The sequence below is a fragment of the Neoarius graeffei genome, chromosome 18 (assembly GCF_027579695.1).
Source record: "Neoarius graeffei isolate fNeoGra1 chromosome 18, fNeoGra1.pri, whole genome shotgun sequence".
Taxonomy (NCBI): Eukaryota; Metazoa; Chordata; class Actinopteri; order Siluriformes; family Ariidae; genus Neoarius; species Neoarius graeffei.
The window spans coordinates 38,793,530-38,865,618 of record NC_083586.1 but is presented as its reverse complement, the minus strand read 5'-3'; the positions used below and the strand labels follow the sequence as shown (position 1 = coordinate 38,865,618).

The 72,089-nt window shown below is 41.6% G+C and overlaps 1 protein-coding gene across 1 annotated transcript; it reads right to left on the bottom strand.

The window, feature by feature from the left end:
* Positions 1-46,486: 46,486 nt before the first annotated feature.
* Positions 46,487-48,207, bottom strand: cxcl18b (chemokine (C-X-C motif) ligand 18b). Its single transcript, XM_060899522.1, has 4 exons — positions 48,062-48,207; positions 47,772-47,892; positions 47,463-47,564; positions 46,487-46,924 (listed from the first exon to the last, which is right to left on the bottom strand). Exons 1-4 carry the CDS (start codon positions 48,126-48,128, stop codon positions 46,816-46,818), a joined length of 399 nt encoding a protein of 132 aa, XP_060755505.1. The 5' UTR covers positions 48,129-48,207; the 3' UTR covers positions 46,487-46,815.
* Between the last annotated feature and the right edge of the window lie 23,882 nt (positions 48,208-72,089).

The following is a 72,089-nucleotide window of genomic DNA, read 5'->3' as shown; positions in this document are numbered from 1 at the left end:
GTCCGGTCCTTCAGCAGATGACATTATTTTGCATTGAGTATATTGCAATATAGTCATTCATCAGTGCCTCATTAAAAGCAGATCAGTACCGATATAATGTATATTTGGCACACGGTGATCAGCCCATAAGACAGCAATTAGCACAGATGTCACTGTCATGCTTACATGGCTATGAAGCACAACAAGGCAGAATTGCTTTAATCAGACTCCAAGTATGCAACGACTGATATAACCAAAGTCCATGTTTATTTGTTTGTATATGCTTGGGTTTCTCTAGGTTTTAGTACATTTAGTATTAACATCACACATGGACAGCTTGGCTACACTTTACATGACCCCCTGCATTATAACTGTGACATCATTTACATGTCATGGAAAACATACAGCACCAGTCAAAAGTTTGTACATCCTTACTTATTCAGAGATTTTTCTGTATTTTGACTATTTTCTACATTGTAGAACAAACTGAAGACATCAGAACTATGAAATAACACATGGAACATATTTTAGGCATATCAGACACTCGCTGGCCATACGGGGAAAATTCTGCATGCAGACGCTCATCTGTCATTGCTTAACTCTTGAATATTTTCTAGCATGAATACTATAATTAAAAAGCTTATAATCTATGCTGGGCAGCACGGTGGTGTAGTGGTTAGCGCTGTCGCCTCACAGCAAGAAGGTCTGGGTTCGAGCCCCATGGCCGGCAAGGGCCTTTCTGTGTGGAGTTTGCATGTTCTCCCCGTGTCCGCGTGGGTTTCTTCCGGGTGCTCCGGTTTCCCCCACAGTCCAAAGGCATGCAGGTTAGGTTAACTGGTGATTCTAAATTGACCATAGGTGTGAATGTGAGTGTGAATGGTTGTCTGTGTCTATTGCCGCTTTTCCACTACAAACGCGGCTGAGCCGTGCCGTGCTGAGTCGAGCTGAGTCGAGCTGAGCGGGGCTGTTGGAGTTGCATTTCGACTACAACCGCGCTGAACCGTGCTGGCTGGAAGTGGGTGGACACATTGGGTGGAGTTAGCGAAAGTGGGTGGACGTCATGTGATGTCGTTAAGCAGCGCAAACAGTGACATCAGTGACAGTGGCGGAACAAGTCAGAGCCGGGCCGGGGGCGGGGCAAATGACCGGGCCCTTTATTAAAGCTTATCATAACATCATTTTAGGCTACAAAATGTCCGCAACTGCGGTGTTTACCAATTTCAACACTACCGGGTGCAACTATGTTATTTAGTACATCAAGTCCTTCAAACGAACATGTAACTCAGAAACAAAAAACATTAGGATACTGTACATGGCTCATAATAAAACATCAATAGCCTATACTGCGCACATTATTTGAAGGGCATACGAATGAGCGCGCAGAGGTTGCAACGGTGACAGGAAGAGTCAGAAATAAAAGGAGGGCGGTGCAAACCTCACTGAATGCACTGTGTTTACCAATTTCAACACTACGGGGTGCAACTATGTTATTTTGTACATTAAGTCCTTCAAACGAACATGTAACTCAGAAACAAAAAAACATTAGGCGACATACTGTACATGGCTCATAATAAAACATCAATAGCCTACTGCGCGCATTATTTGAAGGGCATACGACGAGCCTTGCGCTCCGCGAACTCGTCCACGATGCTCTGTATGTCACTGATTCAGTGATCTTTTAAGCGGTAGTCTCACGACCCGGATAGTAAACAATAAACATGGAGGACATGGAGTCGTTAGTGTTGCTGGTCTTGGTGCTGTGGCTTGTTGTCACCGACAACGCGGACAGATACTGGCAAGAGCGTATAGATGAGGCGAGGCGCATAAGGCTTCAGAAATTCTCGTAATTCTTCTCCTTCCGGGTTTGCAGTGTTTACAGATCCCAGCGCGCTCGCGGGGCGTGTGTGGGCATGTGAGGACACTCCTCCTCACCAATCAGTGCACAGGGGAGTGTCTGCTCACGCCCCCAACCTCACTCAGCACGGTTTGGCTCGCTTCAGCCCCACTCCAAAACCGTGCGAGTTTTAGGGGCTAAGCAGGGCTGAAGCGAGCTGAGTCGTGCTGGTTTTTGGTAGTCGAAACGCGAGCCGTGTCGGGCTGAAGTGAGCTGAAGCGAGCTGAAGTGAGCTGAAAAAGGGTAGTGGAAAAGGGCCATATGTGTCAGCCCTGTGATGACCTGGCGACTTGTCCAGGGTGTACCCCGCCTTTCACCCGTAGTCAGCTGGGATAGGCTCCAGCTTGCCTGCGACCCTGTAGAAGGATAAAGCGGCTAGAGATAATGAGATGAGATGAGATAATCTATGCTTTCCAAAGAAATTCATCTCGTTAAGATCTGTTCAGTGCTTTGGGAGTAACGGCAGGTTGAAGTTGGTACAACAGAGCACACTCTCTGCTCGTGTCACGTCGGGAAACTGCCAGTGCTTTTTGAGTCATGGGAAAGCAGTCAGGCTCTCTCTCTTCTGATCGGTTTCTGACTGGATTACTCATGAATATCAATCTGATAACTTTTATAGGGATGTTCTCTTGCTCTCACTGTTTCTGATGACGTATTCAGCAATTTTTTTCAGCTAGTTTTGATGTTATGATTCGCAGGAGACTTTGAAGTGAGTTTTCATAGCTTTACCTACTTATTTTTTCAAATAAAACTGATTCCTGTAAATAAATAACTATTTTAGAATATAACTGGAGTTGTTTTGATGAAAAATATTGAGATCTTAGTGGTTGGAATGATATTTTTTTAAAAAAAAAATGGAAGTCAGAAATGCAAGTGTCAATTTCAGTTCAATTAAATTAAATTGTTTATTGGATGTGGATCACAGTTTTTTCGAGGTTAGCCTTGAAAGCTGTGAATATTATCATGTATATTCTTTAATATAAACACTAGTAGGCCCTAGTTTTGAGAAATACAAAGGCCTACAGAGCATAAAGAGGGTATTAGAAACAGGGCTTTGAACCAGAATTTTTTTCCTATTGGTTTGTTCCGAACAGAAACGGAATTTTAACGTTTCCGGTTTTGGGTTCCACCATTAAATAGACGTTCCTGAACCGGTTAGAACAAAAAAATTTCGTTCCCGGAACAGTTAATTACGTTCCCTGTCAGCTGTTTAACAAATGGCTATAAAATTATGTCTCTGTCTCATCCAGCTTAAGCCAAATGTAGGCTAATTCTATTACAACCTTCATTAAATAAGACAAGAAATAATTCAAAACAATTATTATTTCAAATGTTGGCGATTTGGATTCTCAGTATGTCTTCCCATCTACACAAACAGAAAAAGTGCCAAAAATGAAAGATAATTCGTTTAGTGTGTTACCAAAGGCTAGTCAGGCCCTATAGAGGGCTACCGCATGACGTCACTGCGCCGCGAGATTTTGTTAGGCGCCATATTGGAAGACCAAGTACACATCTATGCAAATACATACATACATAAAACAAACTACACCTGAAATGTAGCCAGGGCCAGTTCTGCCCTAATCTGGACCCGGGTGCAACATCGCGCAACCCCCCAAAAAAAACAGTCTAAATCAGGACAACCATCACATAACTATAAACATTTTATATCAACTATTTTAACTAAATGGGCTATAATAAATAAGCCTGCAGGCAGCCACGGCGGGCTGCCTCAGAAAAGTAACCATTCAATGACACAACTGAAAGCCTGCAGCCACGATGGGCTGCCTCAGAAAAGTAACCATTTGTCCTACCTTAAAACTCGTTTTGCATTTTCTGCCTCCTTTTTTGTATTTTCGACCCTCTGTTTATTTTCTTTCCTTTTCTGAAAACCCGATTTGTGTCCAGACATTTTGTTCTGCTACCAACGAACTAACTCGTCAGGTCTCGTCTCTCGAGCCCGCGATGATTCCCGTGGGAAGGGCAACAACTGATACATTTTTACAAACAGCCAATAGGGAGGTTGCATCGTTCAGGCTCTTCTTTGCTCAGACACTCAGTAATGCACTTACTCACTTATTATCACGTGGAGACATGATAGTAGTCCACCTTCCCGCTCTCTCCATTCAGTCAGCAAACGTCACACAGGAAGTGAACCCCAGCGGGTCATAGAAACTTGCGCAGGAGAAGAATGACTTTTTTATTTGTAGGCTACGGAAACTTTGAGGAACGGAATAAAAACCGGTATTAACCGGTTACCATTATTTTTAATAAGCGTTTCTGTTCCGGAACATAAAAAATAATAAAGTTTCTGGTTTCGTTTCTGTTCCATGTGAAATAGAAAAAGTTCCCGGTTTTCGTTTTCGTTCCTTGAACCGGTTCAAAGCCCTGATTAGAAATAATCTTTTATTACTGTTTTACTGAGTGTACCAATTTAACATTTACCTAATTAGTATAAGTAATACTAATTAAATACTAATTTGTATAATTTGTTTTTGCTAATTTTTCAAACTTTGTATTTCGTATGCAACAATCTATGTGCCTGCCAATTTCCATGTAAATATCTCATCTCATCTCATTATCTCTAGCTGCTTTATCCTGTTCTACAGGGTCGCAGGCAAGCTGGAGCCTATCCCAGCTGACTACGGGCGAAAGGCGGGGTACACCCTGGACAAGTCGCCAGGTCATCACAGAGCTGACATATTTTAATTCTGTAAAAAGTATGTTGTTCTGCATTCAATTCTGAATTCAATGAGAGCAGTTTCAAGCAATTTGGCTTGAATTTGAATTTTAACCTGATATACCTACATTTATGGAATTATGTGGTAAACAAAAAGTGTTACAAAAACAAAATATGCTTCATGTTTTAGATTCTTCAAAGTAGCCAGCGTTTACCTTGATGATGCTTTACACACAATTGGCATAATCTTAACCAGCGTCATGAAGTAGTCACCTGGAATGCTTTTCAATTAACAGGTGCCTTGTCAAAAGTTAATTAGTGCAATTTCTTGCCTTCTTAATGTGTTTGAGATCAAACAGTAAATAGAGCAGTGGCTATAATTATCAGCAGTCCATAATTATCGACACCTTTTCAGATTTACCAATAAAAAACAATTTGACAAAGATGAGTTTCAGTTAAAACAGTTATTATTGGTTAATTAATCAACCAGAAGACCTGCCTCGACCTTTGATCTTGTCGTCTGATGACACAGCTCGTTACCTGAGATGGAATTTTTTTCAGCACGATCAGCAAGTTGAAAAAAAACGGGATGTTATCATCACAGGTAAGCATGGCGAAAAGACCATGGACATGGTTTTACTTCACAAATTCACTGATATTTCATGATCTCCTTGTCGAAACCTACTTTGTTTCTTACTCTTTCATTTGACAGTCGCCATTTTGTATCTAAACGCAAGTTTGAGAAGTCACGTAACGTTTCGATAATAGTGATCACTTTCATCAGTGTCCACCATTATCGATACCCTAAGTGACATTTACTGTACAACTGTTATGGATCGATCTTGTGTAAATAAATAAATAAAAGTGCTGCAATTTATAATAATTTTATTCTGATTCATAACAGAATGGAATGCTTATAGAGTATTTGGAATCCGATTGCAATAAACAGAATTAGACCAGAATTAAATTTCAAGCAGATAAAAAAATTACATGCTTACAATATTCAGATTTTTCTATTCCATTTAGAAAACTTTTTTTTTTGCAGTTTGTTGTAAATATCTACTACATATTACAATATCAGTAGACATTTTATATTTTTAGATGTAAATTTAAAATCTCAATTTTAAAAAAAAAAATCGACCTTTGACCTGGATTTTCATATGGTTACAATGCCAATGCCCTGTTGACATTTATTGGTAAACTACAAAACTAGAAATTAATACAAACAACAACGAATGATTAACAAAATGTGATCTGTGAAAATACTTAGAAAGTGGAACAAAAAGATTTTCTGACAGGTTAAACATTATCAGTTCATTTGTTTACAAACATTAGAATTACTTCCTCATTTAAGTCAGCACTGACATCGATATATTTAAATAAAATATATTTTGTACTAAATACAAGTCTCTGTAAAACTAATTTTAAATAAAAACTATGTTTTGTTAATTTAATACCACATACCGATTATTTTTTAATAAATAATAATTTGGATGTCGATAACTGTGGACAAAGGTGTCAATAATTGTGGAACGGTGTCACATGATCTGATACGCTAAGTAATCGGGAATCAACTCATTTTTTTCCCAGTGGAAGTTTGAGTAATTATCACGGGCGATTGCTCTAAGACAACGAGGGAGGCTCAGCCTCCTCTAAAAATGACGAACATTGTGTAGGATGAATTGCCCTAGGCTTATGTTATAGCCGACCTTATAACATTGCTATTTCAGATCCAGAATCATAGAAATATATGTGCTCAACCCAAGTACAGTGCGAAATCATTCCCTTATAACTTTCCCCAGTTCGGCTAATGTGTGCGTGAGTTTTTCCCCCTCGTGACAGCACGATGCAGCGCAGCCTCAGTGGACTTCAATGGCATTTGGGAGCTCTGCGCTTTCAATATCAAAATGCAAGACGATTATTGGACAAATACTGCGAAAACGCCCGCCCACGGAGTCTCACGGACTCCCAGCCTCACAGTGGGAGGGACATGGCAAAGCTTTCCGCGAGGAGACTGGTGATTGGTGAAAGCGGCCGGATATTTTCTTTGATTGACAGCTCGTTTCAAATATAGACAGGCAGCGGTGAATTTCAGTTCAGTCCCATGCGGATTTGCAAGTGCTGTGGTGTATTGTAAGAGATCAGCTTACATTTCGATTTCATTCATTACATACAGTTTCTACCAGCTTTTTTAGTTTGCATATATTTTCATTGTAAATAAAGTGTAAATATAGTGTTGTCAAGTTTGCTATCTCATCTCATCTCATTATCTCTAGCCGCTTTATCCTTCTACAGGGTCGCAGGCAAGCTGGAGCCTATCCCAGCTGACTATGGGCGAAAGGCGGGGTACACCCTGGACAAGTCGCCAGGTCATCACAGGGCTGACACATAGACAACCATTCACTCTCACATTCACACCTACGGTCAATTTAGAGTCACCAGTTAACCTAACCTGCATGTCTTTGGACTGTGGGGGAAACCGGAGCACCCGGAGGAAACCCACGCGGACACGGGGAGAACATGCAAACTCCACACAGAAAGGCCCTCGCCGGCCCCGGGGCTCGAACCCAGGACCTTCTTGCTGTGAGGCGACAGCGCTAACCACTACACCACCGTGCCGCCCCAGTTTGCTATCTTAGTTCCAGAAATTTCGTTTATTTGAGTGACTGAACTTGAACTTGAGGGGGCTAGTCAGCTAGCAAGAAAGCTGCGCACGGATGCCAAGCATTGCTGATTTAATTTTGGTGAAGCCATTTGCCAGTCTTCCTTTCGAGGAAAAAATTAAAATTAAAGAGCAGGGTAGACCAACGCCTCAAATTGACTTGGTGAAAAAGGTAGGGAATAATACTCGTTCCTTTCAGCTCTCCTGGTACGAGAAAGTGAATTGGCTAACAGCAAGTGACCCACATCAACAACAGTAAATAGGCTACTTTAGTAATATGTCATGGATGGACCAAAAATATAGAATCTATTTAAAATGTTTATGCTGAGTATATTATATTGGAATATATATTTTTTCTGGATATGAATTAAACACAGCTACAATTTGGAAAACATTTTTAAACAAAAACACAGCCGAGAACATTTCACACTACAGACCTGGATTAAAAGTGAAGGGTTATCAAAATTGTCAGTAAAACATTTCTCAGTCAAAATAAGTAAAATATAGGGAAAGTGTCATTGAATGAAATGTGTGGCACCCAGCTCTATGTTTGGCTCCCCAAGGTCAGTGCTTGTGCCTATTCCAGAACACTCTGCTGTTATTGCTGAGGTTCCTGACAAGGAGCTGCTTTCAATAATGATCAATTTTTAAACAACATGCCACAAGCCACAATTTTTAAATATAAAATGTTAAAATATACCCCCCCCCCCCAACACCACCATCATGTATATTGGACAGTAGGCTAATGGGGCAAAATAACCTGTTATTTCACAGTTTGTGACCCTGCCAACAATCAGCCAGATCAGAGGCAAGAGTATGGGCAAAATTGATATGTTTTTTTCTTTTTTCTTTTAAAATCTGGAAATATTGTAACCGACCAGCCTCCCCTGTTTGAAAGACTACCAGCCGCCACTGGTAATTATTCATGCACAATTTATGTATTGAAAGTCTTTTCTACTTTTGCAATGGCCAAAAGATTGTTAAGGTGTCGATAATTGTAGCCGCCGCTCTAGTAAATAATAAAAATACAGTAAATAGCCCTATTCCACAACTGTAGTAATCCATATTATGTCAAGAACTGCTCAACTAAGTAAAGAGAAACAATGTCCATTATTACTTTCAGACATGAAGTGTCTTTTACTGAATAAAAATAAAGAAAAACATTGAATTAGAAGATGTGTCCAAACTTTTGACTGGTACTGTATATCATATGCATATAAACAGACAGTGGAGTCCAACAGCTCAGAGCTGGCTGAAAACCAACTTGAAATGAATAGGACATTTGAGTTTTTCACTTTTCTAGGTCACCACTGAATTTTAAGCAAATTTGTGACATTGACCATGTCGATTCCTTTGTACAAAAGATTAGATTTTCCATGAGTTATCTCCTTCCATGAAAGCACGTATTCAGATGACACTGTGATGGATTTGATCTAATATGGATCATCAGGTTTGATACAAACCTGTGAAGACAATGCCAGCTTGAGTGCATGCTGTTATTAAAGCAAAAGGGAGACATACAGAGTACTATGGAATTCATGTAAATATTTATGAGATTCTACTTTTCACACAATGTATTGTTGTTCATTTAATTTATAATGACGTTAAATTTGAAAACAATGCAAAATAGAAGCATGAATAGGTACTATCTACATTTTACTCTTGACCATAAATAGCTACCAGAAGTATGAATATAATCCTAGTGTAAATCATTATTTATGCTTATTGTTTTTGTTACATTCCATAGTGTTAATTGAGCGGTGTCCGAAATCACTCACTCATTCACTACTCCCTACTCACTATCTAGGGAATTCTATATAGAGGACTATATAGTGAGCTCATTGGTAAAATGAAAAAACACTTTCGGACACGATTCTGCTGCACCGTTATTTACATCATTACTGTCGCACAATTAAAACGTGCCAGATCAGTCAGCTGGTGGGTTTTCAAAATAATAAATACATGCATGTATTTTTGTGATAAATACATACAGTGCCTTGAAAAAGTATTCATACCCCTTGAACTTTTTCACATTTTTCCACCTTACAACCACAAACTTAAAAGTTTTTTATTGAGATTTTATGTGATAGACCAACACAGAGTAGCACATAATTGTGAAGTGAAACAAAAATGATAGTCTTCAAAATTTTAAACAAATAAAAATCTAAAAAATGTGGTGTGCATTAGTATTCAGCCCCCTGTACTCTGATACCTCTAAATACAATCCAGTGCAATCAATTGCCTTCAGAAGTCATCTAATTAGTTAATAGAGTCCTACTGTGTGTAATTTGCTCTCAGCATAAATACACTTGTTCTGTGAAGGCCTAGTGGTTTGTTAGAGAACATTGAAGAACAAACAGCATCATGAAGACCAAAGAACTCACCAGGCAGGTCAGGGATAAAGTTCTGGAGAAGTTTAAAGCAGGGTTAGGTTAGGTACACACCATCCCCACTGTGAAACATGGTGGTGGCAGCATCATGCTATGGGGATGCTTTTCTTCAGCAGGGACAGGGAAGCTGGTCAGAGTTGATGGGAAGATGGATGGAGCCAAATACAGGGCAATCCTGGAAGAAAACCTGTTGGAGGCTGCAAAAGACTTGAGACTGGGAAGGAGATTCACCTTCCAGCAAGACAATGACCCTAAACATACAGCCAGAGCTACAATGGAATGGTTTAGATCAAAGAATATTCATGTGTTAGAATGGCCCAGTCAAAGTCCAGACCTAAATCCCATTGAGCATCTGTGGCAAGACTTGAAAATTGCTGTTCACAGACGCTCTCCATCCAATCTGGCTGAGCTTGAGCTATTTTGCAAAGAAGAATGTGCAAAAATTTCAGTGTCTAGATGTGCAAAGCTGGTAGAGACATACCACAAAAGACTTGCAGCTGTAATTGCAGCAAAAGGTGGCTCTACAAAGTATTGACGCAGGGGGCTGAATACTAATGCACATCACATTTTTCAGATTTTTATTTGTTTAAAATTTTGAAGACCATTTATCATTTTTGTTTCACATCACAATTATGTGCTACTCTGTGTTGGTCTATCACATAAAATCTCAATAAAAATCTTTCAAGTTTGTGGTTGTAAGGTGGAAAAATGTGAAAAAGTTCAAGGGGTATGAATACTTTTGCAAGGCACTGTATTATACTGAGCGTATTTCCCACATTAATCAATACAAAGTATTTTGTGTCTGCTGCATCTTTCAGCTCTTTTAAATCAAGCCTGAAATACTTTCTTCTTTGCCTTTTATTAAATCAAATTTGAGGCTTTTGATTAATTCCTCACTCTGCAGTGTAACTCTTATTCTTGTATTTTATCTGTCTTATTCTCATCTCATCTCATTATCTCTAGCCGCTTTATCCTTCTACAGGGTCGCAGGCAAGCTGGAGCCTATCCCAGCTGACTATGGGCGAAAGGCGGGGTACACCCTGGACAAGTCGCCAGGTCATCACAGGGCTGACACATAGACACAGACAACCATTCACACTCACATTCACACCTACGGTCAATTTAGAGTCACCAGTTAACCTAACCTGCATGTCTTTGGACTGTGGGGGAAACCGGAGCACCCGGAGGAAACCCACGTGGACACGGGGAGAACATGCAAACTCCGCACAGAAAGGCCATCGCCGGCCACGGGGCTCGAACCCAGGACCTTCTTGCTGTGATGCGACAGCGCTAACCACTACACCACTGTGCCACCCTGTCTTATTCTATTTTAGCTTTTTTGTATTCTCTTACTATTTTTAATTGTACATGAATGTCTGTTTATAATGTGTTATCATGCAATATTCTCTCGTTGCTGCACCAGGTGCTCCTCTCTGTCGTCTGCCATTTTTCTTTCAGCGCAACCGCAGTGCATGATGGTATATATTGCTTGGTTAGTGACCATCGGTTGTACGCTACTTTTCACAGTGCATTGTGGGATACTATGAACCCACTATATAGGGTGTAATAATTCTCACTATACATTCGGACAGCACTACAAAATGGTAAACTCACTTTATAGTCCCCTATATAGTGAGTAGTGAGTGATTTCGGACATAGGGTGGGACTAAATTCATGACTGCATTGGCACCAGTGAAATCCAATATACACCAACCATCCAATCAGAAATGAGAATTTTCTGTACCTGTGGTATAAAATGAAAATAGTGTCAGATGCTAAAATACTGAACTATTCAATGTTTTCATATTGCACTTAACACGTTATCAAACCTACTCGTGCAAATGTAAATACACTGTAAAATGTCAGATAATCATGAAAATTACCTATGGTAATTTTCACAATGGCATTCATGGCCTTGCTCCCACCTACCTACAAGACATGATATATTATTATACCACTTCCTGCAGTTTAAGATCAACTGATTCTGGTTTACTATTCATTCACAAATATCCATTGCCCTCCACAATTATTGGCACCCCTTGTAAAGATTAGTAAAATGGGTTTTAAAAAATCCACATTTTGGTGAAGTTGCTTCATCTCACACTGAAAAAATGAGAAAAAATCCAACCTTTAATTGAAATAAATGCATTCAGAAAAAAACAAATCCCTCATCAAGAAATAATTATTTTCAACAAAAACACGTGCCACTATTATTGGCACCCCTGCACTTAATACTTTGTACACCCTCCCTTTGCCAGTAAAACAGCACCAAGTCTTCTCCCATAACATTTTATAAGGTTGGAGAGACAGAGCAGGGCATCTGAGACCATTACCCTTCATAGCGTCTCTCCAGATCATCCAGAGTACTCAGCCTTCTCTTGTGCCTCTCCTCTTCAGCTCAGCCCGCAGGTTTTCAAAAGAGTTCAGGTCAGGTGACTGAGATGGTCAGGGCAGAAGCTTGATTCTGTGCTCAGCTAACCATTTTTGTGTTGATTTGGACATATGGTTCAAATCATTGTCCTGCTGGAAGATCCAATGATGACCCATTTTTTTTCATTTCCTGGCAGAGGCAGACATATTTTGATTTAAAATGTCCTGGTATTTCATGGAGTCCATGATGCCATGTACCCTAACAAGGTTTCTAGGGCCTTTGGAGGAAAAACAGCCCCAAGACATCACAGAACTTCCACCATATTTTACAGTTGGGATTGGGTTCTTTTCATTATAGCCATCCTTCTTTCCTTCTTTTCACAACAAACCCATCTTGAGTGTTACTTGCCAAAAAGCTCCATTTTTGTTTCATCAGACCAGAGAACACAGTTCCAGTCAAAGTTGGAGTAGCGTTTCATAAACTCCAGGCAATTATGTTGTGGTTCACTGACAAAAAAAAGGCTTCTTTTCTGGCATACCATCCAAATAATCTTTTGGCATGGAGGTGGAGTCTGATGGTGGTTTGGGAGACTTGGAAACCCCAAGATTTTCCTTTTTTTTTTTTTGTCATTCACCAACAGTGATCCTTGGGGATTTTTTTTTTTTTTTTGCCTCTCTTACCCTCACCATCACTGTACCTTGGGGGCAAAATAAACTTGGGTCCTCTTCCAGATAAGTTTGTAACAGTTCCAGTTGGTGTCCACTTTTTTTTATTGCTGTAACAGTAGAAATGGACATTTTCAGGCAAGTATCTATTTTTTTTATAACCGTTCCCTGACTAATGAAGGTCAACACACTTCTCTCTCATTTGGTTTGTGTGTTCTCTCATCTTTCCCATGTTGATGGATGACTCAGGGAGTTTGTCCTCTGTGTCACCTCATATTTGTTCCCCAGTTCATCAGGAAGTCATGGATTACAGCTTGAACATTACTACGCACTCCAATCAACTCAAAAATGTTGAATTTAAACGGGAAACATGCTTCAGTTACCTTGTGTTCACTATAATTTCCAGGGGTGGCAATAATAGTGGCACATGTGTTTTTGTTGAAAACAATTATTTCTTGATGAGGGATTTGTTTTTCTCTGAATAAATTTATTTCAAATAAAGGTTGGATTTTTCTCATTTTTTCAGTGTGAGATGAAGCGACTTCACCAAAAGGTGGATTTTTTTTCAAACCCTATTTTCTAATCTTTACAAGTGGGGCCAGTAATCATGGATGGCACTGTAGGTTCTTTCCCATGGTGGCAGAGCTTTCAGTGTTGCAGCTCCAAAACTCTGGAATATGCTTCCCAAAAACCTCACGGATATTTCTTCCATTACACAATTTATGATTCATCTTAAGTCTCACCTTTTCTCCTTATCACTCTGCGTCTGTCTACGTGTAGCTCTTTTGTCATGTCACGTATGAACTGTGTTTAACCCCCCCCCCCCCCCCCCCCCACACACACACACTTTGTAGAATATGCTTGCGTTTGTGAAAGGGGCTGTATAAATTGAACTACAAAACAGTGGAAAAATCCCTGATGTAGAAATACCAGCATTGTCAGCATGGTGTGGCTTTAACAGTTCCTCAACCTCAGCTACGTACATCACTGAAATTCTGAATTGGTCTCTCAACTAGAGATGTGCACGAAGCTGTTCCACAAACATTATTTTTGTTTGTATCTGCCCATTATATTTAATTAATTTGACCTATTTCCCATCATATAAACAAACTACAACCCCAATTCCAAAAAAGTTGGGACAAAGTACAAATTGTAAATGAAAACGGAATGCAATGATGTGGAAGTTTCAAAATTCCATATTTTATTCAGAATAGAACATAGATGACATATCAAATGTTTAAACTGAGAAAATGTATCATTTAAAGAGAAAAATTAGGTGATTTTAAATTTCATGACAACAACACATCTCAAAAAAGTTGGGACAAGGCCATGTTTACCACTGTGAGACATCCCCTTTTCTCTTTACAACAGTCTGTAAACGTCTGGGGACTGAGGAGACAAGTTGCTCAAGTTTAGGGATAGGAATGTTAACCCATTCTTGTCTAATGTAGGATTCTAGTTGCTCAACTGTCTTAGGTCCTTTTTGTCGTATCTTCCGTTTTATGATGCGCCAAATGTTTTCTATGGGTGAAAGATCTGGACTGCAGGCTGGCCAGTTCAGTACCCGGACCCTTCTTCTACGCAGCCATGATGCTGTAATTGATGCAGTATGTGGTTTGGCATTGTCATGTTGGAAAATGCAAAGTCTTCTCTGAAAGAGATGTCGTCTGGATGGGAGCATATGTTGCTCTAGAACCTGGATATACCTTTCAGCATTGATGGTGTCTTTCCAGATGTGTAAGCTTCCCCTGCCACACGCACTAATGCAACCCCATACCATCAGAGATGCAGGCTTCTGAACTGAGCGCTGATAACAACTTGGGTCGTCCTTCTCCTCTTTAGTCCGAATGACACAGCATCCCTGATTTCCATAAAGAACTTCAAATTTTGATTCGTCTGACCACAGAACAGTTTTCCACTTTGTCACAGTTCATTTTAAATGAGCCTTGGCCCAGAGAAGACGTCTGCGCTTCTGGATCATGTTTAGATATGGCTTCTTCTTTGAACTACAGAGTTTTAGCTGGCAATGGCGGATGGCACGGTGAATTGTGTTCACAGATAATGTTCTCTGGAAATATTCCTGAGCCCATTTTGTGATTTTGTGATTTCCAATACAGAAGCATGCCTGTATGTGATGCAGCATGTGATCTTCGGGTCTAAGGGCCTGAAGATCACAGGCACCCAGTATGATTTTCCCTTACGCACAGAGATTCTTCCAGATTCTCTGAATCTTTTGATGATATTATGCACTGTAGATGATGATATGTTCAAACTCTTTGCAATTTTACACTGTCAAACTCCTTTCTGATATTGCTCCACTATTTGTCGGTGCAGAATTAAGGGGATTGGTGATCCTCTTCCCATCTTTACTTCTGAGAGCTGCTGCCACTCCAAAATGCTCTTTTTATACCCAGTCATGTTAATGACCTGTTGCCAATTGACCTAATGAGGTGCAATTTGGTCCTCCAGCTGTTCCTTTTTTGTACCTTTAACTTTTCCAGCCTCTTATTGCCCCTGTCCCAACTTTTTTGAGATGTGTTGCTGTCATGAAATTTCAAATGAGCCAATATTTGGCATGAAATTTCAAAATGTCTCACTTTCGACATTTGATATGTTGTCTATGTTCTACTGTGAATACAATATCAGTTTTTGAGATTTGTAAAGTATTGCATTCCGTTTTTATTTACAATTTGTACTTTGTCCCAACTTTTTTAGAATCGGGGTTGTAGACACCTAATTTAAACCACCACAGTCCTGACCAGGCACTAACTAAGGATGCAGTGCACAGTGCCACATATTCATGTTAATGAATGTGGTCTCTCCTTGTCTACAAGCTTCATAACTAACCTCTCACTCATTTCTGTATGAAAGTAAAAACCTCCCACTTCCACAAGTTTTTTTGTTGTGTCCCATAAGATCCCAAGCCTGATGCACACCTTTAATCCCAACCAGATGTCCTGAGAACCTTTCTAGGAAGCTTTGTAAAACATAATATTAGTAATAATATTAGTGTGCATCCTGCTTGTAGCTGTACTTCTATCTATTTAGAATACATTGAGTTCATTCCAAATAATGTGTTCATTTTCAGTCTTTCCAGTATATCCCCAGGATATACACTGCCTGGCCAAAAAAGTCGCACAATCTAATATTTCATTGGACCACATTTAGCTTTGATTACAGTGCATATTCACTATGGTATTATTTCAAACCTTATGCAACATCAAAGCATTTATTTCCATCCAGAGTTTTATTAATGTTTTGCTGAGATCTTGATGACAAGAGAGTTGAACCACTCCATCATGTCTTCTCCAGCACATCCCAAAGGCATTCAGTGGGATTAAAGTTAGGATACTGTGGTGGGCAATTCATGATCCCTGAACCACCCTTTCATAATTTTATGCCCATACCATCAGGGAAGAAAAAAATCCATTGATGGGATAACCTGGCCATTCAGTACATTCATGTAGTCAGCTGACTTCATTTTATTGCCCCATAACGTTGCTGAGTCTCGAATTGACCAAGTGAAGCAACTCCAGATCATAACGCTGCCTCCAGAGGCTTGTACAGTGGCTACTATGCATGATGGGTGCATTGCTTCATGTGCTTCCCTTCTTAACCTGATGCACCCATTGCTCTGGAATAGGGTCAATCCAGACTCATCAGACCACATGACTTGTTTCCACTGCTCTAGAGTCAAACTTGATGTTCCCTTGCAAAGTGAAGCCTTTTCTTCTGATTAGCCTCAATAACAAGTGGTTTTCTTCTGGCCACACAGCTGTTTAGTCCCAATGCTGTGATTTTTTCATAGCATTGTGCATGTGGACATGCTTGTACATTCACTATTAAATATAGCTGTGAGTTTTACTCTTGATTTTTTTATGATTCGACTTCACCGAATGTTTAAATGATCTGTGATCACAGTCGGTCGATTTTTTTTCTGACCACATTTCTTCCGTGAAATTGACAGTTCACCACTAACTGTTGGACAGTTCTTAACCCAATACCAGTAATTTCCAGTAATTTTATTTTTCTTTGCTTGATGTAGCCAATAATTTTCCACTTCTGAAACACAGTAACATATTTTCCATGACCACGGGATACATCTCCCAACATGGTTGTTTAAGAAATGAGAAACTACTCACTGCATCAGTTAGGGTTAAAAGAATTGCTGCCAGCTGAAACATACTAATGGCTGCAGTAATTTTCCAGTCAAAGGCTGTAAAGTATTTGCTTATTTAAATCCTAATGGTGAACTTTTGGTTTTTGGCCAGGCAGTGTATATATTCTGTATTTTTCCTTTGTGCGTGCTACTACCTTAGATTCTTAGCCTTATCCCTGTGTTTTCCAAGTGCCTTTTTTTTTTGTTCAAAATTCTGCTGCTTTAGAGCTACTCTAATCCCCTTAGTATTCTGGGATTTATGATCATGCCTTGTATTTTGTATTTCTGTCTTGTCTTGTATTATCTTGGCTGCCTGTGTTTTGTTTGCTGTAATTTGTGAAAAATGATTGCAAGATTCATCTGATTAAAAAACATGAGCTTGGATTCAGCCAATCATCACACAATATTTAATGAATAATCTTTTGAAGTTCGTCAATCATAACACCACAGCTTCACTTGTCACTCGCTTCTTTCAAACTTACTCTTTTTCCTCCTCAGATACCACAGGTTAGTAAGTCATGTGAACAAAGGAGCTGTCAGTTTTTCTTCCCATGCATCACTGCATCTCTTCGTTGACTCAGGTCCAGTTCTCATAGACATGAAAGCAAGCCAGAGGAAGTGGCCAACTAAGTGCCAACCTGTTTTTGACTTTGTTGAGGGTCATAGAGTGGTCAAACCACATGCTTCACACTGAGCTTAGCCTGTTTTTGACCTCATCTCTTTCTTTGCAAAGACTGAAAGCTAAAATCTTTTCATAAAGCTCTCATAGTCTGTGTGTCTATGGAATGAGTTAGAATAAATCTCTGGGTTTGGTCATGATGTCTGCTTTCAAACGTTCATTTGAAAGTAGACATGGAGTTTGAAGTGCTTATTGTTAGAATTCCAAAATGATTTTGGAAAGGAAAACTGGAGTGAAATTCATTACAGCTATTTCTGGAAAACATTTGACAGTAATAAAGAAATAACTGAGAAATAATGAAACGAAATTGCCATCTTTATCTTGATTTCAAAAACAATGTGTTTTTCGTATGCATGGCACTTCCACTACAGCAAGTTCTTCCACTATGTTACTGGAGTCGCTTAGAAGGAACTGCACTCAAAATCCCATTTTTGATTCCACATTTTAGGGTAATGAGATCTGATTTCGACTCTCAGTCACCAGCCATAAATCTCTAATCTAACCCTCAGGGTCACGTAGGTGTACATGTTCATCTCTTCTCTCCTAGTCTCACCTTGATCTCCTGTCCATCACATCCTTTCTCATTAAAACTTCCCCCTTTAGTTTTGGAGTTGTCAGGTACCTAGCACAGATCAAGCTTTCTTATCATCTCGCATTGCCAATTCCCCGTCGAAAAATTGTATTCTCCACTGGCTGTGAAGTACGTCTGTTCTTTCATGGAAATCCTTGTTGTTTTCACTTTTAATTCCTCTTGATCAACATTCCCACAGATTGTGACCATGTGTGCCTTGCTGCGGAAAAATTCAAGGTCAATTTGTACAGCTCTTCAGTTTCCTCATGAGAATGTGTGACTGCTTAGTAGTTGTCCCTTGTCATCTCATTCTTTAGTCATTTTTTGGAGTTTCTATTCATAGACCAAAGGTTCTGGATTACCTATTGGCTGACTGCTTGAAAGTTTCAGGATACAACTCCAAAAACATATGTTCATTGTTGTTTTTGTTCAGACAAGTACCTAGCATAGATCAAGCTTTCTTATCATCTCGCATTGCTAATTCCCCGTCGAAAAACTGTATTCTCCACTGGCTGTAAAGTATGTCTGTTCTTTCATGGAAACCCTTCTTGTTTTCACTTTTAATTCTTCTTGATCTTCATTCCCACAGATTGTGACCAAGTGTGCCTTGCTGCAGAAAAACTTCAAGGTCAATCTGTACAGTTCTTCAGTTTCCTCATGAGAAGGTGTGACTGCTTGGTAGTCATCCCTTGTCATCTCATTCTTTAGTCATTTTTTTGGAGTTTCTATTCATAGACCAAAGGTTCTGGATTACCTATTGGCTGAGTGCTTGAAAGTTTCAGGGTACAACTCTAAAAACATATGTTTATTGTTGTTTTTGTTCAGACAAGACTAGGCTATACTCTCTGAAGGCTAAAAAAGATCAGTCACAATATTCTCTGCCTGTTTTGAGCATGTGTTCAGCTGACAAAAGGTGCCAGGCATGAATAGGAACAAAGGAAGCTACTTGTGAATTGACGAAATGTCACCTTGGATTGGAGGATGTTTGTATAATCCATATAATATATATTTCTGTGTGAGTTTTCATATTGTAGAAGTTTTAGTAATTGTCAATAAATATGTATGATTACTAGTTCTGGTCCTCTTGTATTGGAACACTGGGGAATTGATGTGGGTCACTCTCGAACAATAATTAGTTAATTTCTGAGTTATTTAATTAACATTAAATACTGGATATTTTGAAAATGGTTGGTTACATAATGTCCCAATCATTATGTTACAGTGTCCTATAAGCAATGATGCTCATTGCATTAGGACTTTATATTTATTTGTGTGGCTCCACACAACCAACAACACTCAAAATACACTGCCTGACCAAAAAAAGTAGCCATTTGGATTTAAATAAGCAAATACATAAGAGCCTTTGACTGGAGAATTGCTGCAGTGATTAATGAGTTTCAGCTGGCAACAGTTCTTTTAACTCTAACTGATGCAGTGAGTAGCTTCTCATTTCCTAAACAAACATGTCGGTAGATGTATCCCATGCTCATGGAAAATATGTTACTGTGTTTCAGAAGGGTCAAATTATCGGCCTGCATCAAACACAGAAAACAAATAAGGAGATTGCTGAAATGACTGGAATTGAACTGTTCAACACATTATTAAAACCTGGAAGGATAGTGGTGAACTGTCAACTTCATGGGAAAAAATGTACCTGGAAAAAGATCCTGACTGACTATGATCAGAGATCACTTAAATGCTTGGTAAAGTTGCATTGTAAAAATAAATAAATAAATTGACAAGAGAACTCACGGCTATTTTTAATAGTGAAAGTAAGACCATTTCCACACTCATAATGTGATGAGAACTCACAGGATTGGGACTAAACAGCTGTGTGACCATTTAAAAAAAAACAATTGTTAGTGAGACTAATCAGGACAAAAGGCTTCAATTTGCCAGGGAGTATAAAGATTGGACCCTGGACTAATGGAAAAAGGTAATGTGGTTTGATAAGCCCAGATTTATTCTATTCCTAAGTGATGGGTGTGTCAGGTTAAGAAGGGAAGCTCATGAAGCGATGCATCCATCATGCATAGTGGCTATTGTGTAAGCCTCTGGAGGCAGTGTTATGATCTGGGGTTGCTTCAGTTGGTCAGGTTGAGGCTCGGCAACATTATGGGGCAATAAAATGAAGTCAACTGATGACCAGAATGTACTGAATGACCAGGGTATCACATCAATGGATTTTTTTTTCTTCCCTGATGGCATAAAATTAGCGTTCAGATTGTAAAAGAGTGGTTCAGAAAACATCTCTTCTCATTATCTCTAGCCGCTTTATCCTGTTCTACAGGGTCACAGGCAAGCGGGAGCCTATCCCAGCTGACTACGGGCGAAAGGCGGGGTACACCTTGGACAAGTCGCCAGGTCATCACAGGGCTGACACATAGACACAAACAACCATTCACACTCACACTCACACCTACGGTCAATTTAGAGTCACCAGTTAACCTCATCTCATTATCTCTAGCCGCTTTATCCTGTTCTACAGGGTCGCAGGCAAGCTGGAGCCTATCCCAGCTGACTACGGGCGAAAGGCGGGGTACACCCTGGACAAGTTGCCAGGTCATCACAGGGCTGACACATAGACACAGACAACCATTCACACTCACACCTACGGTCAATTTAGAGTCACTAGTTAACCTAACCTGCATATCTTTGGACTGTGGGGGAAACTGGAGCACCCGGAGGAAACCCACGCAGACAACATGCAAACTCCACACAGAAAGGCCCTCGCCGGCCACGGGGCTTGAACCCGGACCTTCTTACTGTGAGGCGACAGCACTAACCACTACACCACCGTGCTGCCCCTGGTTCAGAAAACATGAGGAATCATTTTCACACATGAATTAACCACCACAGAGTCCCAACCTTAACTCCATTGAGAATCTTTGGGATGTGCTGGAGAAGACTTTATGCAGTGATTCAACTCTCCTACCCTCAACACAAAATCTTGGTGAAAAATTAATGCAACTCTGGACTGAAATAAATGTTGTGGCATTGTGTAAATTTATTGAAACAATGCCACAGTGACTGCATGCTGTAATCAAAGGTGGTCCAAAGAAATATTAAAGTGTGCGACTTTTTTTTTTTGGAATGGCAGTGTATTAATGTAACATGACTGTTAATAAGTTTCACAGCTTGGCAAGCTGCAAAGTTTAAAACAGCCCATGATTTCCTTCCCTAAAGTCATTCCTTATGACAAAACATCACATTACTCGGCTTGACACAAACCACCTCTGAAGGCTCACTTCCAAGTGACAGAAACCCATCAGAGGCTCTGGCTTCAAATAATAATCACAAACAAGTTAGATTTCGTGCAATTTGTCGCCTGTCGGGCAGAGGCACATCAAGGGTGAAGTTGCGCTTCGGCGAGGCTCTGTGACCGTGAGCGATGAGTGCGCTTGTGAATAACTAAGCTGCTGATTTGGGGCGACACCTCCTTGATTTGGACAAATGGGGGTGGGTGGCCCCTTCCTACCATGTCTACTGACCTCCCTGTTCCAAAGGCACTCACAGGGGATGTGGGTCTTGCCCACTAGCGCCTTCGTCTTGTGTTCTTCCATGGGAGCCAGGTGAAAAGGTTAATGGATTCAGTGCTGTAGAGCAGTGCAGCAGGTCCCTTATGGTGGTCAGACCAGTGCTCGGAGGACATGTGGTGGGAGATTTAGGCAGAGTGTTGATGCAGGAACAAAGAAGGAGATATGCTTCAGGGTGACTTTGCTGCCCTCGTCAGACCAATTGTGTTTATTACAGTGATGTCTTTTGGGTGGCAAGAGAACACACAACTGATGATATGATGCTATGTATTTGAGGCTCTGTGGTATGTCATAGCTATTTATAGTAGATAAAATGCACTGATCAGATCTTATACCTCAAATTCCTCAAAGTTTTCATGTCTGAGTGACAGCTATGGAGTTGCTTTAAATTATGCTGCTCCAGTAGGTCAGCTTTGCATAATCTTCCTAAAGACAATCTCAACCTTTCTGTGTGTGTGTGTGTGTGTGTGTGTGTGCATGCACATCCTCCAGGCACTCCATCTGAACACCCAGAGAGACATGCTGGAACCCAAATTCAGTGACTAGAAACACCAGCCAAATCCCAAGTTTGCCTCTTGCATGTTCACACAAGCTGTTCTTGCTGGAGTGGCCCTGCATTACCCATCCAACCTGCTCTGGTGAGGGAATCCCATTTAGCATCTGCATAATGATGCAATGAACAAGCAACATACTGTAGTCATCAATTAGACTAAGGAACAGAAACATCAGGAGGATGTGTTACATAGCTGAGCATTAGGGAGGAGCTGATAGAGCTTGTTAAAAGCAAGCTCTATACACATATCCACTAGCCTGTACTTTTTTTGGCAACTTTTACTTCATTCTTTTCTTTCCCCCACAGCTTGGGAAATGACAAGTGCTCTGTTCCCATCATGCTCTCTGAGGACTTACAGAACAGATGCAGTGCAGCTGGACAACTTTGTTATCCCTTATATATCATGCCAAGGCAGCTTGATTGACAAGATGGGACATCAGATGTTCCACTTAGAGCCAAATGGATTAGAGGAAAGCTTCTGTGAAAGATAAAACAAAGTGAGATAACAGAACAAGCTGTTTGTTGAGCTTCAGTAAAAGGTGCCTCTTATTGTGTTGTAACTTGGTTCACTGTCAGAACTTTGCGACAGTTGTTTTATTTGCTCGGATATCATTCACTTTATTTGAAGTGCCGTAATGTTTATCCGCAGTCTATAGGTGTCATGAAAGCAGCAATGCACCACAACGCATGAATATTGTATTATAGACATATTGGTGAGTGCTTTTTTATTCCTCACAGTTACACAAACGGGCCCTTTCTAACTGTATAGATAAATGTGTTTGAAGAAAATACAGGAAACCATTTACTACCAGAATAAATTGGGCAGCACAGAAGGGACTGCAATTCTTAGTCAACTGTGATTCTTTTATCATTGTGTGTGTGTGTGTGTGTGTGTGTGTGTTGAGTCTATGTCTATTTCTTATCTAGAGTGTTTATACTGTTTATATTGTTTATTTAAATTATTATATTTTTATTTATTGCATTGCCTGTTTGCACTGTGGGTCAGAGTGGACTGAAATTTCATCTGTGCTGTATGTCGAGCATGTATAGCATATTTGACAATAAAGTTGACTTGACTTGTCTTGACTTGACTTTATAGCTGCTATAACATAAGTGATAACAGAATTAACTTGTAGACTTTCCACCACAGGCGGCACGGTGGTGTAGTGGTTAGTGCTGTCGCCTCGCAGCAAGAAGGTCCTGGGTTCGAGCCCCGGGGCCGGCGAGGGCCTTTCTGTGTGGAGTTTGCATGTTCTCCCCGTGTCCGCGTGGGTTTCCTCCGGGTGCTCCGGTTTCCCCCACAGTCCAAAGACATGCAGGTTAGGTTAACTGGTGACTCTAAATTGACCGTGAGTGTGAATGGTTGTCTGTGTCTATGTGTCAGCCCTGTGATGACCTGGCGACTTGTCCAGGGTGTACCCCGCCTTTCGCCCGTAGTCAGCTGGGATAGGCTCCAGCTTGCCTGCGACCCTGTAGAAGGATAAAGCGGCTAGAGATGATGAGATGAGACTTTCCACCACAGTCAGCCCTGTGATGACCTGGCGACTTGTCCAGGGTGTACCCTGCCTTTCGCCCGTAGTCAGCTGGGATAGGCTCCAGCTTGCCTGCGACCCTGTAGAACAGGATAAAGCGGCTAGAGATAATGAGATGAGACTTTCCACTACATTAACTGTAACTGTTTAAAAAGCATGATTTGTCCTTCAGTAATAACATTCTATCATTCAAAGATAAAACTCATAAGAGTTAACAAAATGCTGTAGTTTATATGTGGAACAAAAAAAATTGTGACTGGCTGTAATAGGTAAATCAATTTTGGACTGGTAATAGTGACTCCATTTCACTTTATTAAGCCACAATACTCCATCACTTTGTTGATTATGTAAGGAATAATGACCAGTGAGCTGGTCATTATTGCAGAATAAACCCCAACAAGGTGATGCAGGACCCTGACGTGAAGAAGAGGGGTCTTGAATTACCCTGAAGGGGTTTATTTCATGATAATGTGCAGCACACAGTATATTATCCTGCTTATTTCATGGCTACTTATTAAGGAAATCAATAATTTGACACAAAATATTGATTTAAAAATAATTTTATCGCGGGCAGCATGGTGGTGTAGTGGTTAGCACTGTTGCCTCACAGCAAGAAGGTTCTGGGTTCAAGCCCAGTGGCCGATGGGGGCCTTTCTGTGCGGAGTTTGCATGTTCTCCCCATGTCTGTGTGGGTTTCATCTGGGTGCTCCGGTTTCCCCCACAGTCCAAAGACATGCAAGTTAGGCTAATTGGTGGCTCTAAATTGACCATAGGTGTGAATGGTTATTTGTCTCTATGGCCAAGTTTACATTAGACCGTATCTGTCTCGTTTTCTTCGCGGATGCACTGTCCGTTTACATTAAAACGCCTGGAAACGCCGGGAAACGGGAATCCGCCAGGGTCCACGTATTCAATCCAGATCGTGTCTGGTCCGGTGCTGTGTAAACATTGAGAATACGCGGATATGCTGTGCTGAGCTCTAGCTGACGTCGTCATTGGACAACGTCACTGTGACATCCACCTTCCTGATTCGCTGGCGTTGGGATCTCACACACAGCGGCTCAGTCCCGAATCACTGCTCATGCGCTTCACTCGCGCGCTCTGTGAGCTGCGCAGGGCCGGAGTGCGCACCCTCCAGAGGGCACTCGCTGTTCAGGGCGGAGTGATTTGGAGCGCAGGAGGAAGCGCTGAGCTGCACTGAGGTTTATTTACACATTTCAACCTCCTTCAGGCGCTTAAACTCAGTGAGAACATGAACATCACAGCCAGGTGTGTTTATCTGCTGGAGAAGGTGTTCGCTTGCCATCCTTCCACTTGCAAGTGGTGAGTGACTTGCGCATGCCCGATATGCACTGGGATCATGTGACGTGCCATCTAATTAGTCATGTGATTAGCGTATCCGTGTATTGGCGTTGCTGTGTGCACGCGAATCGTGTATTGGCGTTGCTGTGTGCACGCTAATCGTTTTAAAAACGTTAATCTGATGATCCGCTGATTCGAAATAATGTAAACAGGGCCTATGTGTCAGCCCTGTGATGATCTGGTGCAAGGCCGGATTAACTATATGGGCCTGCAGCACAGTGCCCAGGGGCACTAACCACTCACAGCCAGTGGGGGGGCACCACATGACAGAAACTTTAAAAATATTTTTCGTGAATGTTTGTACACTTAAAATGGTTATACACTTGACATTGTTAAATAGTCATATATAATTCATTATGAACACTAATTTCATAAGAACAACAACAATAATCATAATTCTGAGCAAGAGTGGCCTATGTGACCATTAACCCCCCTTTCCTCAACCTGTCAGTTGAGCCAGTCCACCTACGGTGAAATGTATCAATTTTTTAAAAACCGCAGTAGAAATGAAAAATGGACAGACATCAATTGAGTGGTTGTGCGATGAGAAAATTAAAAAAAGAGAAAGACTCCAGGCGTGTAGCTGCAATTAAAAATGTTCCAGTGTTAGATCGTTTTTTATAAAAACATCGACAACTGCTGTCACTACCAGCGCTGAAGCCGAAGCTAGTGAAATCAGCAATGCTAGTGAGGGAGATGGCCCTGCTAGCACTAGCCGGGGAGATGCTACAACCACAGCCAGTGTTAGCCGAGGGGTCGGCGACGACGAGGATCCCCTTGAGGAAGATGGGAGCGAGGGAGACCCCGGGGAGGGGCCCGTACTGGATGTTATTTGAATTTATATTTCGAATTGAGACATTTGAATATGTTGCCTAGATCGATGCTATTTTAATTGATGCACATTTTGAATTGACACATTTGAATATGCTGTATTGTATATAGATGGATGCTGTTTAAATTGCTGATGCTGTTTGAATTGATACACATTTTGAATTGAGACATTTTAATATGGATAGAATAGAGTATGGATGCTTTGAAGATTTTTATTGAGACATACAAATATATGCTGCTCATTTTTGAATAAGACATTTCAATATGCCTACATGCATATCGTTGGTTGTTTTCAGTGAATTTGATGGGCTGATGTAGCCTACTTAATACATTTTCAATGAGGAAGAATGACCTTGTTTATGTGTACTATTGTTTATGTATATGCTACTATTTTTGACAGCAAAGGGCAAGGTTTGTGAGTGTGTGCAGGAGGTTACTGAACGCGTGCGCGCAGGGTGGTGGTGGTGGTGGGGGCACTTGAGGTATAGTGCCCAGGGGCACCGCATTGGCTTAATACGGCACTGATCTGGCGGCTTGTCCAGGTTGTACCCTGCCTCTTGCCCATAGTCAGCTGGGATAGGCTCCAGCTTGCCTGCGACCCTGCACAGGATAAGCGGTTATGGATAATGGATGGATGATTCTATTGCTTTTGCTAATGACATGGTCCATAGCAACAGTCCGTTATACAGTAACAGAGTGTAAAATGCCGTAATTGACCAATCAGAATCAAGTATTTCAATGAAGCCATGTAATAATTTACTATAACAACAGGCCCCATGATTTTGTCTTCCTTATAGAGCAGATTTTCTCATCAACTTTGAAACAGCATTATGCATGTTAGGGGGTCTTAATAAAACCACTGACATTGGTTGACATTGGCTGATGGTGATTGGCGGCCGGTATAATAATAATAATAATAATAATAATAATAATAATAATAATTTTGTATGCTTAGAGCCTTTCTCACACTCAAAGTTGCAATCTAAACAAGCACAAAAAGGTCAGTTTAGTTTAGTGTTATCGTAAGCATGGTTTTGCCAGTCAGAGTGCATTTCATGGCCGACATGAGCACACCACCCACGTACCACGAGACATCAGCCTCAAATGACATGCTGTGGAACAACAGAACCATATCAATCAAACAGACAGCAAATGCCCAGGTCCACTGTAGTGCCAGGGTGGCTATGAGTTGGCTCAAACCACAGGAAAAAGAGGCCAATTGAAGAGAGACATGCAGATCGGTAGATCATCCTCCACACACACAGAGTGGACCACCAAACCAACAAGAACAACAGTGAAGCCTGCAGAACCTGGTTTTGTGTTCATCTTCTTCCTGATACTTAGCAGATATGGGTTGAGATCAGAAGACCAACACTAAGAAAATGCTCAGCTTGGTCTTGTCACAGTTCCACTGCTGAAGAAACAGACTCAAGCAGAGATCAAACCAGCTATCGGTTTCCTTGTACACTCAAGCTCACATCACATACAAAAACATCCATACTAGGAGATACAGTACAAACAGTCAACTGCAATATTATTGGCACCCTTCATGAACTAATATATATTTGATTACTAACAATGATAGTAAAGTATTCATGAATGCAATTATTTATTTACAGTATATGAACAGTCCACCCCAGAAATGTCAGCATCTTTGAAGAAAATACCCAGTCACTGGGGTTGCACAAGCCAGTACAAGGGATGGGTAGGAGTGGTGCAAACCCCCCACCCCACCCCTACCCCCATCCGAGATTAACTTCAGAAAGGCAAGCTGCGGGGGCGTCGTGGCTCAGGTGGTTAAGGCGCCATACCATGAATGCGGGCGACCTGGGTTCGATTCCGGCCCGAGGTCATTTCCCGATCCCGTCTCTCTCTCCCGCTCATTTCCTGTCTCTACACTGTCCTATCCAATAAAGGTGCAAAAAGCCCAAAAAAATATCTTTAAAAAAAGAAAGGCAAGCTGCCTGAGGGGACTCACCATAATGAATGGGCTCCGATAAACATTTCCTTGTAACTTAAGTTAAAAGCTACTATTGGGAAGACAAGAAATTTTCTCTTCCTGTTAAGCTGCTTCACAGTAAAATAAATTACTTCCTTCCCAAAAATATTTTTCCCCAGATGAACACTTTTACTGGAATGCTCTTTGAAGAATGGCGTTTCGTTAATGGGATCATAAACAGTTTCTCTTACTGGAAAAAGTAAGTTGATGCACACTGTGCATGTTTATTATTGTCCATTTTCTTGAAAGGTGGCAACAATTTTGGAGCGGACTGATTATGTTCTGTGAATAAATACAACCCCGATTCCAAAAAAGTTGGGACAAAATACAAATTGTAAATAAAAACGGAATGCAATAATTTACAAATCTGAAAAACTGATATTGTATTCACAATAGAACATAGACAACATATCAAATGACCAAAGTGAGACATTTTGAAATTTCATGCCAAATATTGGCTCATTTGAAATTTCATGACAGCAACACATCTCAAAAAAGTTGGGACAGGGGCAATAAGAGGCTGGAAAAGTTAAAGGTACAAAAAAGGAACAGCTGGAGGACCAAACTGCAACTCATTAGGTCAATTGGCAATAGGTCATTAACATGACTGGGTATAAAAAGAGCATCTTGGAGTGGCAGCGGCTCTCAGAAGTAAAGATGGGAAGAGGATCACCGATCCCCCTAATTCTGCGCCGACAAATAGTGGAGCAATATCAGAAAGGAGTTCGACAGTGTAAAATTGCAAAGAGTTTGAACATATCATCATCTACAGTGCATAATATCATCAAAAGATTCAGAGAATCTGGAAGAATCTCTGTGCGTAAGGGTCAAGGTCGGAAAACCATACTGGGTGCCCGTGATCTTCGGGCTCTTAGACGGCACTGCATCACATACAGGCATGCTTCTGTATTGGAAATCACAAAATGGGCTCAGGAATATTTCCAGAGAACATTATCTGTGAACACAATTCACCGTGCCATCCGCCGTTGCCAGCTAAAACTCTATAGTTCAAAGAAGAAGCCGTATCTAAACATGATCTAGAAGTGCAGACGTCTTCTCTGGGCCAAGGCTCATTTAAAATGGACTGTGGCAAAGTGAAAAACTGTTCTGTGGTCAGACGAACCAAAATTTGAAGTTCTTTATGGAAATCAGGGACGCCGTGTCATTAGGACTAAAGAGGAGAAGGACGACCCAAGTTGTTATCAGCGCTCAGTTCAGAAGCCTGCATCTCTGATGGTATGGGGTTGCATTAGTGCATGTGGCATGGGCAGCTTACACATCTGGAAAGACACCATCAATGCTGAAAGGTATATCCAGGTTCTAGAGCAACATATGCTCCCATCCAGACGACATCTCTTTCAGGGAAGACCTTGCATTTTCCAACATGACAATGCCAAACCACATACTGTATCAATTATGGCATCATGGCTGTGTAGAAGAAGGGTCCGGGTACTGAACTGGCCAGCCTGCAGTCCAGATCTTTCACCCATAGAAAACATTTGGCGCATCATAAAACGGAAGATACGACAAAAAAGACCTAAGACAGTTGAGCAACTAGAATCCTGCATTAGACAAGAATGGGTTAACATTCTTATCCCTAAACTTGAGCAACTTGTCTCCTCAGTCCCCAGACGTTTACAGACTGTTGTAAAGAGAAAAGGGGATATCTCACAGTGGTAAACATGGCCTTGTCCTAACTTTTTTGAGATGTGTTGTTGTCATGAAATTTAAAATCACCTAATTTTTCTCTTTTAATGATACATTTTCTCAGTTTAAACATTTGATATGTCATCTATGTTCTATTCTGAATAAAATATGGAATTTTGAAACTTCCACATCATTGCATTCCATTTTTATTTACAATTTGTACTTTGTCCCAGCTTTTTTGGAATCGGGGTTGTACTAGCATTCACAGCTACCCATTTGTGTCCCTTTGTTGTTATAATAATCTCCACACTAACTTTGGCAGCTTTGGTTCTTCAACACCAACTTTGGTAAACCATGGACCTTGCTTTGTGTACAAGGACAGTGTCATGCTGGAACAGGTTTGTGCCCCATCATTACAATTGCCAGTGTAATAAGGGCCATGGTTGGGACATGGTTCAGACTATTTTGACCAGTACCCGTTCGAGTCTTAGAGTGGGTAACTAGGGGCAACAATGTGCACAAGACCTGGGAGCTGAATTTTAAAAAAAGGGAGAACAGGAGAAGTGCAGGACATGGCAGAAGAAATAGACTATAAATAAGAAGAATTAAAATAAGTTTAGGCGGCACAGTGGTGTAGTGGTTAGTGCTGTCGCCTCACAGCAAGAAGGTCTGGGTTCGAGCCCCGTGGCCGGCGAGGGCCTTTCTGTGCAGAGTTTGCATGTTCTCCCCGTGTCCGTGTGGGTTTCCTCCGGGTGCTCCGGTTTCCCCCACAGTCCAAAGACATGCAGGTTAGGTTAACTGGTGACTCTAAATTGACCGTAGGTGTGAATGTGAGTGTGAATGGTTGTCTGTGTCTATGTGTCAGCCCTGTGATGACCTGGCGACTTGTCCAGGGTGTACCCCGCCTTTCGCCCGTAGTCAGCTGGGATAGGCTCCAGCTTGCCTGCGACCCTGTAGAAGGATAAAGCGGCTAGAGATGATGAGATGAGAAAATAAGTTTAGAGGTTCCTTGTTGATTTTTTTAGTATAGTTAAAGTGCAGTCACAGTCTATTCTCTTGGTCACCTTTTGTCACTGGCTGTGTTTATTTCATATAACGTTTGCTGTCTGATGTTTTGTTAAGCGTTAGCTACCTGACCTAAAGCTATATTACCTATACTGACTGCAGTTAAACCGGTGCCACATTTAACTCCATGACAGGACAGAGCAGTGAGGCCTTACTTCTGTTAGTTAACATGTAAGTTATTGTATACCGTGGTCATCGTTTGTGAGTCAGAGATGGAGCGGTAGAAGTCTAAGGTATCTACTGACAACCAAAGATGAAGGCACTATTGCCATCACACTCTGGCCTGCCATCCATTTATTTTCACTCACCCACACTTTCAAGTGCATGTGTAAGCTACAGTGAAGAGCCTTGGAATTCTCACGTCACACATACACAAGCGACTTGCTTTTACCGTATATGGATGTTCTGTGGACTTCCCTGTACAGTTAAATCACAAATAACCCCACGTTGAACAGACTCTCTCTTGAAAGGACTCTCTCACCATAAATCATTATAACATGGAATTATTAATGTATTAATAAGACAATTTTATACTTTGTATTTTTAAACCTATTGATAGATGCTATAACTCAGTAGTATGGAAGTGTGAATGAGAGAGTGATTGGATATGAGGCTATTTCTGTTATTATTGTTGTTCATGTGAAGTCCTTCTTGATTTTTATATTTCCAATGTTATCTTAATATTTAATGGTCTTGAACTATTCATACAGAGATATTTAAGAGCATTTAATAACTATTCAAGAAAATTACTGAATGGTTATTTAGCTATTATTTAAATTGCTGTTCATATATATATAGCTGGATAGTACAGTGGTAATGAGAGTAATGCTCACTGACTACGACGCAGGAGAGCGGGGTTCGAATCCCGGTCGGGGCAAAACATCATCCAGTAAGGGTCCTTAGGCAAGACCCTACCTCAGGAATGAGTGAAGACATAACTGATAGAGTCATACCGGCTCAGACGTCGCCCGGGTCAACAAGGTCTGCGTCAGTTGCTAGGGAACCAGGGCAAACTGATGAGAAATGGGCTACTGGAACAAGACATTGATGGACGAGGACAGAAAATACAGAGTTGCTGGAATGCTACTATACAAGCAGTCCCAGAGAGAGGGGATACATGCAGCGAATGTGGGACCATTGGATACTTCGAAACCCACAATCAAGCCTAACAAAGAAACAGCTATTAGCCCAGTGTTCCAACATCCGTAATCGAAATCTACTATCACAACTAGAGATTAATGAAATACAACAACGATGCTACGGCAAGGGGGGAGCCAGGACCACAACCAGAGATTGGGTACCAAGTCCCAACACCTAACAGCCTCAACACAAGAGCTGCTGACCTGAGAAGGAAGATTGTGACCTAACTGGAAACCTGGAGCCCCCGACGAATACCGAAGCTGAGTTGCCAAGTACCTTCAGAAGATCTACTAGTAGATGTGAATGCTGCTCTGAAGACAATCTCCACAAGAACCATCACTGAGACTAACAAGCTGATACACAGTACAGCAACAGTAATCATGGAGATGCTTGGACACAAGGTGGGCTCGGGACATAACAAACAGTATCCACTGTGGAAGAGACGATTAGAGGCCAAGATAAAGGCAGCACGGAGAGAAGTTAGCCAGCTAGCTGAACTACAGAAAGGGAACATGGTGAATAAAGGGGCACCCAGGAAGTACAACTCACTCTCCATACCAGAGGCACTCGAAACTGCCAAACAGCGACTAACAGCTCTGGCCACCCAGTTGAAGAGATACACCAAGGAGGGAGAGGCCAGGAGAATAAACAAGCTGTTCTCCACTGAACCAGCCAAGGTGTACTCTCAGTGGCAGGGGAACAACAACCGGTCAGACCCACCAAGAGCTGAGGTGGAAAAATACTGGAAAGACATATGGGAAAGAACGGCACTAACAATGGTTAGTGGACCTAAGAGCTGACCACAGCAACCTCCCAGAACAAGAACCAGTAACCATCTCAATGGCAGACGTCCAAGAAAGAGTGTCAAAGATGAAGAGCTGGACAGCACCAGGCCCCGATATGATCCATACATACTGACTGAAGAAGCTAACTGCACTCCATGAACGCCTAGCAGCACAGATGAACCAGCTGCTGAGGGATGGAACCCACCCAGAATGGCTAACCCAAGGCAGGACAGTCCTAATCATGAAGGACCCCCAGAAGGGACCCACCCCATCCAACTACCGGCCAATTACCTGTCTCTGCACAACATGGAAGGCCCTGTCAGGCATCATTGCGGCAAAAATGAGTAAGCATGTGGCTCAATACATGAGCAAGGCACAGAAAGGGATTGGCAGTAACACCAGAGGAGCCAAGCACCAGCTACTGGTTGATAGAACAGTCGCCCGAGACTGTAAGAAGAGACAGACCAACCTGTGCAATGCCTGGATTGACTACAAGAAAGCCTACGACTCAATGCCACACACATGGATACTGGAATGTCTGGAACTGTATAAGATCAACAGGAACCTAAGGACCTTCATCCAGAACTCAATGGAAATGTGCAAGACAACCCTAGAGGCCAACTCAAAACCCATTGCCCAAGTCAACATCAAGTGCGGCATATACCAAGGAGATGCGCTATCACCACTGCTGTTCTGCATAGGCCTGAACCCCCTCAGTCAGATCATCACGAAGAGCGGCTACGGGTACCGATTCCGTAGTGGGGCAACAATCAGCCACCTGCTCTACATGAATGACATCAAGCTGTATGCCAGGAACGAGCGAGAAATAGACTCGCTGATCCACACCACCCGGATCTACAGCGATGACATAGGGATGTCATTCGGATTGGACAAGTGTGGCCGGATGGTCTCAAAGAGAGGCAAGATGATCCGGACTGAGGGGATTGACCTACCAGAGGGCAACATAGGTGATATCCAAGACAGCTACAAGTACCTTGGCATCCCACAGGCTAATGGAAACCATGAAGAAGCCACAAGGAAGTCAACCACAGCCAAATACCTCCAGAGAGTAAGGCAGGTCCTGAAAAGTCAGCTGAATGGTAAGAACAAGGTCCGAGCCATCAACATGTACGCACTACCAGTCATCAGATACCCCGCTGGCATCATAAACTGGCCAAAGGAGGAGATAGAAGCCACAGATATCAAGACTAGAAAGCTCCTCACCATGCATGGAGGGTTCCACCCCAAGTCCAGCGCCCTGAGACTATACACTAAGCGGAAAGAGGGAGGCCGAGGGCTAGTGAGCATCAAGACCACGGTCCAGGATGAAACATCAAAAATCCGAGAATACATCAGAAAGATGGCCCCAAAGGATGAACTGCTAAGTGAATGTCTCAGGCAGCAGAACCCTGATGAGAGTGCAGAGGAGGAGGAGGAACAGACAACCTGGAGAGACAAACCCCTACATGGTATGTACCACCGTCAGATAGAGGAAGTGGCTGATATCAAGAAATCCTACCAGTGGCTGGATAATGCAGGACTGACAGACAGCACAGAGGCACTAATCATGGCAGCACAAGAACAGGCCATAAGCACAAGAGCCATAGAGGCCAGGATCTACCAGAGTAGATCAGACCCAAGATGCAGACTGTGCAAAGAAGCCCCTGAAACAGTCCAGCACATAGTAGCAGGGTGTAAGATGCTAGCTGGATCAGCGTACATGGAGAGGCACAACCAAGTGGCTGGGATAGTATACAGGAACATCTGCAACCAGTATGGAATAGAAGTACCCAAGTCCCAATGGGCCATACCACAGAAGGTGGCTGAGAACAACAGGGCCAAGGTTCTGTGGGACTTCAGCTTCCAGACTGACAAACAGATCCTGGCTAACCAACCGGACATAGTGGTGATGGACAAAGAGCAGAAGAGGGTGGTGGTGATAGATGTGGCGATCCCAGCTGACGCCAACATCAGGAAGAAGGAACATGAGAAACTTGAGAAGTATCAAGGGTTGAAAGAGCAGCTGGAACGGATGTGGAAGGTCAAGGGTTGCGTGGTCCCCGTGGTAGTGGGGGCACTTGGGGCAGTAACCCCCAAACTGGGAGAGTGGCTCCAGCAAATCCCAGGAACAACATCTGAAGCCTCAGTCCAGAAGAGCGCAGTCCTAGGAACATCAAAGATACTGCGCAGAACCCTCAAACTCCCAGGCCTCTGGTAGAGGACCCGAGCTTGAGGATGACATGGATACCACCCCCCCCCCCCCACCCCCACCCCCGGGGGTGAGAAGGAGATTTTTTTATATATATATATATATATATATTTTGTACTGTTAAGCTTTTTTTGTGTGTTGTTGTTTTGGGTAAGTGTCTTCTCCAGGAAGTAGAGAGGTAACTCTTCATAGCACATACCCCCACATAGCTAAAGTATTAGTATTGCTATTATATTTAACAGTTATTCCACGAAATCAAGTCATAATTAGATTAGATTAGATTAGATTAGATTAGATTAGATTAGATTAGATTAGATTAGATTCACTTTATTCATCCCACATCGGGGAAATTCACGTGTTACAGTAGCAAGAAAAAGTCAAACAGATAACAAATAAAACTGAAATAAAAATTAGACAAACGAAGGATTAAATACAGAGGGCTATTTGCATCATCTACTGTGAAAAAGTATAGAAAAGAAAAAATTGCCTTATTGAGAGGCTCGGAAAAATTGCACATTACAGGTAGACTCTGTATATATACACATATACATAAATCTCTCCTTCTCACCCCCGGTGGGGGTGGTGGTATCCATGTCATCCTCAAGCTCGGGTCCTCTACCAGAGGCCTGTGAGTTTGAGGGTTCTGCGCAGTATCTTCGATGTTCCTAGGACTGCGCTTTTCTGGACTGAGGCTTCAGATGTTGTTCCTGGGATTTGCTGGAGCCACTCTCCCAGTTTGGGGGTTACGCAACCCTTGACCTTCCACATCCATTCCAGCTGCTCTTTCAACCCTTGATACTTCTCAAGTTTCTCATGTTCCTTCTTCCTGATGTTGGCGTCAGCTGGGATCGCCACATCTACCACCACCACCCTCTTCTGCTCTTTGTCCACCACCACTATGTCCGGTTGGTTAGCCAGGATCTGTTTGTCAGTCTGGAAGCTGAAGTCCCACAGAACCTTGGCCCTGTTGTTCTCAGGCACCTTCTGTGGTATGGCCCATTGGGACTTGGGTACTTCTATTCCATACTGGTTGCAGATGTTCCTGTATACTATCCCAGCCACTTGGTTGTGCCTCTCCATGTACGGTGATCCAGTTAGCATCTTACACCCTGCTACTATGTGCTGGACTGTTTCAGGGGCTTCTTTGCACAGAAAGCCCCTTTGCACAGTCTGCATCTTGGGTCTGATCTACTCTGGCCTCTATGGCTCTTGTGCTTATGGCCTGTTCTTGTGCTGCCATGATTAGTGCCTCTGTGCTGTCTGTCAGTCCTGCATTATCCAGCCACTGGTAGGATTTCTTGATATCAGCCACTTCCTCTATCTGACGGTGGTACATGCCATGTAGGGGTTTGTCCCTCCAGGTTGTCTGTTCCTCCTCCTCCTCTGCACTCTCATCAGGGTTCTGCTGCCTGAGACATTCACTTAGCAGTTCGAACCCCGATCTCCTGCGTCGTAGTCAGTGAGCATTACCACTGTACTATCCAGCTGATACATAATATAAATCTCTCTTGAAGATATATATATATATATATATATATATATATATATATATATATATATATATATATATATATATATATATATATATATATGTGTGTGTTATTTATGTATATATAAGTATGCTGGGTTTAATATAATAATATATAAATACTTATATATAAATATAAGTATGCTGGGTTTCTTCTTCTTCATGAGCCGATAGTCGACAAGATGTAGTGCCAAGTCAGCTATAAGCCATGTACAATGAGATTGAGTGGAATAATTGTTTTATTCTATGCACATTCACTGGATTTTGAGAAACAAAGCATTTTTATTTAATTTTTTTTTTGCAAATTCGATAAATAAGAACTTTATACAGAATGTCTGACAAAATTTCCACTTAGGCAGACTTCTTAAAAACCTATCAATGGCTACACGAATTGACTTTTGTGTTACTTTTTTGTAGAAACTGCCGTCTTTCTGTCATGACAGGAGCAATTTGTGAAAAATGCTATAATAATAATTCTTGAAAAATAATTTTTTAATGATATGTTCTTACCATCAAATACTTTCATTCCATATTTTGTTGCTTTTTTTGCCATTTTGTTTTCAAGTAGAGTTTTAATTTCGTACCTGGTAGTAGAGTAGCCAATCAGAGCATGTGATTGCTCATATCCAGTGACTGTGGATGGAATATATATAATTTTTTACATGTAAAGAAATGCTGTACAAAATGGCTTAAAAATAATTAAATTAAATGTTTCAACATTAAAAAAAAATCCTCTAAACAGCAGTAAGCCATAATAAATGAAACAAAGTCTGAATTACAAAGTCTTTGGTGTGAGACGATCTTTTGCTTCAAAAAATAGCAGTCTCAGGTACAATGAGTGCAGTTTGATAAGGAAATGAGCTGCAGGTTTTACTGAGCATCTTACAAAATCAGCCACAGTTCTTCTGGACACTTTGACTGTCACACTCGCTTCTTAATTTTGCACCAAAACCCAGCAGCCTTCATTATGTTTTCTTTTTTAATCTGAAAAGTGCTCTCTTATGTAATATGTTTTTATATAATATGTAATATGTTGTGTGTAAAAACCCCAGGAGATCAGCGGTTTCTGAAATACTCAAACCAGTCCATCTAGCACCAACACCCATGCCACAGTGAAAGTCACAGAGATCACAATTTTTCCCATTTTGATGTTTGAAGTTTACATTAACTGAAGCTCTTGATTTGTATCTGCAGAATTTTATGCACTGTGCTGCTGTCAAGGGATTGGCTGATTAGAGAACTGCATAAAACAGCAGGTGAATGGGTGTTCCTAATAAAGTGGCCAGTGAGTGAGGACCGGCAGGAAGGCTTTACCTGATCCAGAAGTAGCGGTGCACCATTCATCTTTGCACTGTTGCCTGTACAAACATGAACTGCATGGAAGAGTCATCAGAAGGAAACCTTACCTGTGATGGCATCACAAAGTCAACATCGGAATTATACAAAACAACATCTAGATACAAGTCAGAGGGATTTCGGAAATGGGTGCTGTGGACTGGTGAAGTAAAAACATTCAAATCTTTGGCAACAATCAACAAACTTATGTTTGGAGAGGAAAAAAAAAGCAGTACCACTGGATGAAAAGCATGGGGATGGATCTGTTATGTTCTGGGGTTGTGTGGCATCCCATCTGTCGTTATGTTCAAATTGTTCGCGTTGCTCAATGTCATCTATCAACAACCATATCCATCAAACAGCAGTCCTGTGGTCATGACACAGATCAGTGTTAAAGGACAATAAGCACACATTATGGCGGCATAGTCTGTCCTATGTCCTTTCCTAACCACTTTTCCTTGATTTCCAATGTTATGAGGTCAAGGAAAGATATGAAAGACAATTCATCAGGATGTAGGAAAAGACAATCACAGTGCTAAGAGAATCCTGCACTTTCACATGGTTATGCAATTCTGCAACAGTGGATTTAATTTGCATGGGTCTGCCATGTGAAATTACAATGTTCTGAAGATGGACTAAAAAAAGTGTATCTTCGCCCCGTGCATTCTTACTGTGTTGTTTCATGCAGGCTATAAAAACATGAATAACACGGTGAAAAATATTACTTCATTACCAAGATTGGACTTTAAATAAAAATGGAATATACACTACCAGTCATAAAACTGAAATGAAATTATTGTCACATTGAGATGGGTTGCTCACGCTCACCTTCTTATCCACTCATATTTATCAACATGAAACCCAATTATTGTATGATTATTAAATTTATGCCAGATAGGTATGACAGGTTAGGTTTGCAAATCTCCCACTGTACATATGTATCATTGTTTACATGAATGGTGTACTGACGGTGCATCGCTTTACACATTGCTACCACAAGAAATTGTGGAATGGCGTATTTTCATTTCCTTTTGTAAAGGATGGTCTAGTGTATACTATGCTCAAGGAGATAACACTGAAACACATTTCCTTCACATTTAGAGAATTTGAACAGCTCTATCATGGCTGCCATATTGATACTTCCAGGTCATTTCACTCAGTTAGGAACCTTGCTAAGTTAAAAAAGACTAAATGAACCCAGCCTCTGCATGGAAAACTGAATTGACTACTTTCACATTACCCATAATACTTTGCACCTTGGGACGTAACCGAAATATAAACAAACTAAAACAACACGGTGTCGCACACTGACAGTAATCTTTCGAATTTAAATCTCCCTCAAACCTTCAAAGAAGTGTCAAAACTAACTAAACCAAAGCTTAAAGAAACTTGCAAAGCCTTTTCTGTGGACTTCGAGAAATCAGTTGGAAGAAAAAAGCACTTGTAAATATTGTATCGAACACTTTGAACATCTTCACTTCGGGCGACAGTCAGCAGCCTTCTTCGTCTGTCAAAAATTACTGACCTGCCGAAGTTAAAAGACTGGCAAAAGAGCTTCAAAAGATTGACACTGATCATAGAAGAATCCACAGTGAAATTGTTTTTGCTGGGTGCTGGTTACGATGAGAAAGCCATAAGAAAATGCAAAACGCTTCTTGTGTGGGAACACAAGCAAGGAATTCACTCAGTCAAGTAAGTACTGTAAACACAGCAGAACTGTCAAATTTATTTTTTAAGTTGATTTTGATTTCCTTCACTCTGATTTTCCTAGAGCTCATACACTACCAGATTACGACAATCTTTGGGCTGTTAGAGGAAGCTGTTAGGGCTACAAAGTTAAATACTACATTCACTCTACCTACATAAACACTAAAAGAGGAAGTGCATGTAAGCTTACTTACATTGTATTGTTTGCACTTTGTTTTGGGAGTTGATCCTTCAATAAAGTTGTCCTTTTCAGTTCTTTGACTTGTCCTTGTTTTTCAGTTTTTGCACTTTTTATGACTAAACACAAAGACAGAGGGGTTGTAGGCTTCGTGACTTGGATCATCAGACTTTACTCCACCACTAAAGTGTGCGGCACACAGGCGCGTGCTGTCTGTCAATGTAAAATTTTGACGTCAAATTCTGTCTAACCACGCTTTTTGACGCTTAGCCTCTTTAGGTATTCTATAAAACTTTAAATCAGGAAAAGTCATTTTTCCTCAAGTGAATTTGAAGAAATTACTGAGGTTATCTGAATTAGTAAACAAATATAGCACCTGGTTACCCCTCAAGGTTCAAGGCATTATGGGTATGTGAAAGTAGAGAATGGAACACCTATTCATAATGTTTCCCCTCCTTGCCAGAAGAGGTCACACTCTATTGGGTTCTTGCATCAACTGAGTCCAATTTTCTGGTCACGTTCCTGTTCCATTTCATGTTTTATATATATTTCAGTTTGCAGTTTTCGGTGTCACCTTGCAAAGACTTGCCAGTTCACTAGTTGTAAAAGTTCTGAGACTTGTTTACCCCTGTTAACCTTCAGTATCCAGCTCCTTTACGTGTTCATCTGATTCCTCTCTGGATGATCCTCAGGATTTGTCATTTGATGCCTGATCATTTTTTGACCCTTGCTTGCTTTACCATTTTGGGTTTTGGACAGTGTTTTGGTTCTGTCAATAAAGTCTTCCTGCATAAGCATGCTAAACTTTTGCGTGAGTCTCCTAACAGGGTTGTTATGTCTATTACTTGTATATACCATGTCAGTTTCATTGTTTTGTTGAGAATAGGCCACCACCCAATTCACATCTGGTTAGTGCTAGTCCCCAACGGATAAATTTGTCCCATAGGACTACATTAACTAACTGTACATTTACATGGATTTAGGGTTGTTTTTTTAGTAAAGGAAGAAAGACTTATGTTCTAACTGTACTTTTTTTTATAAGTACAGTAACTTTGTGTGCTGTGATGAAATATTCTCTAGCTTTACCTTCATGTTTTTTTTCTTTTTTTAGAATTAAAAACTACATGTCTAAAATTATGACATATACAAATAGTATTTTGTCATATTGTTTTCATATCACATGATCGCATGTTTTAGATGTAGTGTATTTGGGAACTTCCTGGACTCGAATGATGCACTACCAGAAGATTTCACTCCATATTACGCTTCATGTTGGGAAGTATGGCGATTTAGAAAGGCAGCATCTGTGACACAATAAAGAACATATTGTATGCTTTCTTTCATGAGTTAGGCTTAAGCTCTGATCTACATTTAAAAGGCCCAGTTGTACTTTAAAAGCATTTGTTTAGCAACAGTAATTGGCTCTAAATATCGATTGGATTGCACTGTAAAAGAAGGATTACAGTAAAGTGTCTGTGAATGTACAACGGTTTATTGGCTGTTTTTCTGTCAGTATTTATTTGCTGTAATTGAGTAAGCTGGTTTTCTGTTACAGTGCCAGATTGAAGTCTTTATACTGACAGGCAATACAAAGAGGAGGGGGAAAGGAAAGCAAGAGAGAAAATTGAGTAATTTAATTCCAGTTTGTTTGGAGATTTTTTTTTTTCTTTTTGAAATCGAAACAACAAACTGTGTTCTTCTTGTGTGGTATACGTATACAGTTTATCCTCATGAGGACAGCTGAGCACAAGCAATTATTATTTCAATTCTGCAGCAGGATTCGCTTGATATTCCAGTATGTTTGAAGGTGTGAGATTAATCAGAGAAGAGAGAGAGAGTGAGAGAGAGAGAGAGAGAGAGCATAAAAAAGACAAAGCGCCAGCCGGCCCTCCAGACTGACAAAGTGTTCAAATTTATGGAGGCTCAATTCTCCCCACACACTCTCTGTTAGTTAAACCCGGAGAAAAGTCTTGATTTCCCTAGAGAACACAGGGACACACACACACACACACACACACACACACACACACACACACACACACACACACACACAGAGTCAGTGCAGTCCACTTCATCTCTGCTTATAAGACATGGTCTACATTGAGGATTAAGCCTTTCATGACTGTATAGTGAATTGAATTTTACACTCTTAGAAAGGATGTGTTAAAACTGACACAAACTATGTTACATTCTTACACATCAATGGATGAGTTTTTGGACAACGCTTGTTGCGTTAATTTTGACACATTCAGTGTATAAATGATTTTAACACAGTGAATGTGTCAGGAAGGTGAACATGAAGATGTGTAAACATGTAATATAACGCATTATGTGCTGTCCTTGACTACACACACAGTGTTAAAAAAAATGCCTAAAACCACACAAAGTGTTATTCGACACAAATTAGTTCATGATACAATAATAATAATAATAATAATAATAATAATAATACACTATTTATGACTTCAAGACATTTATTATCATGAAGTATTAACAGTAAGAGTCACAGAAATCAAACTGCAGAATAGCAAAACAAATTCACAGAATAGAATTTCAGCAGTAATTACACTGGTAATAACTAACTGATTAGATTTTGATGCAAATCCAAGTTTGTGGCTTGGCGGAGGTATGTGCTCTACTGAGTGCCCATCTAGTTTTTGTATTTTTCCTGTAATGTTAGTTACCAAATTTTTGGAAGTAAATTTTATTTTCACAAGTTAATTATCTTGTGGGAACAAGAAATGTACTCTGTAATTCTTCCATCAGCTGAGCCTGTTGTCCTTCAGCAAATGATTCCTGCTGATGGTAATCCTATGTCTCTGTACACGAGCAGCAAGAATTTCATTGTATGACATTCCAAGGTGACAATAAATCTCGATTAGCTGAGTTATCTCCATTACAATGGTAATTGAAAGTTTGTGAACCCTTTAGAATTTTCTATATTTCTGCATAAATATGACCTAAAACATCATCAGATTTTCACACAAGTCCTAAAAGTAGATAAAGAGAACCCAGTTAAACAAATGAGACAAAAATATTATACTTGGTCATTTATTTATTGAGGAAAATTATCCAATATTACATATCTGTGAGTGGCAAAAGTATGTGAACCTCTAGGATTAGCAGTTAATTTGAAGGTGAAATTCGAGTCAGGTGTTTTCAATCAATGGGATGACAATCAGGTGTGAGTGGGCACCCTGTTTTATTTAAAGAACAGGGATCTATCAAAGTCTGATTTTCACATGTTTGTGGAAGTGTATCATGGCACGAACAAAGGAGATTTCTGAGGACCTCAGAAAAAGCGTTGTTGATGCTCATCAGGCTGGAAAAGGTTACAAAACCATCTCTAAACAGTTTGGACTCCACCAATCCACAGTTAGACAGATTGTGTATAAATGGAGGAAATTCAAGACCATTGTTACCCTCCCCAGGAGTGGTCAACCAACAAAGATCACTCCCAGAGCAAGGCATGTAATAGTCGATGAGGTCATAAACAACCCCGGGGTAACCTCTAAGCAACTGAAGGCCTCTCTCACATTGGCTAATGTTAATGTTCATGAGTCCACCATCAGGAGAACACTGAACAACAATGGTGTGCATGGCAGGGTTGCAAGGAGAAAGCAACTGCTCTCCAAAAAGAACATTGCTGCTCGTCTGCAGTTTGCTAAAGATCACATGGACAAGCCAGAAGGCTATTGGAAAAATGTTTTGTGGATAGATGAGACCAAAATAGAGCTTTTTGGTTTAAATTATATGTTTGGAGAAAGGAAAACACTGCATTCCAGCATAAGAACCTTATCCCTTCTGTGAAACATGGTGGTGGTAGTATCATGGTTTGGGCCTGTTTTGCTGCATCTGGGCCAGGACCGCTTGCCAACACTGATGGAACAATGAATTCGAAATTCTATCAGCAAATTCTAAAGGAAAATGTCAGGACATCTGTCTATGAACTGAATCTCAAGAGAAGGTGGGTCATGCAGCAAGACAACAACCCTAAGCACACAAGTTGTTCTACCAAAGAATGGTTAAAGAAGAAAGTTAATGTTTCAGAATAGCCAAGTCAAAGTCCTGACCTTAATTCAATCAATGTTGTGGAAGGACCTGAAGCAAGCAGTTCATGTGAGGAAACCCACCAACATGCCAGAGTTGAAGCTGTTCTGTATGGAGGAATGGGCTAAAATTCCTCCAAGCTGGTGTGCAGGACTGATTAACAGTTACCAGAAACATTTAGTTGCAGTTATTGCTGAACAAGGGGGTCACACCAGATACTGAAAGCAAAGGTTCACATACTTTTGCCACTCACAGATATGTAATATTGGCTAATTTTCCTCAATAAATAAATGACCAAGTATAATATTTTTGTCTTATTTGTTTAACTGGGCTCTCTTTATCTACTTTTAGGACTTGTGTGAAAATCTGATGATGTTTTAGGTCATATTTATACAGAAATATAGAAAATTCTAAAGCGTTCACAAACTTTCAAGCATCACTGTATATGGCGGCTGTATGAATCTGAAGTCCTTAGAGACATATATACATTGATAGTAAATTAGAAATAACTTGTCTAAACAACATAAATAACTTGTGGGTACAAGATAATAATTTTATGTATTTTATATATAGGGAAGCCGTGGCCTAGAGGTTAGAGAAGTAGCTTTGATACCAAAAGGTTGCTGGTTCCCTGGACCAGCAAGAATGGCTGAAAAACCCTTGAGCAAGGCACCCAACCCCCAATTGCTCCCTGGGTGTGGTGTGTCAGGGTCCTGTTGTATGTTGCTCTGGATAGGAGTGTCTGCTAAATGCCTGTAATGTAGTGTGTGGGACATTAGGAGATCTGTAAAAAACTTGTTTTTACACAAACTCTTTACACTTTGTGCATTCTGATGGGTGATGTTATAACTTTGCTTTATTACCTGTTATACTGATACACATTGCTTCAGAGGCCCACAGACTGTTAAGAGCAGTGAAAGGTTGCAGAAAAGACAGAAAACATACACACTAATATTCACCCATGTAATGATGAATCATAATCAATGCAAAGTACATAAATATTTTATCCTTTTTTTTAATCAGAAGAATGTGGTTCCAAGAGGTACCATTAAAACTATAGATCATACCATAATAATCATGGTTACTATGACAACATAAATTGCAATTAATACAAACAAAAATAAAATCTTTATGAGCTCTGCATCAGCAATCATTTACAATACATGTTTAAATAGATGTGCACGCTTCTCTATATGTGTGTCATAAATATCCATTACATGTTTTGTAATGGGGCGGCACAGTGGTGTAGTGGTTAGCGCTGTCGCCTCACAGCAAGAAGGTTCTGGGTTCGAGCCCCATGGCCGGCGAGGGCCTTTCTGTGCGGAGTTTGCATGTTCTCCCCGTGTCCGCGTGGGTTTCCTCCGGGTGCTCCGGTTTCCCCCACAGTCCAAAGACATGCAGGTTAGGTTAACTGGTGACTCTAAATTGACCGTAGGTGTGAATGTGAGTGTGAATGGTTGTCTGTGTCTATGTGTCAGCCCTGTGATGACCTGGCGACTTGTCCAGGGTGTACCCCGCCTTTCGCCCGTAGTCAGCTGGGATAGGCTCCAGCTTGCCTGCGACCCTGTAGAACAGGATAAAGCGGCTAGAGATAATGAGATGAGATGAGATGTTTTGTAATTGATTGATTGATTGATATTTTTCAACCCACACTTAAAGGCATATTAAATAAAATAAGGACTGCATGATGTTTAGTTCAGGGTTGCCATGGGTCATGGAATTTCTGTAATCTCATCTCATCTCATTATCTCTAGCCGCTTTATCCTGTTCTACAGGGTCGCAGGCAAGCTGGAGCCTATCCCAGCTGACTACGGGCGAAAGGCGGGGTACACCCTGGACAAGTCAAGTCAGGGGATTTGATCATATTTTGAGCCAAGTCATGGAATATCAGGGAATTTTGTTTTTTAGCATGTTTAAATTTTAGTTGCCATTTTGGCAAAAAGGTAATATTTTCTATGCAGTTTCACTAAGTTTAAGCAGTGAAAACTAAATTCTGTACCGAAAACGTCTGTGAATTCGTAAATAAATCTGACAAATTGATTGGTTTAAATACTGTGGCTGGTTTTTGTCTGCTCGGCATAAAGGCAGCCTGTTTTTCCATTCATTATAGGTCATAGAAATTTAGTTTTTTAGTCAGTGAATGTCAGGGAGGGGTGGCACAGTGGTGCAGTGGTTAGCATTGTCGCCTCACAGCAAGAAGGTTCTGGGTTCAAGCCCCAGTAGCCAGTGGGGGCCTTTCTGTGTGGAGTTTGCATGTTCTCCCCGTGTCTGTGTGGGTTTCCTCTTGGTGCTCTGGTTTCCCCCACAGTCCACAAGCATGTGGTTAGGTTAACTGGCTACTCTAAATTGTCCATAGGAGTTAATGGTTGTTTCCCAAACCTGAAAATGGGAGGGTTGCAGCAGGAAGGGCATCCAGCATAAAACTATGCTCCAATTAATATGATATGTGGATCAATATGGTGCACATGGCAACAACTTCACACGTGTAAGTGGGACAAGCTGGAAGAAGTGAGTGAGTCAGGGAACTTGACATTTGACTTAAAACGGGAACTCTGTTAATTATTAATCAACTTTCCTGATGTACATGTAAATTCATAGGGTTTTTGTTTGTTTGTTTCTTTTTTGACAGTTGACCCAAGCAATTTTACAATTGTGTCACGCCGTGATTATGATGTGGGTTAACTTGCAATTGGAAAAAAAAAAAGAAAGAAAGAAAATGTGCATAACGTTATGTGGAAATTATGAAGTCTGTCATTTGAATGATCTCATCATTAAGTAATTTAACAAAAAAAAAATTCCGAGCATAACATTCAGGTCAAATATTGCAGAGTGGACAGCAGATGGGGCTCAATCCGTTTGTATGAACATGGATCACATGACCAGCAACCCAGGACCTTTCATCAGGCTTGCTTTGTGTCTGTTTACTTTGTGTTTGAACCCATGCAAACATTAAAATGAGAAACACACATAAGACGCATGGGATACAAAATGGAGACATTTATTTAAAATACTTAATAATCACAAACAAATAAATATTATATAATGATTTAAATACTGGCTGTAAGAAAGTAAAAATGCGATGGGCCACTTCAGGCCTATTAAACAATCAGTATGCATGGTAATCCTGCACCGAACTTTTTCTGCTAAAACATCTGTCTGACAGTTCTTGGACACGTTATCACCCTTATGTTATCCAAATGGAGCTTCCAGAAACAGGAACGAGGCTGGATATAAAGATATGGATGTTCTCACTGGATTTTGTCGGTCACGTGACCACAGAGTTTTTGGAGTTTCCACATACACACTCTTCTTCAGCGGCTCGGTATTGTTACAATACTGGCCGTGGTTGTTTTTGTAGTGTTTCTGGAAATTGCACATTCAGATATCTTGATAGTGGTTTTCTTGCCATCTTTGTTTACCCTGTTGGAAAAAAAACAAACGTTATTTAAAATGTTGTAAATGCAAGAACATCAGCTCAGTTTGTATAACAACACTAAAGGTATATCACTAACAGATGGTTCGATTAAAATCACGCATGTTAAGTATCCCCTTGCTCTTTTTGGCTTTCTTTTGAATCTATTCCCAGCACGCACTATTTAGTTTTCTTTCCCTCTTGAATCAGGTGTGTTACATAGAAAGAAGGCACACTGTAAAAAAAATATTTGTTGTTTTAACTTAAAAAAGTTAGTGCAAGGGCTGCCTTAAAATTTTGAGTTCACTGGAATTCACATAGTAAGTTAAATTGTTGTGAACTTACTATATTAATTTCAGTGAACTCAAAATTTTAAGGCAGCCCTTAAGGCAACCCTTGCACTAACTTTTTTAAGTTAAAACAACAAATCATTTTTTACAGTGCACAAAGATCCCAAAATGTCCAAGCATCTCCCATTAAGTCTATTTCGACAAAATCCTGAAAGACGAACTGAAACTGGGATGTCCTGTGGAACTGTGTCCTTACCTGTTCCAGCATTCCTGAAGGTACTGACCCTGATATATATTTGGGTTAATGCAGCGTTGTTCTTTCTCTTTCGTGTTTGAGTGTACAGTCTTCAGTGTCAGTCTATTAAAGCAAAACAAAATCATTTTAGCAACATGGACACAATTCTGTTCAAATCAGTTAAATATGAAAACTGTGATAAATTAATCAGTAATAATCATTTTATATACTGTATACATATATACACATATACGGTATATATATAAAATGTTTGATATGTCTCCAACTATCACTATTTTAGCAAGCAGAATAAGATCTGAGGAGACTCACATGATCTCTGTGGCTTTGCAGCGGGACCTTGGTGCAGTGACAGAGAACTCGTCAATATTTTTCCATCTAAAAGCCTTAGAGGACGTGGTGACACATCTGCATCTGTCCGGTACTGATTGACCTGCGCAACAGAGATACAGATGAATGCATGCAAAGTTGCAAGGCTAGACCTAAATAGCATATAAAAAGGCAAAAAAAAAATTTTTACAGTGACGCTTCTTTAAATGTAACATGATTAAATGCAAAGATTATTAACACAAAATGAACCACATGCATCATTGCAGACTTACCATTACTATGCTGGATGTAAAGGGCCACAACCAGGAGAAAGCTGACAGCATGGGTTAGAAAAGCCATTTTAATGCAGTTTCAAAAGAAAGACAGCAAAGTCCAGCTTTCTAGCACTCTTGACGAAGAAGGATTAAAACTGAGCAGAAGAGGAAAACTTTCACTCTTTTATATCCCAGGGAGAGGAATTTCCCCCAAGAGTCACGCCTCTTATTGGCAAGCACGTGGTACCCCTAAAGTGGAATTTCCAGGCATGTTCAGTAAGTTTGGAATGCTCGGAGTGAAAGCTGGAGATATGTGTATGGGTGATTTGACTGGTCTTGGGGTCGATTAAGTGTTCTGCAGAAGACTGAGTCAGAGTGAACAAGAGGGAGAAAAAATGGGAATTATATTGCTGTGACTATCTCTGGCTGTGTTCCAGTGGATATAAATCATTTGCTCCACTTACATTAATTAATTTGGCAATACACTCTTAAGTAGAACGTAGAACACAATCCCAAGTATACAGCTGGTGGACAAATTCCCAACAGCACCAAGACCTCAGCAAGGAGGTTCTGGGTTCAAACCAGGGGCATTTCTAGCTTTTGAAAAGACCAGGGGCTAAGTCAAGTTTTCCTGGGGCTTGTATTTTTAAGGGAGATTGGCATCAATAAGAAGGGGAGGTTATATCTAACTTTACAAGAGAATATTATCATCTACACACATTCAAAGGTTATGACATTTTTATTACTGATTTTTGCAATGCTCTTTTTACATTTATGTAGTTCACTTCAGTTTCTGTCTCCTTATTATTAAGCTATTATCAACACCCATAATGTCTCAGGAAACGGAGGCATGTGTCAATTGACTATTAAATATCCCTAGTAAAATGTATCATCAGTTTAATAAAAATATATCATTTCTCACTCACATATCTCTCCTTTAGGATCACAAATACATAAATTCTAAGCTGCATTATTATATTACAACATTAAAAATCCCAGATGGCATCCCATCTCACAGGAAGATCATATAAATATGTCTTCCAAGTTTCTCTCTCTCTCTCTCTCTCTCTCTCTCTCTCTCGCTCACACACACACACACACACACACACACACACACACACACACACACACACACACACACACACACACATTATTTTCTCCAAGGCATCTAGGCTCAGTTGACTGCAGCAGCTCATTTGCAGTATCTGGACAACACAAATTTATGTTGACATTAATATTGCATGGCAAAACATAAAACTATTTTATCCCTATATGTGACTAATAAGGCGGCACGGTGGTGTAGTGGTTAGCGCTGTCGCCTCACAGCAAGAAGGTCCTGGGTTCGAGCCCCGTGGCCGGCGAGGGCCTTTCTGTGTGGAGTTTGCATGTTCTCCCCGTGTCCGCGTGGGTTTCCTCCAGGTGCTCCGGTTTCCCCCACAGTCCAAAGACATGCAGGTTAGGTTAACTGGTGACTCTAAATCAACCGTAGGTGTGAATGTGAGTGTGAATGGTCGTCTGTGTCTATGTGTCAGCCCTGTGATGACCTGGCGACTTGTCCAGGGTGTACCCCGCCTTTCGCCCGTAGTCAGCTGGGATAGGCTCCAGCTTGCCTGCGACCCTGTAGAACAGGATAAAGCAGCTAGAGATAATGAGATGAGATGAGATAAGATGTGACTAATAAGCCAAAGGCTGGTTCTGGTCTGGTCAGCTGGTTCTGTGTAGGCACCATGTAGAATTAAAACGTGATTAAATTATGTCAGGGCAACTACTGGTGTCTACATGAACACAAACTGTTGTTGACCTGTTAAATAAACTTAGTCGGGGCAAATTGCTGGGTTTAACGTGATGTCACATCCACCTCATTAGTTATTCAAAGCTTCAGCTGGTGGTCTACCAAAGCTCAGTGGACAAAGGGTTTGTACGGTATGGGGAAGGTGCATTGCTCGCATGAAAAATGCCTTACGCTTGCGTTGTTTTAGGTTGTTCGAATCGATCAAACCATGAAACTGATACAAGTTTCTTCAGGGTTCCCCATGAACTAATAAAAATGGGTGAACGAACACAGGATTTCACAAAAAGATGTCGAGAAAGGTGGCTTTTAAACCTCTCACTGAAATCGAAGGGAGCCGAGTCGAAGGATGCTCGAGTTTGCAGTGATCACTAGGTGAAAGGTTTGTATATCCCTTTCAGCTATGGCCTTAGTGTTTTCCCAAGTACTTTTCTTGCTATGTGTCGTTATTTTACAGTACTTTTTTAGTCACAAAGTGCTAAAGTCCCCAGATGTTTCTTTGTTTACTCCTCACAAAGGCGATATGCATGAAGGCCGCAACAAAATTCTTACCCAGCCATACAGTTACAATGCACTGTGATCACTTTTCCATCTTGTTTAACTAAGATCCAGGTCTTTAAAGGGGTTTCTGATTATCTTTGTGAATGATTTACCTGAGAGATAAGAGCCAACACAAGTGAGAATCAAGCAAACTGTTGTTTGTTTACACTTCAATTTGCAGCGCTTCACTGTAAAGATGCGAACAAAAAGCTTAAAAAAAAATAAAACTTCCACGGGCAAAAACAATCCAGGATTCATTGGGCAGTGACTTGATACCGAGGTCCTTTACCCAGCCACATACAAAAAAGTTGTAAGCCTCCATACTCTTCCATGCTTTCATGTGTTTTGCGGTGTAGAAGGATGTCTGCAACACCAGATAGTTTGAGATGTCGAGGAACTCAACTGAAGGGTAGTTTTTGAGATCGTATGATGAATCCTTCTTTCCCAGACTGTAGGGGTCGATTCCATTGCACATAGCAATCTTCTGAATATATCTAAAGTGAGCAGTGGCTTCTAGATTACGAGCATACTCACTCTAATAAGTTATCGCTAGTTGTTTGCACTACGGCAGCCGTTTAGACCACCAGCTATTTCACTTCCGGTAAAACTGCTAAGAAAAGTCACGTGACTGAAACCCAGCAATAGACCACCACTGTAGATATTCATTAAACCACTCAAACTTTAGAGCTTACCTAGCACACTAATCATACAGATCCTATGTTGTAAATTCAACATAACCAGGTTACAAGCAGCGGGTTTTGTGCCTCAGCATAATTTGATAGGTTACATTGTTGATACATTATATATACACACCCACAGTCGATGATTTACCATCTGTTTTCATCTTGAAAGATCCACCAATATTGGATTGTTTTTTTTTGAAGTCATCTTCCAACCAGTTCTGAATGTTCTTCTTCTGTTGGCGGTTACCAACATTTTGAATGTGCACTGTGCAGTGCTCAATTATGTCCCCCAACCCCTCCCCACTTCCCCCGTGTTCCCCCTGTGTTCCCCCTTCCGTCTTCAGAATTCGCTGCAAGTCAAGTTCCGATCTGTTTCAGTCAGTTGTTTTCTATTAATCTCTTCCTTTTTTTGAGGGCTAAAATATCCAGGGCTAGGCTCAAAATACTCGGGGCTATAGCCCTGAGTGACAGGGCGGAACAACACCACTGGTTCAAACCACACAGCCAACTGGGACCTATCTGTGTGGAGTTTGCATGTTTGCCTCATGTCTATGTGGGTTTCCTCCAGGTGCTCTGGTTTCCTCCCACAGTCCAAACACATGTGGATTAGGTCAAGGGGCTACTCTAAATTGCCCATACGTGTGAATGTGAGTATGAATGGTTGTTCATCTCTGTGTTCACCCTGTGATAGATTGGCGACCAACCCAGGGTGTACCCTGCCTCTCGCCCAAAGTCAGCTTTGATTGTCTCCAGCTCATCCGTGACCCTGATGAATAAGCAGTATAGATAATGGATGGATGCATAATTAACCAAGCGTTAAAATTATCCATTAAATAATTTTTTTTGTTTATGCGGATTTTTACTTAATTTTTAAAATATAGGGATCAATTTAAATAATAATTACACATTTAAAATTTTTTATTATGCATTCTTTTAATTTATTTTATATCCACAAGCTCATCTCTCCATATATAATAAGTGTTTGCAAGTATGACAGGATTTCAAGCAAAAATCAATTAACCATCTAAAGACCACTTGAATTATGCCAGAAGTTTTTTTTTTCCTGAAAGTTAGAGTCAGAGGTGCTCTTTATATGCACATATGCCAATATTCTTTTTTGCACAAGAACATACAAGTTTGCAATACTGATTTATCTCCATGCTGCTATTCTGCACTTTGCACTTTACCATACTGCACCTTGTATTATTGTACCCTTGTACTATTGCACTCCAGTAACATACTGTACCTCAAACTTGACTACATTTCTGGAACACTGTGAATATTCTGGGAACTGTATGCCCACTGTCTGTCTATATGTTGTGTTAATTTGCTTATCTGTTGATGTCTGTGTGCATTTTTATGTTTAGCTGTGTGTCAAATTTTTAATACTGCACATTTGGAGTTTGGGGAAACGCAATTTCAATCCTCTGTGTAATTAACTGTTACATGGTCTGATTGACAATAAAGTTCACTTTGACTTTGACAATACTTAAATAATTGCACTTATTGTTACTGTCTGTTAAGGAATTTTTTGAGCATGTACTTTACCTGAGTTTAATTGAAAATGATAATGATAATTGTACGCTTAGTAAAATATTTAAAAAATAATAATAATTTGATATTTCAATGACTGCACTTGTTAAAGATATTTTCCATTTTCCCAGCTATCAGTTATAGCAGTTATGATTTTGTGCATTTTAACCTTTATTCATTTTTTTAAAAGAATGAATCAAATCCATTTTTCTATCAATAATGGTGGGTTTTTTTTTTTGGTTGGTTGGTTGGTTTTTGTTTTTTTGTTTTTTTTGGGGGGGGAGGTTTGCACGATCATATTTGCCTAAGAACTGCCTATTAATAACATTTATTTAATGCAATAATCTAATTTATTGTAATGCAAAAAAAGTGCAAAGATGCAGTCAGATTTTCATGAATTTCCTAAAATATATAAAGTTATAAAGAATACAATGCCCTCCACAATTATTGGCACCCCTTGTAAAGATTAGTCAAAAGGGTTTCAAAAAAATCCACCTTTTAGTGAACTTGCTTCATCTCACAGTCAAAATATGAGAAAAAATTCCAACCTTTAATTGAAATAAATTTATTCAGAGAAAAACAAATCCCTCAAAAGCAAAAACACATGTGCCCCTATTATTGGCACACCTGCATTTAATACTTTGTACAGCCTCCCTTTGCCAGTAAAACAGCACTGAGTCTTCTCCTTTAACATTTTATAAGGTTGGAGATACAGAGCAGGGTATCTGAGGCTATTCCTCTTCACACAATTTCTCCAGATCATCCAGGGTCTGAGACCCTCTCTTGTGCTCTCTCTTCTTCAGCTCAACCCACAGGTTTTCAATGGGGTTTAGCTCAGAGGACTAAGATGGCCATGGCAGAAATTCGATTCTGTGGTCAACAAACAATTTTAGTGTTGATTTGGACATAGGCTTCAGATCATTGTCCTGCTGGAAGATCCAGTGACGACCCAGATTTTGGTTTAAAATGTCCTGGTATTTCATGGAGGCCATGATGCCAGTTGGGATCAGGTTCTTTTGATTACAGCTATCCTTCTTTTTTACACCAAATTCACCTTGAGTGTTTATTGCCAAAAAGCTCCAATTTTGTTCAATCAAACCATAGAACATGGTTCCAGTCAAAGTTGTAGTAGCGTTTTGCAAACTTCAGGTGCTTACATTTGTGGTTAACTGACAGAAAAGGCTTTTTCTGGCACCTTCCAAATAATCTGTTGGCATGGAGGTGGCGTCTGATGGTGGATTTGGAGATTTGGAAACCCCAAGATTTTACTTTTTTCTTGTAATTCACCAACAGTGATCCTTGGATTGTTTTTTGTTTTGTTTTGTTTTTTTGCCTCTCTTTCCATCCTCCTCACTGTATGTGGGGGTAAAATAAACTTGGGTCCTCTTTCAGGCAAGTTTGTAACAGTTCCAGCTTGTGTCCACTTTTTTTTATTGCCCTAACAGTCGAAATGGACATTTTCAGGCGAGTATCTATTTTTTATAACCATTTCCTGACTTATGAAGGTCAACACACTTCTCCATCATTTTTGTTTGTGTGTTCTCTTATCTTTCCTATGTTGATGGATGACTAAGGGAATTTGGCCTCTCTGTCACCTCATATTTGTTCCCCAGTTAATCAGGAAGTCATGGATTACAGTTTGAAAGTTCCTACACACTCCAATCAACTCAAAAAAGTACAATTTAAATGAGAAACATCCTTCAGTTACATTATGTTCGCTATAATTTTCAGGGCTGTCAATGATAATGGCAAGTGTGTTTTTGTTGAAAATAATTATTTCTTGATGAGAGATTTGTTTTTCTCTGAATACATTTATTTCAATTAAAGGTTGGATTTTTCTCATTTTTTCAGTGTGAGATGAAGCGACTTCACCAAAAGGTGGATTTTTTTCTAACCCTTTTTACTAATCTTTACAAAAAGGGACAATAAAGGGGTGGAGCACACTGTAAAAATACTAACCCCTGACATTAATCATTGTATCTTTCCTATATACAAATTGTAACAAATTTGCAAGTTTCAAATCATTAAATAATAATTCTACTGAAATGCCAATTAAAGTAATTTTAAAGTTTTGCTTTGGAATGTGAATACATCTGCATCTCAGTAAAAATTTGACGCAGTGCACTGTTTTGCAATATCCTTCATGAGCTACTGAACATCACAATTTTGGCATGTCACAAAGTTGTTGTCCTTATCCCTGCAACAAGTCAGGGCAAATGCTCTGCTAACTTGCTGTGACAAACCCAGAGGTTCACACCAGACTACTTTGGACTTCTGACGGCATTTATGTCAACCCAGAATTTGGGAATAGTCTGAGTCAAAGCAGACAGTTACCAGAGGCACTTTTGAGTCTTTGTAGTGGTTATGTAATATCCTCTACCTTTAACATAATAAATATGTTCACACAGGTCCTTTGGTTTAGTGTGACCTAATTACTCTTACACACTTATGGGAAGATGCATGAGTTGTACAACTGTACTGATCCTCATAATTAAGAAAAGATAAATGTGTGTATCTATAGGCAGCTAACTGTCTATTGCAATGCTGTAAACTTTTATGATTCTTGTGCAAGTCTGTTTTAAAGGTTTATTACCAACCACCTATGTTAGAAACATATGTCTTCAAACATATGTTTAAAGCTTTTACATGACATAAAGCAACAACAAGAAGAAGCTTTTTTATTATTTGTCACATGCACACTCATGCACAGTGAAATTCATCCTCTGCATTTAATCCATCTGAAGCAGTGAACACACACACACACACACACACACACACAAGTGAGCAATGAGTACATACATATACCCAGAGCAATGGGCAGCTATACTACAGCGCCCAGGGAGCAGTTTGGGGTTTGGTGCCTTGCTCAAGGGCACTTCAGCCTAAGGCTGCCCCATGTTAACCTAACCTGCATGTCTTTGAACTGTGGGGGAAACTGGAATACCTGGAGGAAACCCACACAGACACGGGGAGAACATGCCATCTCCACACAGAAAAGCCCCCGTTGGCTGCTGGGCTCTAACCCAGAACCTTCTTGCTGTGAGGCAACAGTACTGACCACTACACCACCGTGCCACCCATAAAAATGATTTCTGAAGATCATATATTTTATGAGGCATCCTGTGTGTGTGTGTGTGTGTGTGTGTGTGTGTGTGTGTGTGTACTTAAGTATTGTAAGCATTGTATTTAATTGCCACCAATTAGAATATATGCTCACTAATCACTTTAATATCAACACTTTCACCTGCACATTCATAAAAATATCCAGTCAGCAATCATGTGCCAGCAACAATGCACTAAATCATGCAGATACAGGTCAAGAGCCTCAGTTAATATCTACATTAAACATCAGAATGGGGGAAGTGTTATCTCTGTGACTCAGTGACAATGGCATGTTTGGTTTGAGTATTTTAGAAACTGAAATACTCAATGTCCTGAGATTTTCTTGTAGGGTTTACACAGAATGGTATTTTAAAATCGTATGGTACAAAAAAAAAATCCAGTGAGCAGCAGTCCTGTGGGCGGAAAGTCCTTGTTGATGAGAGAGGTCAGAATAGAATGGACAAACTGGTTCAAGCTGACAGGAATGACAGGACCTCAAATAACTCTTTATAGCTTTGCTGAACATAAAAACACCTCAGAATGTACAAAACATCAAACCTTAAGGTGGACCATATCAGATTCCACTTCTGGAGCCTACAGTGTGTATAGGTTCACAAAATCTGTACAACTAAAGGCTAGAACAAGACCAGGAGATGTTTATACATTCTTCAACTGTGCAGTTTTGGTGAAGCTGTACTCACTGTAGCCTCATTCATCTCATTATCTCTAGCTGCTTTATCCTGTTCTACAGGGTCACAGGCAAGCTGGAGCCTATCCCAGCTGACTACGGGCGAAAGGCGGGGTACACCGTAGCCTCTGTTGTCTAATTAAAATCTAAAACAAAAAGCATGCTTATCCATATCTTCTTCTTTTCCCTATAGTCAGCAAGGGCACCACTGATAACATTTTAACAGTTCATCACTGGTGTATCTAGGGCATTTTAAACTTGACAGAGCCCATCCCTCTCCAAACTTGATCAATGGACAATTTAGAGTAGCCAGTTAGCTGAACTGCATGTCTTTGGACTGTGGGGGAAACCGGAGCACCCAGAGGAAACCCACACAGATACAGGGAGAACATGCAAACTCAACACAGAAAGGACCTTCACCGACCATGAGGTTTGAACCCAGAACCTTCTTGCTGTGAGGCAACAGTGCTAACCACTGCACCACCATGCTACTCATTACCCATGTGCTATTCAATTATACAATTAATGGATCAAGTTATATTCTCAAGCATTCACCTCAAATATAAAAGTATTATGCTCATTATGCATTTTTGCAATATACTGTATGTTGCTGTACACTGTTTTGTACATTGCACTCAATAATCTAAGTGCAAAAATATATATGCAATGTCTTTATATACTACTTAAGTCAAATATAATTATGCTTTTTATATCCCTTTTAATAATATAAAAAGGCATAACTATATTTGACTTAAGTAGTACATTGTGACAACTCTCTGAGGTTTGGGAAGCAGAGAAACTGGGATCAGGCTTCAGAACAGGTGTGCCTATTATTTTTTTCTCACTTTTCAGTGCAATAACTAAACCATACATAAAGACATCACACATGTTGGGGAACCCAGCTCTCTCTCTTGTTCCTGGCTATCTGAAAGACACACAGAAACACACAGAGACACACGTTAATAGACAGCCAGAAATGAGACACAGATGTACCTCATCACATGTTACCTGCTGGTTCAACCTGACTCCTCACCGTTCACAGCCGATGCTCAACCACACCCCCGCTGCCACTTACCCCCACCGCCTGATTCAGGCTGGGAAGCCATCCAGCCTACAGCTAACTCCCCCCCAGCAGGAGAGGTAATCTGCCACCATCATCTGCGCCCCTGGCCTGTGGACGACCTCAAACTTAAAGGCCTGAAGGGCCAGATACCAACGAGTGAGCTGCACATTGGCATCCTTCATGCAGTGGAGCCACTGGAGCAGGGCATGGTAGGAACAGAGGGTGAATGGGCATCCTAACAGGTAGTACCAGAGAGTGAGGACCACCCACTTGATGACCAGACACTCCTTTTCTATGGTGCTGTAATTCAACTCTTGCATGGAGAGCTTGTGGCTGATGTACAGCGCCAGGTGCTCCTCCCCCTCCACCACCTGGGACAAAATGGCCCCCAGCCTTCTGTCCAACGTGTCAGTCTGTAAAACAAAAGGAAGAGAAAAGTCAGGAGACTGCAACAGTGGCCCCCCACACAAAACCACTTTTACTTGAGCAAAAGCCCATTCGCACAGCTCCATTGACTGGACCAGATCTGGTGCCCCCATTTTGGTGAGGTCAGTCAGCGGACTGATGATGTCCGAAAAGTTAGGCACAAAACTGCCTATAATAGCCAGCCCCAGGAACTGCTTCACCCCCTTTTTGGTCTTAGGTCTTGGGCAGGCTGCAATTGCTGCAGTCTTATCAATTTGGGGACACACCTGCCCATGACCCAAGTGGAAGCCCAGATACCATACTTCCACCCGTCCAATTGCACACTTTTTCGGGTTTGCTGTGAGCCCAGCATGCCTCAGCGACCTCAGGACTGCCTTGAGATTGTTAGGGCCAAGGAGTCTACATCCCGGTCTCCATCTCCTGGGGTGAGTCCGTCCACTCCTGTCAAGCCTTGTTAGACTCCGGGGCAGCTGGAAACTTTATGGATGTCAACTTCGCCCAAAGTATCAATGTCCCGACTGCATCTCTTGAAGTCCCACTGTCTGTGTCTGCCCTCGATGGCCAAGCATTAGGTGATGGAAGAGTCACCCAAGTTACTTCTCCAGTCTTTCTCCAGTCTCAAGGTCACAAGGAAGAGATATCCCTGCATCTTATTCATTCACCAGAGTTCCCAGTGATTCTAGGCCTTCCTTGGCTTACCCGCCACAACCCTCGCATAGACTGGGTAACAAGCCAGGTTGTGGAATGGGGCCCTGCGTGCCATGCCTCTTGTCTGCTCTCTAGCTCTCCTGTGTCTCCTGCCGAGCCCCCTGATCTCACTGAGCTATCTCAAGTTCCCACAGAGTACTGGGATTTGAAGGAGGTATTTAGCAAAAGCAGAGCCGCCATTCTTCCTCCGCACCGTGCCTACGACTGTGCCATCGACTTGCTCCCTGGGACTACCCCTCCTCGGGGCAGACTGTTCTCCCTCTCTCAGCCAGAACACAAGGCCATGGAGGAATACCTCAAGGACGCCCTGGTCTCGGGGTTCATAAGACCCTCCACCTCACCTGCTGGTGCCGGCTTCTTCTTTGTCGGCAAGAAGGATGGGGGTCTCCGACCATGTATTGACTACAGGGGCCTGAACAAGATCACTGTGCGCAACCACTATCCCCTTCCGCTGATGTCCACAGCATTCGACCTCCTCCAAGGTGCCACCGTCTTCACTAAGTTGGACTTACGGAACGCATACCACCTCATCCGTATCTGACAGGGAGACGAGTGGAAGACTGCCTTTAACACCCCATCAGGGCACTACGAGTACCAGGTGATGCCCTTTGGACTCACCAACGCACCAGATGTTTTTCAGGCCCTTATCAACGACGTCTTGAGAGACATGATCAATCACCATGTTTTTGTCTACCTCGATGACATCTTAATATTCTCTAAGACCTTGCAGGAGCACCGCCACCATGTCCACCAGGTTCTCCAGAGGCTGCTACGGAACAATCTGTTTGCGAAGGCCCAGAAGTGCGAGTTTCATGTTCCCGAGGTCTCCTTCCTGGGATTTATTGTATGGACGGGACAACTCCAAATGGACCCAGCCAAGACCCTGGCCATCCAGGACTGGCCCACTCCCAAGTCCGTCAAGGAGGTGCAGCGGTTCTTAGGATTCGCTAACTTTTACCGCAAGTTCGTCAGGAACTTCAGTTCCGTAGCAGCACCCATGTCAGATCTCACCAAAAGGACTGGTGGATCTTATGTCTGGTCTCCTCAGGTGGAAAAGGTGTTTAAAGACCTCAAACACCGCTTCTGCACAGCACCCATCCTGGTCCTCCCAGACAATTCTCAACCATTCATCATCGAGGTGGATGCCTCGGACAGCGGTGTCGGCGCGGTTCTGTCCCAACGCTCAGAGGGTAAGCTGCACCCCTGCGCATACTTCTCCCACTGCCTGAGCCCTGCGGAGTCCCGGTATGATGTGGGGGATCGGGAACTGCTTGCGGTGAAACTGGCCCTTGAGGAGTGGAGGCACTGGCTGGAGGGAGCACAACATCCATTCCTGGTTTGGACGGACCACAAGAACCTGGAGTACCTCCAGCAAGCTAAGAGGCTGAACCCACGACAGGCTAGGTGGGCCTTGTTTTTCAGCCGATTCAATTTCACCCTTTCATACCTCCCGGGCTCTAAGAACACCAAACCAGACGTGCTCTCCAGGCTGTTCTCGCCCAACAACAGGGAGAGTGAAGTTGGGCCTATTATCCCTGTGTCCCGGATTGTGGCCCCTGTCCGCTGGGGTGTTGAGGAGGCCGTCCGACAAGCTCAACGCCAGGACCCTGGTCCTGGGACGGGGTCACCGGGCCTCCTGTATGTCCCTCGTCAAGCCCGGGCCAAGGTTCTCCAGTGGGGTCACTCTTCCCCTCTCACCGCCCACCCGGGAGCTCGGAGGACCCTGGACTTCTTGAAAAGACGCTTCTGGTGGCCGAACATGGAGAAGGAAGTGAGGTCATTCGTCCGGTCCTGTGATATCTGCACCAGAACCAAGAATCCTCGACAGCGTCCCCAGGGTCTCCTGCAACCTCTGCCTATTCCCCGGCGTCCCTGGTCCCATGTGGCGGTCGACTTCATCACGGGCCTGCCAGACTCTCAAGGTAACACTGTCATTTTGGTTATAGTCGACAGATTCTCGAAGGCCTGCCGCTTCATACCTCTGTGCAAACTCCCTTCTGCTCTGGAAACAGCTAAATTAATATTTAATCATGTCTTCCGAGTCTTTGGTCTCCCACAGGACATCGTCTCAGACAGGGGGCCCCAGTTCTCCTCCCGAGTGTGGCACAGGTTTTGCAAGCTCATCGGAGCCACTGCCAGCCTCTCCTCTGGGTTCCACCCCCAGTCCAATGGCCAGATGGAGAGGCTCAACCAGGACCTGGAAACCACCCTGCGAGGCCTGGCTATGGATAACCCGACATCGTGGAGCACCTGGCTGCCATGGGCAGAGTACATCCACAACACCCTGCAGTCATCGGCCACCAAACTGTCGCCATTCCAGTGCCAATTCGGGTTCCAGCCACCTCTGTTCCCAGAGCAGGAGGAGGACGCTGGGGTGCCCTCGGTCAACCAATATGTGAGACGGTGTCGCAAGACCTGGAGCAAGGTCAGGAGGACCCTCATCCAGACCTCCAGAACTAACCAGACTCAGGCCAACTGCCATAGAAGGCCTGCCCACGTTTTCCGTCCTGGGCAGCAGGTTTGGCTGTCCGCCAAGGACCTTCCGCTACAGGTGGAGAACTGCAAGCTTGCTCCTCGCTACATTGGCCCCTTCAAAGTTGTGCGCCGGGTGAACCCTGTCTCCTACCGGCTCCAGTTACCACGAAAGCTAAGGATCAACCCCACATTCCATGTTTCCCTGTTGCGGCCCGTATTGTCATCCACGTATGCCCCTGCCCCTAGGAATCCCCTGCCCCCCCGCATCTTCCAGGGTCAGACTGTGTTCACTGTGCATCGCCTGCTTGACTCCCACTGGGTCCGCGGTGGGCTCCAATATTTAGTGGACTGGGAGGGCTATGGCCCTGAGGAGCGCTGCTGGGTCCCAGCTCAGGACATATTAGATAAGGAACTTTGTCGGGACTTCCATTCGGCCCATCCGGATCGCCCTGGGAACGTCAGGAGATGCTCCTGGGGGGGGGGGGGGGGGGGAGTCCTGTTAGGACTGGGACTGTTTTGGCCTCTAGAGGCCACTGTTATTTCCTTTTCGTGTTATGTTTGTTTTGGCCTCTAGAGGCCGCCACTGTTCCTGTGTTTTGTGTTTGTGTTGATTGCCTGTTTGTCTTCATTAGTATCACCTGTTTCCCATTATTTTGTGTATATATACTCCCCCAGTTCAGTCCCTAGTCACGGAGTCTTTATGCTATGCTGTTAGTGCTAGTTCCCTCTGTCCCATGTACCTTGCCTGTGTCTTAGTATTCTTGGTTTTTGTTACTTTCTTTTGGACTTTGTGGATTTTTGTTTTGACCTTTGGATCGCCTGAGCATTTGAGTTTTTGCTTCTTCTTTTCTGAGTTGTATTTTGGACATTGAACCTTTGGATATTTTTATTTTTGTATATCTTCTGAGCTTTTGGATTATCCTTTTGTTTTTTCCTTTGGATTGTATATATTGTAAATAAACTGTTTTTGATACTCTACTTTCGCCTCACGCCTCTGCACTTGAGTCATCCTCCTGGTGGCCTAGTGGGGGTTTGCTGGATTATTACACCAGCAACCTGGGTTTGAATCCCAGCAAAACCCTAACAGAGATGTTTTAGATGCCGCTCCCAAACGTTACTATAAATGATTATGTCATCTAGATAGGTCACCGCATATGCATTGTGGGGATAGAGAATTCAGTGCATGAGATGCTGAAATGTTCCTGGGGCCCCAAACAACCCAAAAAGAAGGATGACAAATTGGTGTAAACAAAACAAAGTGGAAAAGGCCATTTTCTCACAAGATAATGGAGTCAAGGGGATCTGCCAATGTCCCTTTGTTAAATCCAGTGTCGAGTAAAAGTGAGCTGCACCTAACTGATCAAGCAGTTCATCAACACAAGGCATCGGGTATGCATCAAATTTAAACACTGTGTTGACTTTTCTATAGTCCACACAGAACTGGACCAACCCATCGGTCTTGGGAACTAAGACCACTGGGCTGCTCCAGTCACTGTGTGACTCCTCAATTATCCCCATCTTAAGCATAGCCTGGAGTTCATTCCAAACCACATTTTCTTGTATTCAGGGAGCTGGTACAGGCAGCTGCACACCACCACCCCTGGGGGAGACTTAATGTGGTGTTCTATGAGGTCAGTGCGACCAGAGAGGGGCGAGAACACATTGCAGAATTCCTCCTGCAACCTAATAACCTGTGCTCTCTGGGGCAGTGGTCTCCACAGGGGGCCAGGGTGAATTGGGCCACACTTTTTTCCCCCTCTCCTGAACTACCATTGCCAGAGCCATAGGAACCTCCCCTCTCAACAGTTTCAGGAGATTGAGGTGGTAAATTTGACATGTGTCACTTCTATCTGGATGCTTGACCTCATAGTCAACCTCCCCAACTCACCATGTGACCTCAAAGGGCCCTTTCCACTTGGCAAGTAATTTTGAACTTGAGGTAAACAATAAAATGAGGACTTTATCTCCCAGTGCAGATTCCCTTAGCTATGTCCCTCTGTTGTATAGGCAAGATTGATGTTCTTGGGCCTGTAGCAAATTCTCCTGGGTTATGTAACTCATTGCGTGGAATTTTGGTCTTAGGTCAAGAATGTACTGAATTAAATTTTTGCTTTGAGAAGGCCCCCCCTCCTGATTCTCTCTAATGATGTCTAAGATGCCATGGGGCTTGTGCCCATACAGCAATTCAAACATGGAAAACCCGGTGGAGACTTGTGGGACCTCATGCACTGCAAACAACAGAGGGTCTAGCCGCCTATCCCAGTTTTTAGCATTCCCATGAATAAACTTACAAATCATGTTTTTAAGTGTTTGGTTAAATTGTTTGACCAGCCTGTCCATTTTCCGATGATAAACACTAGTCCAAATCAATTTAACCCCCAATAATTTGCATAATTTGCATAGTGTGTGACATAAAAGTAATGTCTTGATCAGTCAGGATTTCTTTTGGAATCCCAACTTGGGAGATAATGCAGAAGAGCGTCTCCGCAACACTGTGTTCTGAGATACTGTGAAGAGGCACTGCTTCCTGGTATTGCGTTGCATAATCCACTATGACTAACATAAAGCAATACCCACGTGCAGATCAATCTAATGGCCCAATGAGATCCATGCAAATTCTTTCAAAGGGCATCTCAATTAATAGTAATGGGCACAATGGCGCTTTGGGTGTGGCCACTGGATTTACCAGCTGGCATTCGTGACAAGCCACACACCACCTGCGAACATTGGCACAAATCCCTGTCCAATGGAAATGAGCCATGAGACAATTTAGTGTTTTATCCTGACCCAAATACCCAGCCATAGGGTTATGATGAGCCACATGGAATAAAAGTTCCCTAAGGCTCTTTGGGACCAACAACTGTCATCTCTCCTTTAGTTTTATTGTCCTGCTTTACTTGATATAGCCTATCCTTAATACTACAAAAATACAGAAAGGAAAGTGCAAAGTTAGGTCAGAGTGGTTGGCCATCAGTTACTTTCACTTGGTCAAAAGCGTGTCTCAGAGACTCATCAAGCATCTGTTCCAATGGGAAATCCCCTAATGCAGGGGTGTCCAAACTGATCCATAAAGGGCCATGTGGCTGCAGGTTTTCATTCCAGCCATGCAGCAGCACACCTGACTTGGCTCATTCAATCAACTGAACTGTCTTCACACAGTCAAATACTTGCAGCCACACCCACCCTTGAGTAAAGGGTGGGTGTGTCAGTTGATTGAATAAGCCAAATGAGGTGTGCTACTGCATGGCTGGAATGAAAACCTGCAGCCACACGGCCCTTTATGGATCAGTTTGGACACCCCTGCCCTAAGGGATTCCACAGAGAGAGAGGAAGGCCCTCCCCACTTTCCATGTAATCATGATGCAGAGCTTATGCGGATGGCCATGGGACCACCTCCCCAGCTAACGTTGTGGTGGGATTCCCCTGTGATGTACTACTGCAGGACCCGCCCACTACTAACTATTTTATTAAATGTTTTAAACCCCAGCCAATCTGTTGCCAGGATAAGTGGATGGGTGAGGCTCAGACTAACTGCTGCCTCCACACTATGCTTTTCTCCCCGGAATTGATTAGTGACAGGCATTAGCAGATATTTGTGGATATCACCGTGCACACATCTGACCTTCACCAACAGTGCATTTCCCAGTGCCCCACACTGAATCAGACTTTGATGCATGGCGGTCTGATTACAACCAGAATCCACCAAAGCCTGATGTGTACCCCCTTGAACACTCACAGAGATTCTGTACTCGATCAGGGGAAGCCTGCGGTGTGTCAGGAATGCAAATCAGTAGCCCCGCCTCCTTGCAGAAGTGCTGATTCCAGGAAATCCCAGCCTTCCCTCTGCACTGACAGACAAGCCTGGGTTCGCTCCCGGCCACCTGTGGAAAGAGAGGGGGTTAACGGCAGCACCAACACAGAAGGAGAAGGGAGAGGAGAAACATGAGTGTGGGGAGTAGGTTTTGGGGAAATTGGCCCCTGTTTCCGTGGGGCTAGGGTAAAGGAGGGGCAAGGAGAGAGAGTGGGAGAGGGAGGGGGATAAAGTGAAAGTGAGCATGAGAAGATGTGGGAGTGATTTCATATATGAAGTCAAATATAATCCATCCATCCATTATCCATAACCGTTTATCCTGTGCAGGGTCATGGGCAAGCTGGAGCCTAGTTGGCCTAGTGGTTAGCATGTCCACCTCTCAACAGGGCAATTGTGAGTTCTTCTCATGGTCAAGTCATGCCAAAGACCATCATAAAAAGGGTACCTACTGCCATCTGGCGAAGCACACTGCAATGCAGATGTGAGTAGGGAATCAAACTCTCATGGTTGTCAGAGGATCAGCCCCCCACTAAATAGGGGAGAGGCTAAGGGCTATGGAAACGGAGATCAGTGCCACCCAATGTGCCTTGTGGCATGGGAAGGACTTTGATATATTCCTTTTATAATAGATAATAGACATTTTGAAAGAATATAAAAAGTGATCCCCCCCATCCCTCATAGCAAACTCCTTATATATTTTTCATAATTTAGAACTTGACTGATTTTATTTCAAGAAAAAAAATGCTTTGATTAGTCAAGCAAGCACTGCAAAACACATTGTAATATTGTTCTTCAAATTCCAGTTCTATATAAAACTAAACCTAAATAATCCCAATAATGGAACTTTTTCATAGAATTTTATTTGCAGCATCTTAAAATGAGAACAGACCATTATCCAGCTTAGGGCAACTTTTATACAGCATGTTTTGGAGCAAGGCTGGGAAAGGTATTGTTTGATTAATAAACATTCATCCATTACCTGTAGCTGCTTATCCTGTACAGGGTCACAGACAAACTGGAGCCTGTCCCAGCTGACTATGAGCAAGAAGCAGGGTACACCCAGGACAAGTCGCCAGGTCATCGCAGAGCTGACACATAGAGACAAACAACCTTTCACACTCACATTCACACCTACAGTCAATTTATAGCCACCAATTAGCCTAACCTGCATGTCTTTGGACTGTGGGGGAAACCAGAGCACCCAGAGGAAACCCACACAGAGAGAACATGCAAACTCCACACAGAAAGGCCCTCATTGGCCACTGGGCTCAAACCCAGAACCTTCTTGCTGTGAGGCAACAGTGCTGACCACTACACCACCTTGCCGTTGATTAATAAACAATTTTTAAATAAACTTAGTATCCAGTTGTATTTGTAGCACAATATACTTCACTCAATAATTATTTAGTTAAATAAATCATATTGTCATACTTAATTTTTTTTTATTACTTCTGGAAGTGCTCCGGTTTCCCCCACAGTCCAAAGACATGCAGGTTAGGTTAACTGGTGACTCTAAATTGACCATAGGTGTGAATGTGAGTGTGAATGGTTGTCTGTGTCTATGTGTCAGCCCTGTGATGACCTGGCGACTTGTCCAGGGTGTACCCCGCCTTTCGCCCGTAGTCAGCTGGGATAGGCTCCAGCTTGCCTGCAACCCTGTAGAACAGGATGAAGCGGCTAGAGATAATGAGATGAGATGAGACTTCTGGAAGTATTAATTCTTCCCAAACCTAAAGCCAAATTATAATTAATTGAAGGAATTTTTAACACAGAAATAATAAAAATTGTAAATAATTATGACACATTGTGAGAAAGTGTAGGTTTATTACAGTATAAAGGAAGCACAGCACAGCCAACTTAATTATATTTCTTCAAAATAAATATTGGTCAAGTAAGTAAAATACTCACTAATTATTTTTCTGTAAGTAAATAAACTCCTGTCATTTTTTTCATTACTTCATTTGTTTCATTCATCTTCAGGAACCAGTTTATCTTGGTTGAAACACCCTAGTCGCTTATGAAGTGTCATGCACACACTTATTCACACCGAGGAGCAATTCATATCAAAGGGCCTGGACATGGGGTAAGCATGCAAAACTCCATGCAGAGCGTATCCCGAGCTTGATTTTCTCAAATCAGTGACCCTGGAACTTCAAGGTGGCAATGCTACCTGCTGAACCACAATGTCGTCCACATTTTTTAACAAAAGAAAAAAAAGGAAGAATGATTCTCTGGATGGCCTTTCTGTTTCTTCACATGCAGCAGTAAAAGACCTCGGGGTGATTACTGACCCCAGTCTTTCATTTGAAACTCTTATCGATAACATTACCCGGATAGCTTTCTTTCATCTCAGAAATATTGCTAAGATAAGAAATTTAATGTCACTACATGATGCCGAAAAACTAGTTAATGCTGTTGTTACCTCCAGGTTGGATTATTGTAATGCCTTACTGTCTGAATGTTCCAATAAGTGCATAAACAAGCTCCAGTTACTTCAAAATGCAGCAGCAAGAGTCCTTACTAGAACTAGAAAATATGACTACATCACCCCTGTCTTATCCACACTGCATTGGCTCCCAATCAAATTTCGGATTGTTTATAAAATACTACTATTGACCTTTAAAGCACTGAATGGTCTCCCGCCACAGTACCTGAGCGAACTTCTGGTCCTTTATGACCTGCCACGTCTACTTAGATCAAAAGGTGCAGGCTATCTGCTGGTACCTCGTATAGTGAAGGCTACATCAGGGGGCAGAGCCTTTTCTTACAAAGCCCCACAGTTATGGAACAGCCTTCCAAGTAGTGTTCGGGAATCAGACACAGTCTCAGTGTTTAAGTCGAGACTGAAAACATATCTGTTTAGTCAAGCCTTCTGTTAATGGTGTTTATGAGGGAAAGGAGTAGATCTGGAGGGTCCTCAGACATAGAGTGTTTTGGTAAACTGGGATGTATGGATGCTGTCAGTCCCCCACTCACTTGCTCACTCAAGTTTGTTGATGGTGTAGTGGCTGCTGCTTTATGTCCCGGGGCTCCCTCATGCCTGTGTTACCTTCGTGCTCTCCCCTTTTAGTTATGCTGTCATAGTTAGCTTTGCCGGAGTCCCTGCTTGTGCTCAGTGCAAAATGTATACTGTTCCTACATCAGTTCCTCATCAGGTGACATTGGGCATACCTAACAACCTGTGTTTTTCTCTCTCTTTCTCTTTTTCTCCCCCCCACCCCACCCCTGTCTCTCCCTCTGAATTACATTCCAATCCTGAGATGGAGATGCTGACCTCTTCTGCTCCTCGGACCTGCCTGATCCATCCTGATGCCCTATGTCTAGCTGGAGTCTCATCACATCGTTCTTGTGGAGGACGGTCCCATATGGACAGATGAAAGTCACACTTGGAAGATGTTCTGGACACTTACAGTAATGTTTTTATGGCTGAGGACTACAGTTGACTTGATAACTTTAGGAGAGCAGTTGTCATTAACAGTTTTGCACTCAAGTTTCCATCAATGAAGAGTTATAACATCAACGAAACAGACTTCATTTTAAAACTGTTAAAAATGTTATAATCACATTGGCTGTTATCACCCAAATGAGAATAGGTTCCCTTTTGAGTCTGGTTCCTCTCGAGGTTTCTTCCTCATGTCGTCTGAGGGAGTTTTTCCTTGCCACTGTTGCCACAGGCTTGCTCATTGGGGATAGATTAGGGATAAAATTAGCTTATGTTTAAAGTCATTAAAATTCTGTAAAGCTGCTTTGCGACAATGTCTATTGTTAAAAGCGCTATAAAAATAAACTTGACTTGATTATGAAATCACCTTTTCGTGTCCATCTTAAACTTGCAACTTGAAATTTGTGCAGACAATGTGCATGATATTGTGCTTTGGATAAATCTCATTAGATAAATACATTTTTAAAACTGAATGCTATATTCTCTTATGTGAACCAGGGCAAGATCAGACATTCCTAATCTAATGTTTGTTTTTGCCTTCCAATTAGAACTCTGGGAAATAAACTCCCATAACTGCTTTAAAAATGAAAGCATTGTTATCCCTGATTTCCTCAGGTCTGAGCAGAACTTAAGATTTATCTCAAAAGGGATCAGTGTGTCTCATGTGTCTTAATGTCATGAAGTTGAACTAGGGCCAGATTTAATTTCCCTTCCTTCCTTCATTCACCAACACACTTTAGTTTCTTGATTCTGCAAAATTGGCAAGCAGACAGCTGGAAGGCTGACAGCCTGTTTTGTTAGCCAAATGCAGCTGTGAGGTCTCAGTGCTGAGAAAGCTTGTGATTTCGGGGAAAATGAAACCTAAGTTGGTATCTTAGGGAATTATGACATTCAGAGCTCTGCTAAACAGTAAAATTCCTCTTAACACCATATCTTGCATAGGTATTGTCCTCCCTTTCTGGATTTGTCCTGGAATTAAACAGACCTCAATGGGATTACAGTTTGATTTACACAATATTTCAAACATTTGAATGCACAAAAATATTTCTATTGTGACACAAATGTTAATTAAACCAAAAAGCATATATTTGTTTGATGCATAAATATTTGAACCACTCCAGTGTAGCTTTAGCAGTATGCTTCATTTTGTTGTCCTATAAGAAGGTGAACCTCTTTCCCGGTCTCAATTCTCTTGCAGACTAGAACAAGTTCTTCTAGAATTCCAGGTATTTGGCTCTACCCATCTTATTCTCACCTCTAATTAGTTTGCCAATTCATGTTAATGATTAAACATATGCTACCACCACCATCCTTCCATGACGCATGGTGTTCATGGTGAAGTGTGTTGTTGGGTTTCCACCAAATGTGGTGATTTTGCCATGGACAGAAAGTTCAATTCTGGCTTCATCAGTCCATTGGGACCATTCTAGTTTTATTTATATACAAATATATAGAAATGTAAGTACAGTTAAGTCCATTTCAGTTCCAGGATGTTACACTACAAAATCGTACTTGCTAATGCCCTGAGAATGAAAAGTGGTAAATCAGATTGCATAACACAGTCGTGCCCTTCTCGGGGGCAGAAAATTGTGCATTCTTCTGCATTATGAGAAAATTTTTGAGAAATCAGACCGACATACTTCACAAAATGCATGCTTCTTACCTTGACTTGGTGCTTTGATGCTGGATGATACGACAACCAAGTCATCATAATGAATCTTTTTTTTTTCGGCGTTTTCATTGTTCGTGATCGATTCAGCATCATTATTGCGCTGTTCCATTGGCGCTCTACTTCATTTAATATGACTATTTGATGCTATATATTTGTATCCCCTGTGCTGAAAACAGCTGAAGCAAGATCAGAAGAGATCAGTAAGTGGTATTCAACTGTCAAAAGCGGTAGACTACTGTGTGAATTGATAGAGTTGGCAAGTATGCAAAATTTGGAAACATTAAAGGGGTGAAAACTGTACAGTTTAACTTCACATTCATAAAGTGTGCAGGATTTTAAATGATGTGGAGCTTCAAAGTCATTCTTTTCTATAAAGTAGTGATCAATCAAAGCAAAGTGGTTTTGCAGCTTTATATATGACATGACAGGTTTGTTGCTACTTCTGTTACTTAACATTTCATGCAGTAGCTTTGATATAGTTTAAAGCTTTTGAAAATTTAGGGGGTTGTGATCAACAAATAAATGAACTTGAGCCAGCATTGCCACCCACTGGCTTGGGAATACTGTATTAACTTCAAAGAACTAGCGGTAATTGGTGTCGGTCCAAGCATTGCCCTTGTAGTACTCCCTCAAGACAGCAATGTATTTGTGCAGCACTATTAGATTACAGTTTAGCAACAACATAAAAATACCAAACTGCCTAAACACCAAGATGACTAATACCACTACCATTGTGCTGTCTTTATAAGATGCCAATGAAGATTATCCAAGGATTATCCAAATTTACACAATAAAATATTAGTAATAGCAATACTACTAAAGGAAGGCTGTCTGTCTCTCTGTCTGTTCACCTATGCAAATCGACACAGCTGGATGCACATACTCCAGACTTTGCACATGGATTGGTGATACCCCAGAGGGGCCCGAGGCAACATTTTCGATTTTCCAAAACATGGGATTAGCGCTAATCCAATACACTATTCATTTCCTGTAGGCTACATGCTCGCACTAACACACTGTGCTAATCCAAGACATTATTATTTCCCATAGGCTACATACTCACACTAACACACTGCGCACAGCCTCAGCAGGGAATCCCCTCCCAGACTCACCTAAGATTGTATGGGACCTTGCAATCAGCGCTCCTCAACAGACACTTCTGCTAGGAGTGATTTTGTTTAACATCATAGACTGAAAGCAGTCGATTATGTTACCTCCTTAATTGTTTATAAGCGTGCTAATATGGCAGCAGAAAGTTGGTGATAGATCCATCATATAAACTCACCTTCCTGAACATAAAGCTTCAGTTACTATCAGATAAACTGTCTCTGTGAATCTATTGTTTATACTCCGATGTGCAAACGTGACAGTAATGGCTAATGTTACGTTTGACCCCTCGGGTAGACTGCCCAATTCCAAGCAGCTGCATGACCAAACCCTAGGACCATCACAGTCCCTGTGAAGAGCACCATTCAGAGGAAATCAGGTTCATGGGTAATAACTACTAGTATTACAAGACATAAAAAAAAGAAAAAGAAAAAAGTGTCAGTGGTGTACAGGTGCATCAAAATCTTACTGTGTTTCTTTACAAGCTAAATTGTTCAGGAAGTCCTTTGAGCTCTAATATTCTTTTGGACTGGTCTTTATCTGTATAATATTTAAAAGTAGATGACCTTTCAATTTCATAAAGTCGGTGAAATTTAGTTCCCTCTGAAATTTGGCCATTGTGATATATGTTTATTTCTGTAATATCTAAAAAAAAAAAAAACCAGGCTATTCTGTGGCTGGGAAGTTATTTAATTTGAAGTGATTCCCTAGCAAATAATGTGCATGAAATTGCTTGCTTCGTGCAGTCAAGCAGAGAGAGGAAGTCCATGTGCGCATGCGCAGGTTTACCTTGACCGTACACTGACAGTTACATCATTCTGTCGCTAAACGAACAGTTGATCACACTGAGGTGCTTGCTGACCACCGATATTTATTAGTTTGGTCCTGTGTTTCCTTTCCTTCGCAACATAACGTCTTTTCTTTTCACTTTCCGTTACTGTAGTCGGTCTTTCACATTTCATTTGCACACTCACTTCCTCCATTTCCATCTCCTGTTTCAAATTTGT

Bases quoted from the DNA above. Each gene is read 5' to 3' on its own strand.
- cxcl18b (XM_060899522.1), bottom strand. From the start codon at position 48,128: ATGGCTTTTCTAACCCATGCTGTCAGCTTTCTCCTGGTTGTGGCCCTT. The intron at 47,893-48,061 runs GTAAGTCTGCAA...TCTGTTGCGCAG, and splicing joins TTACATCCAGCATAGTAATG to GTCAATCAGTACCGGACAGA. The intron at 47,565-47,771 runs GTGAGTCTCCTC...TTGCTTTAATAG, and splicing joins TGCAAAGCCACAGAGATCAT to ACTGACACTGAAGACTGTAC.